The following is a 71,794-nucleotide window of genomic DNA, read 5'->3' as shown; positions in this document are numbered from 1 at the left end:
ATGGAATGCCCGAGCCACACTACTTAAGCTTTCTCCTCTCGAAGCTCGACCTCCAAGCTCCATTTTCCTCGAGATTTGTCTAGATTTAGTGGTCCGTCATGCCCCGTCCCCGTCTTCACCGCCGTCGATCACCCGCGCCGATCTCATCACCGACACCACCGTGCTGAGCCTCTTGTTCTTATCTTCTTTCTGAAAGGAAAAATATTCTTACTTGTATGTTTAGATAGATACTTGTATCATTTTCTTACATTTATTATTGCATCTTATATAGTGCGATGGTTTTGGTATCCGCCCCCGTCGGCCCTCGTCCTGTCTATGATTTGGATTTGGTATGTATATTATCTTTATAACTATTGGTTCATTTATTGTTTATGAAAATTATGCTGACCAACGTGACATAGATTTTATTTATCTAGGATGTATGTGAATCGGAAATGCCAACCGACCCTATTGTCGAGAGGTTAAATTTAGTTGAAGAAGAAAACAATTTGTTGAAGGAAAAAATAAAAAAAATGAGGAGGAGGAGATGATATTGGAGTTGCATGTTGCGGATGTCGTCGATGATCACAAGATCAAGATGGATGCAATGCTCTTGAAGATTAGAAAGATTAGAAAATATGGCATTCATACCGAGGCTTGGTATCATTATGCTATTGGATCAATTGTTACCTTGGTTGCGATTATGATCGCATTTGTTTTCGCATTGAAATGTTTTACATAGTTTCAATGTATGGTTTAATTAATTAGATGCTCTGGAGAGCTATATGTTGTTAGATGAGAACTATGTATGCACTTTGGTTTTAATGTGATGATGAACTTCTATTAATTTGGACACTTAATTATATATAATGCACGCAGATGAACCAGCAATGGATGTATGGTGACAAACACACCCGCGATTCCATTAAGGGCGTGCATGAGTTTCTCGATGCGGCTGAGGCAAACAAGCAGAATGGTTTTATGTGTTGTCCATGCACTGAATGTGGGAATACGAGGTCTTACTCTAACCGGAAAATCCTTCACTCCCACCTGCTTTACAAGGGTTTCATGCCACACTATAATGTTTGGACGAGGCACGGAGAAATAGGGGTTATGATGGAAGACGGCGAAGAAGAAGAGTACGATAACAACTATGTGCCCCCTGAATACGGTGATGCTGCAAGGGGGGAGCTGGTGAAGATCAAGAGGAACCAGACGATGTGACCAATGATGCTGCCACGGGTGAAGCTGCTGAAGATCAAGAGGAACCAGACGATATGCCCAATGATGATGATCTCCGCCGGGTCATTGTCGATGCAAGGACGCAATGCATTAGTCAAAAGGAGAAGCTGAAGTTCGATCGCGTGTTAGAGGATCACAGAAAAGGGTTATACCCCAATTGCGAAGATGGCAACACAAAGCTCGGTATCATACTGGAATTGCTGCAGTGGAAGGCAAAGAATGCTGTGGCTGACAAAGGATTTGAGAAGCTACTGAAAATATTGAAGAAGAAGCTTCCAAACGATAACGAATTGCCCGACAGTACATACGCAGCAAAGAAGGTCGTATGCCCTCTAGGATTGGAGGTGGAGAAGATACATGCATGCCCTAATGACTGCATCCTCTACCGCGGTGCATACAAGGATCTGAACGCATGCCCGGTATGTGGTGCGTTGCGGTATAAGATCAGACGAGATGACCCTGGTGATGTTGACGGCGAGCCCCTCAGGAAGAGGGTTCCTGCGAAGGTGATGTGGTATGCTCCTATAATACCACGGTTGAAACATCTGTTCAGAAACGAAGAGCATGCCAAGTTGATGCGATGGCACAGTGAGAACCGAAAGAAAGATGGGAAGTTGAGAGCACCCGCTGACGGGTCGCAGTGGAGAAAAATCGAGAGAAAGTACTGGGATGAGTTTGCAAAGGACCCAAGGAATGTATGGTTTGCTTTAAGCGCGGATGGCATTAATCCTTTCGGGGAGCAGAGCAGCAATCACAGCACCTGGCCCGTGACTCTATGTATGTATAACCTTCCTCCTTGGATGTGCATGAAGCGGAAGTTCATTATGATGCCAGTTCTCATCCAAGGCCCTAAGCAACCCGGCAACGAAATTGATGTGTACCTAAGGCCATTAGTTGAAGAACTTTTACAGCTGTGGAATGGAAACGGTGTACGTACGTGGGATGAGCACAGACAAGAGGAATTTAACCTTAAGGCGTTGCTGTTCGTGACCATCAACGATTGGCCCGCTCTCAGTAACCTTTCAGGACAGACAAACAAAGGATACCACGCATGCACGCACTGTTTAGATGACACTGAAAGTATATACCTGGACAAATGCAGGAAGAATGTGTACCTGGGCCATCGTCGATTTCTTCCGACCAACCATCAATGTCGAAAGAAAGGCAAGCATTTCAAAGGCGAGGCAGATCACCGGAAGAAGCCCGCCATGCGCACCGGTGATCACGTGCTTGCTATGGTCAATGATTTACACTACGTAATCTTTGGAAAGGGTCCCGGTGGACTAGCTGTTCCGAATGACGCTGAGGGACACGCACCCATGTGGAAGAAGAAATCTATATTTTGGGACCTACCCTACTGGAAAGACCTAGAGGTCCGCTCCTCAATCGACGTGATGCACGTGACGAAGAACCTTTGCGTGAACCTGCTAGGCTTCTTGGGCGTGTATGGGAAGACAAAAGATACACCTGAGGCGCGAGAGGACCTGCAACGTTTGCACGAAAAAGACGGCATGCCTCTGAAGCAGTATAAAGGTCCTGCCAGCTACGCTCTTATGAAAGAAGAGAAAGAAATCTTCTTTGAATGCCTGCTCAGTATGAAGGTCACGACTGGCTTCTCGTCGAATATAAAGGGAATAATAAATATGCCAGAGAAAAAGTTTCAGAACCTAAAGTCTCATGACTACCACGTGATTATGACACAACTGCTTCCGGTTGCATTGAGGGGGCTTCTACCGGAAAACGTTCGATTAGCCATTGTGAAGCTATGTGCATTCCTCAATGCAATCTCTCAGAAGGTGATCGATCCAGAAATCGTACCAAGGCTAAGGAGTGATGTGGCGCAATGTCTTGTCAGTTTCGAGCTGGTGTTCCCACCATCCTTCTTCAATATCATGACGCACGTCCTAGTTCATCTAGTCGACGAGATTGTCATCCTGGGGCCCGTATTTCTACACAATATGTTCCCCTTTGAGAGGTTCATGGGAGTCCTAAAGAAATATGTCCGTAACCGCGCTAGGCCAGAAGGAAGCATCTCCATGGGCCATCAAATAGAGGATGTTATCGGGTTTTGTGTTGACTTCATTCCTGGCCTTAACAAGATAGGTCTCCCTAAATCGCGGTATGAGGGGAGACTGACTGGAAAAGGCACTCTGGGAAGAGACTCAATAATATGCAGGGACGGATATTCTTGGTCTCAAGCACACTACACAGTTCTACAGAACTCTACCTTGGTGACCCCATATGTTGATGAACACAAGAACAGTCTGCGCTCCAAACACCCGGAGCAGTGCGACGACTGGATTACATGTGAACACATCAGGACTTTCAGCAGTTGGTTGGAAACAAGTCTCAGAGGTGACAACACTGTTTGTGATGAGTTGTACTTGTTGTCCAGGGGACCATCTTTGACTGTATTGACTTACAAAGGATACAAGATAAATGGGAATACATTTTACACGATCGCCCAAGATCAAAAGAGCACCAACCAAAACAGCGGTGTCCGCTTTGATGCAGCAACCGAGAGCGGAAAGGACACATATTATGGTTACATAGTGGACATATGGGAACTTGACTACGGACCTGATTTTAAGGTCCCTTTGTTTAAGTGTAAATGGGTCAATCTGTTAGGCGGCGGGGTACAGGTAGACCCACAGTACGGAATGACAATAGTGGATCTGAACAATCTTGGGTACACTGACGGACCGTTCGTCCTAGCCAATGATGTGGCACAGGTTATCTATGTGAAGGACATGTCTACCAAACCGAGAAAAAGAAAAGATAAGGAAGCGAATACATCATCGATGAGCCAAAGCGCCACATAGTTCTTTCAGGAAAAAGGGACATCCTGGGAGTGGACGGCAAGACAGACATGTCTGAAGATTATGAAAAGTTTCATGAAATTCCTCCCTTCAATGTCAAGGCTGACCCAAGCATCCTGATAAACAATGAAGATTATCCATGGTTACGGCGCAATAAGCAAATGACACAAGCGAAGAAAAAGTGAAGACTTTCTCCCGCAATAAGCAAATGCTATGTGGGTGAAATTATGATACCATCCCAACTTTCAACTTTTTCAGAATTCATTTGAAATGCTTTCATGTCTTATGGTTCGAAACTTTGATACTTCGAAAGTGATTGTCCATTTTGTACACGAAGTGCATCAAGTTTTTGTCGTAACCCTCTCTACTTTTTGGAACATGCTATGTGGGTGAAATGATGATACCATGCCAACTTTCAACCTTTTCAGAGTTCATTTTGAAATGCTTTCCAATTTCAGAGTCATTTAGCTCAAAGAATGAATTAATAGCAAACAGAATGAACTACAAAACTTTTATGAAAATAAAAACAATCAATTAAAATATTATGTTATGATCAACTAAAATAAAACTATAATATTCTTCAATAGCAAAAAGAATATAATTTTTGTGACCTAAAATCAAACTATAAGTATTTAATTGTAAGTATAAATAAAAAATAAATAGCAAAGAAGAAAAAAAATTCTATTTTTATAGTAAAGTTATTCATAAACTAGTGATTCACACAAATTTTATAAAATTCCAATTTAAACTATTCAAAATTTTAAAACTAATGGCACTAACAGAAAGTTTATAATTTTTGTGACCTAAAAGCAAAAAAATCACTAAAAAACTATAAGTATTTAGTTGTAAGTATAAATAAAAAATAAATAGAAAAAATTCTATTTTTATAGTAAAGTTATTCATAAACTAGTGATTCACACAAATTTTTAAAAATTCAAATTTAAACTATTCAAAATTTAAAACTAATGGCACTAACAGAAAGTTTATAATTTTTGTGACCTAAAAGCAAAAAGAAATCACTAAAAAACTATAAGTATTTAGTTTTAAGTAGGAATAAAAAAATAAAAAACCAAAAAAATGTAGAAATAAAAAAGAAAAAACCAAAAAAAATGCCTCCTACTGGGCCTCCACGGCCTGAATACAACTAGAAACCCTACATGGGCCAGGATTCAGGCCCGCAGAAGCCTAATAGGCCCACACGCAGTAGCAAGTTTAGGCCCGAAAGCCTGCATTAGAGAGGAGCTCGAATGGGGAGGCACAGCAGGGCTTATAAACCAGTGCCGGCGCCCTTCAGCTAGCGATGTGGGACTAAACTTTTGGGCGCTGGCAGCACAAGGGCATTGGTCCCGGTTGGTGGCACCAACCGGGACTAAAGGGGGCATTGGTCACGGTTCGTGGCACCAACCGTGACCAATGCCCCCCTTTAGTCCCGGTTGGTGCCACCAACCGGGACCAAAGGCCGCCGCTTCCCGCCCTTTGGGCTGCCGAAAATTGGCCTTTGGTCCCGGTTGGTGGCACCAACCGGGACTAAAGGGTGCATTAGTCCCGGGTCGTAGGACCAACCGGGACCAATGCTTTTGGTATATAAGCTGGACTTGTGAAAATTTTACAACTTCACCGTCAGTTCGTGCCCGACGCCCCAGCGCTGCTCCTCGTCGCCGTCGCCATCATCGCCCCTGCCTCCGACGCCGACGCCGCGCCGCCCCTGCCCCCGACGCCGTCGCCGTGCCGCCCCTACCTCCGACGCCGTCGCCGCGCCGCCCCTGCCCCCGGTGCCGTCGTCGCGCCGCCCCTGCCGCCGACCCCGTCGTCGCCGCGCCGGCCCCTGCCCCACGCCCTAGCCCCTTCCCGCGGCCCGCCCCCGCCCGCCGACGTCGTCGCCATCATCGCCCCTGCCTCCCCCGCCGTCGCCATCGCCAGAGCCCCCGCTGTGAGCCGCCGCGCCCATCCGGCTCAAAGCATGTTTTTTATTAGATTGATTTCTTATTAGATTTATTACATTAATGTTTTTGTTCACAGCATGTTTTTGTTCATATATGTATTTTTTTGTTCATTTGTGTATTAATGTTTTTGTTGCATATATGTAATTTTTTTTCAATGTATATATGTATGTGGTAGCTATATATGCATGATGAGGGGGGTGGGGGTCGATATACCCCCTCCCTGATAATTTCAACATGAGCGGAGAGGTCGATATAGCCCCTCCCCGACAACATGAGAGAGGGACGAGGGGTCGAGAGAACTAAATAAGATGATGATGTTTATGATGTTTTTTTCCTGTTGATGATATGATGATGTTGATGATGTTTTTTTCTGTTGATGATATGATGATGTTTTTTTCTGTTGATGATATATATGATGATGTTTTTTTTCATATATGCATTTTTTCATATATATGATGATGTTAGTGGAGAGGAAAAAGTAAAATAAGGAAAAGGAAAATAAGTAGAGAAAGAAGGAGAATAAGAAGGAGAAGACGAGGAGAGGAAGAAAAGGAAGAGGAGAAGAATAAAGGAATAGAGGAGAAGAAGAGAAAATTAGAATATATATTCTATTTTCTCTTTTCTCCTCTATTCCTTTCTTCTTCTCTTCTTTTTTTTCTTCTTTTTTTTCTTCGACACATGGGGGGGGGTCGAGAACGTCGGACATTCATGAGAGAGGCGAGGAAGAAGGGGAAGAAGAGGGAGAAGAAGAGGAGAGGAAGAAGAGGAAGTCTTCTCCTCTATTCTTTCTTTTCTTATTTTTTCTTCTTCTTCTTCCTCTTTATTTTATCGGGAACGAGGGTCGTCGAGAGGTCGAGGAGCGGTAGAGGAGAAACCCTAAATAGAAAGTGTCGTCGGTGTGAGATACATGTACCGTCGGTGTCGGACACTACACCCACATCCCACAAGTGGCGCGGGCTTCGACGCCCACGTCACTTGTGGGACGTGGATGTAGTGTCCGACACCGAAGGCCACATGTATCTCACACCCACGATACTTGCTAGCTATTTAGGGTTTCCTCTACCGAAAAGAAGAGGAGAAATAAATAAGAAGAAGAAAAAAGAAGAAAAAGAAGAGGAGAAGAAGAAAGGAATAGTGGAGAAGAAGAGAAAATAGAATATCTATTTTCTCTTCTTCTCCACTATTCCTTTCTTCTTCTCCTCTTTTTTTTCTTCTTTTCTTCTTCTTCTTCTTCTTCTTCTTCTTATTCTTATTAGCCGGAAGTAGAGAGAGGTTTCCTAGTGTCAAAGTATTGAAGAAATCCATGCCTTCATCATTAGCCGGAAGTAACCAGGGCATGTTGGTACGAAGTTCTGCAAAGTTGTTTTGGAATGGAGTCCCGGATAGAATAATCCGCCTTTTGGTACGAATTCAGCAAAGGCCTTCCAAATAGCGATATTCGGAAGGCTCTTGCTGAACTTTGTACCAAAAAGCGAATTATCCTATCTGGGACTCCGTTCCAGAACAACTTTGAAGAGCTTCGTACCATCATGCACATGTTACTTTCGCCTAATGATGAAGACATGGTTTTGTTGAATCCCTTGACACTAGGCAACCTCCCGACCCCTCGGCGATCCTATCGAACATGAGAGGAAGAAGAGGATAAAAAAAGAAGAGGAAGAAGAAAAAAAAAGAGGAAAAGAAAGAATAGAGGAGATCTTCTCCTCTATTCTTTCTTCTCCTCTTATTTTTCTTCTTCTTCCTCTTTTTTTTATCGGGAACGAGGGTCGTCGAGGGACATAGATGTAGTGTCGTCGTTGTCGATATATACCCCCTCCCGATAGCTTACTATGATTAGGTAGCTAGTTCTACGTTTGGCACTAATATATCCATCTGTCATGTTTGAATAATAATTGCCATGTTGTAAATATTTGTAGAAACTATGGACACCGCCCTAGACGAAGTAACAAAAGAAGCGTTGTTGACGGACATAATCGCAGAAGGAAGTGATGCCATCTCGTTGTTTCTCAATGAAGCCGATGGTCTGGAAGGAGAGGGTGAACAAGCTGGCTACGGTGACCTAATGCCGGTGCAAGAAGAAGAACATGAGGACGGCTCCGGTGACCCAATGCCGGTGCAAGAAGGAGACCGTGATGACGGCTCCGGTGACCGAACCGAGTCCGGCCAGGTATATATATTAGTTAAGCCTATGCTGACTAGCTGATTGATGCATTCATTGTTTGGGTATGTACACATATTAATTAAGTCTTTGTTCTTTTTTCTAGCCCTCCGAATCGAGCACAACTTCGGTAAAGAGACGAGGCCCGAAGAAAAAGTTGAGCTCGGATGAAAAGTTTGAGATCATAGCAATCGCGCCCGACGGCCAACCTATTGAACCCCTCCGGACAAAGAGCGCATTTGTTGCTCAGTGCGGGGTTCAGGTTAGGGACAAGATCCCGATAAGCATCCAGCAATGGTTTAAGCCGGCTACAGAAGACCCTGAGGTCTCTTATGTCAATGATATGCAGAAAAATGATCTTTGGACTGAGCTGAAGTCAAATTTCACCCTACCGCCTGAGGATAATCCAGAGAACCCAGTTAAAGAGAAATTAATCAAGTCTTTTTCTCTGAAGAGGATGGCAGAACTATTCAGGAGGTGGAAGAAAGAGCTGAATAAGTTTGTCGAAAATAATGAGACACCAGAATTCAAGGGCATATATGAGAAGATCAGAGATCACTGGCCCGCATTTGTGGCCCACAAGACATCGGAAAAGAGTAAGAAGATGTCAGCGACAAACAAGCAAAATGCTGCGAAGAAGAAGCTTCACCATCGCACGGGGTCAGGTGGCTACCTCGTAGCCCGGCCTAAGTGGTCCAAGACTGAGAATGATCTGGTTCATAAAGGGATCGAACCAGAGACAATTAACTGGCCAGACCGTTGCCGAACTTGGTTCTTCGGGGCTGGCGGAACACTGGACCCTGTAACAGGGAAGTGCATTTGGACGAACGATCAAATGGACATACCAGTCAGTAAGCTTAAGCAGTATATCGAAGCAGCGTAGGAAGGGACGTTCTTTCCAGACAGAGAGAACGATGAGCTCACAATGGCCCTAGGGAATCCTGAGCACCCTGGATGGACACGAGGCACGCCAGGCTCCATTCCGTGGAAGGTTGGGTTTCCGGACGCAGGCGGTTACAAATCCTATGAGAGGAGGAAAAAAGTGCAGCAGACCCAAATGCAGGCGCTGAAAGCAAGGGTAGACACGATAGAGGAACGAGAAGCAAATCGCAGCAAATGTACTGCCGAGGCCTCCCCCGAAGCTACCCCGCCATCTCAGCGCAGAAGCAGCATGGCTTCCACCGAGCTACTTCAGCCGGAGCATGCCTTGACGGCTCCTGCCAGCTATCCCATGGATGCTATAACGGAGTCTCAAAATTGCCACCTTATGACGCAATGGATGAATTTGAAGGTCAAGGCGGCTGTTCGCTCTGTTTTTCCTACTGAACCCGGCGCAACTTTTCACTGCCGGCCGATTCCAGAAGGATATGCTAGGGTGATGGTGGATGAGATAACGGAGGGATTTGAGGACCTCCAGCTTAACCACCCTACCGGTGAAGGGGAGACTCGGCTGGGGTCTGCTCTGAAGACTCCATGCCTATGGCGGAAGGAGCTCATCAACCTTCCGAACTGGACGCCACCGCCTCCTCCTCCTCCTCCGGCGAGTCAGGGCACTCCGCCACCACCGCCTCCTCCTCCGGCGCGTGACGATCAAGGCCCTCGGCCGGCTCCTTCTCCGGCGCGTGGCGGCACTCCGCCTCCTTCTCCGCCTGCGCCGACGCGCCCGAGCAGCCAGCCTCCTCCTTCTCCGCCTCTTAAGCAAGTAAAGAAGACAACCGCTACGTCTGCTCGGTCGGCGTCTAGCAGTACAACCAGAGGCGGGAGGACATGCAGATTCGGTCCTTCTCTGAAGACTCCAGAGAAGTTACCATACGAGAGGACCCAGGAGGAGAACGCCGAGACCGCGCGAGAAGAAGTGAAGAAATTCTTTGAAGGGGTGAAAGCAAAGAAACATCCACCTCCGAAGGAGAAGGTAGATCGGGTGAAAGTGAAGCGCACTCTGGCTGCCCTGACAAAACCACCGAAGTCTAATCCGCCGAAAGGAAACTATGACCGCATTATTGGAAAGGAATTTGCCGAAGCGGAGCGGTCGGGAAGTACTGTCAGTGATCAAAGGCTGAAAGAACGACGAGCTGGGAAACAAATTGCCCAGCTCGGCGAACAAGCGAAGCAATCGTGCCCCCCGCTCAAGGTGCCTAGCCACAACGTCGATAATGATCCAAGGATGGTGCCCGATTATAGCAATCTTGTAGATTACCTGCCCGACGAAGTACATTATGAACCCATGGAGATGCAGATACAAAGATACGAGTACGGGAAGCCTCTCGTCAAAGATGAAAGATCTCTATCAACGATGATGCGAAGATTGCATGATTGGTACTTGAAAATCTGCAGAGACTCTAGGGGGAGGAGTACTTTGTATGTGAAAGTTAAAAAGGAGCATGACCTCGTTGGAATTGATCTGTTGCCTGTTCCATTTGAGGAGTTCTATCAGTTTTTCAATCAATTGGCCCTCGATAAAACAACGGTCGCCTGCTACTGTCTGTAAGTAGTACTACTTCTGTCATTAAGTTTCTCTATATAGCTTAGCTCTTTCATTGCATGTATTTATAATCATCCTCACTATATTATGCAGATTGAAGATCGTCGAATTGAAGAAAAGACAAGTCGGTGATATTGGGTTCATTAACACATATCTCATAGATGCAACTCAGGTTAAATTTCATGCCGCAGAAACCGAGGCCAGCATGCTAGAATCGTTGATAATAAATCAAAACAAAGATATAATACTCTTTCCTTACAACTTCAAGTGAGTGTTACTGTCTTGTGCGTATTCGGTTTCCCTTATATATTAGTCAAGGTTATAGTAATGTAATTGATGAGTTATGCATGCGTGTGCAGTTTCCACTATATTCTCCTACATATTAAGCTTGAGCAGGGACTAGTAACCATCTTAGACTCAAGACGAAAAGATCACAAGGACTATGCAGACATGACTCAAATACTCGAGAAGTAAGTTAAATCAATCATTATCCACCATATCAGCAACTTTGTTCATTTTCTGATATATCAAGTAATTGTTTTCTTTGTCCGGCAGGGTTTGGAGAAAATTCACCAAAAAAGCTCCGGGACTGCCGAAGGAGCTGCAATTTAGACACCCGAAAGTAAGTACTAGCTATAGTAGCATTTTAAGCGCATTTACTAGTCATTCAAGCGCTAGTTTCATCAATACCATTTGGCATTCTTGCTTATCAGTTTTATTAACCTCTATTTCTTGTACAGTGGCTGAGGCAGGAACAAGGGAATGATTTCTGTGGATACTATGTTTGCGAGTCCATCCACCACACGACCTGTGAGCGGGGCTACACTGACGAACAATATGAAGTACGTAAATAACAAAATTCACAATTTTATTTTATTACCATCATTTGTGTTGAGTTTCATTCATTCATATATATATGTATTGACCCCCTTCTTTAAATTAGATGTTTCGGAAGCGGGATGAACTCCTAGCACCAGCTCGCATGCGAGGAATTCAAGAGGAATTGGCGGCATTCTTTCTTGACCACGTGATCCCTGAAGACGGAGAATTCTATGTGGACCCTGAGTCCGTATGATTATATTTGTAAGAGATAATTATTGTATATATGTAGCCGGTAGTGTTAGATAGATATACAAGAACTTGTTGTTCGACCAATCTCTCGGAGAAGGAGAGGTGGTCGATATCACTTCTCTCTGTATATATGCATATATGTTCATGACGATCTTCTGTTTCCTTCGTTTGCTTACTAGCTAGCTAGCGTGTCTAGTCCTCTCTATATACGTATGTATAGTACGTAGCGTCGACCAAGCACGGACATAACAGAGGACACTTCTCTCTATTAATTATAACAAGCTAACACAATATATGAAACACCTAAATTAACCCCCCAAAACCCCCAACCCCCCCCTTTCAAAAAAAACAAAAACCCCAGCCACAGAAGTGCTGACGCGTGGATGCCTATTGGTCCCGGTTGGTGCGACCAACCGGGACCAAAGGGTCTCTTGACTGGGCTCTGCGCACTGCCCACGTGGAGGGCCTTTAGTCCTGGTTCTGGATTGAACCGGGACTAAAGGGAGGAGGTATTAGTACCGACACTTTAGTCCCGGTTCCGGAACCGGGACTAAAGGCCCTTACGAACCGGGACTATAGGCCCTTTTTCTACCAGTGTGGGCGGTAGCAGCGAAAGATAAGCCATATAGCTTTGTTTAATATTACTAAGATATATAGCCATTAGTTCGTTTTAACATGGAACCCAAGAGTATGTGACTCTAGCACCCTGAGAAAGATGTTAATATGCCATCATACTAGCTGATAGACAAACATTCCAGGAAGAATAGATGCTTGTTTAACGGGTACAATCGGTACTGCTATCTCTAACAGACAAATTTAAAGATATTAAAAGAAGCACCTGACAGAGAATTTTGCCAACAATTGCAGTGCTTCAGTTATGTTTCAGGAAATAACAAACTACGATTTAGAGCAACAGTTTGAATAACAGTGGGTTCTGACATCAAATTGGAATTTTTTATGAGCCTCACGAACTCAAATTACATTCCATATATACTAATATGGTTCACTTTTATCACGAGAGCCCCTCAATCATGCATCAATCTTAATATCATCATCAGCATAGCACTTGGAAATAAGACAAAGAATAGAGGAATTACCGAAATCAGTGAATCTCTTCCTGGGGACATACATGAACTCTGCATACTCCCTGTCTCCATCAATCCTATGGAGTTGCAGAACCAGCGGGCGACGGGTGACAATGCCTGCAGAATCAAACCAAACAAAACAAATCAATGTGTCAGAAAAACAAAACAGGATGCCAAAATGGACAAGCTCTTGCTGCTTGAATAACCATACCTGAACCCTGAGCAGGAAATCCTTTCCAACAACGCTCTCCAGCACTGAAGATTTGCCCGAACTCTACAGTGTGACAAAGGAGTTCAAATGTCAAAACACAGAACCGCATCTGGTAGTTGTATACCCACTTGTACTGAGATGCGCTTGAACCACTCTTAACAGCGCAAGTTCATGCAGAACTGCTTGCTTGAAACTAGGAGGATTCTCATTACGCAAAACAACATGCCCCCTAGTTGATCCCAAGTGGTAGTAGTACCTAGTAGTACCTAGCTAGCTTCCTAGCACTACACAATTACTGGTCATGTAGGCAACTACGTGCAACCAAACTATATAGCAGAAGATTCAAACAAGCAACAGCGGCCCAAATCTAGCTGCCAACCCCAACAACAACCACAGATCCAAGCATAGCTAGACCGCATCCCCGCAGCCAAACCGCGGCCAAACCAGGCATCCAAGCTGGGCAGCAAGGTTGTGAGATCCAGCAGACACAGCTGGGGCGCCAGATCCGGCGGAGGGGGGAGAAAATGGACGGGGTGCGCACCTGGCCTCCGACGAAGGCGATGGACGGAAGCGAGTCCCAGAGGGTGGGGAGGGCGCTCTCCTCGCCGTGGTCTCCGAGCGCCGTGTAGGCACGCTGCAGCTTATTGACGAGCGAGATCAGGTTCTCCATGGCCGCCGGCGCGGGATCTGGCCGAATCCGATCGGGCGGGCGGGGTTGAGGCGGTGGAGTGGGGAGGGAGGGAGACGAGACGACGCCGACTGCTGAGCCGAGCCGCGTCGGTCGGGCTCGAGTTGTGGATGGTTGGAGCAGCGAGGGCGACGCGGATCGATGGGGGAAGGCGCACGGCGGCCAACGGGGAAGAAGCTCGTATCCGGTGATGTGGGGGCGCCCAGCTTGAACTGGTGGCCGTAGTCGATGCAGAGGGGACCTACGGAGCTCGTGGACACCTTCGCATGTCGCCATGTGGTGGGTGAGGAGGTGCGGATCCGGCTATGTGGGGGCGCCCAGCTTGAGCTACGGGGCTGTGGAGCGGGTGGGGCGGTGGGTGAGGAGGATCGGGAGGGGGGCGGCGGCGGCGCGGAGATGGGAGGAAGGGTGCGACGGGGGGATCGATCTGAGCTAGGGTTTGGGCTGCAGGTGGGGGTATCTCTTTTTCTTTCTTTTTTTCTTTTTTTCTGTAGAAAGATGGATGGATGGATGGATGTGGGATGGAGAGATGGATGGATGGACGCCATGTCATCAATCCGTGGGAAGTGTTCTGATTGGTTCGGAAAATCAATTGTTCAAAATAGTTTTCAAGTACTAAAAATTGAGGGATTTTGTGAAGTACCTATCAAAAATATTTTTTCAAAAGGGCACCACACAAATTTTCACTAGAGTTAGACCACATTTTATGGATAAGGACCAATTTGTATGCATTTCTGATCTTTCTAGCTATTTTAAATAATTTTCCGAGTGGCAAAATGGGTTATTTTTGTGAAGAACCTATCAAATATTTGTTGCAAAATTGGACTACATCAATTTTCTAAAATACTAGTCCATATTTAATATACAATTGACCAAATGGTTGGGTGTCAAAAGCTTTGATCCACCTCTCGTGAAAAAGACAAATTTTCGCCGGTTTAGTTGGAAGCGGGTCAAATTTGAACTGCAGCTGCCTCATAGTTTGCTTTTTTATTTTTCCCAAAAATCATTTTTAGGTACAAAAGTATTTATTTAATCATAGAAACACCAAAAGTTTTCCAAGATTCAACCACTAGCTAGGAACGGTCAAGCCCGCCGTTTTGACCGCATTTTGAAACGGGCATAAAAAATTCAAAAAAAATCAAAAAAAAATTGGAAAACCTTCGCATTGTGTCATCATATGTGACCAAGTTTCCAGGAAAAATAATAAACTTGTAATAAGCCAATTATTATAAAAAAGTGTTCTCATAAATGAGCTATCATGCGTGAAGATTCATGGCTTTCAAGCCAAATGATCAATCTTATGGCCACATTCATGGCATAGTTTGTTCAAATTATCTCATATTGTGCACAAGGGTGCATCTTAGAATTCCAAACAATGTTGCCTAAGGGAGTTTTCATTGTCTTAAAATGGAAAATTCATTTTCCATTTTTCGAGTGCCCGAAATGAGTTTTTTTGTGAAGGACCTACCATATATTTGTTGCAAAATTGTACCAAATCAATTTTCTAAAATACTAGGACATATTTGATGCACAATTGACCAAATGGTTGGGAGTAAAAAGTTTTGATCCACCTATCATGAAAAAGACAAATTCCCACCGATTTAGCAGGAAGCAGGTCAAATTTGAACTGTAGCTACCTCGTAGTTTGCTCTTTATTTTTTCCCAAAATCATATCTAGGTACATAAGTATCAATTTAATCAGAGAAACACCAAAAAAATTCCAAGATTCAACCACTAGCTAAGAACGGTTATTCCCGCCATTTTGACCGCATTTTGAAACGGGCATAAACAATTCAAAAAATTCAAAAAATTGGGAAACCTTCGCATTGTGTCATTATATGTGGCCAAGTTCCTAGGAAAAATAACAAACTTGTAATACGGCAATTATTTTAAAAAGTGTTCTCAGAAATGAGCTATCATGCGTGAAGATTCATGGCTTTCAAGCCAAATGATCAATCTTATGGCCACATTCATGGCATAGTTTGTTCAAATGATCTCATATTGTGCACAAGGGTGCATCTTAGAATTCCAAACAATGTTTCCTAAGGGAGTTTTCATTGTCTTAAAATGGAAAATTCATTTTCCATTTTTCGAGTGCCCGAAATGAGTTTTTTTGTGAAGGACCTACCATATATTTGTTGCAAAATTGTACCAAATCAATTTTCTAAAATACTAGGACATATTTGATGCACAATTGACCAAATGGTTGGGAGTAAAAAGTTTTGATCCACCTATCATGAAAAAGACAAATTCCCACCGATTTAGCAGGAAGCAGGTCAAATTTGAACTGTAGCTACCTCGTAGTTTGCTCTTTATTTTTTCCCAAAATCATATCTAGGTACATAAGTATCAATTTAATCAGAGAAACACCAAAAAAATTCCAAGATTCAACCACTAGCTAAGAACGGTTATTCCCGCCATTTTGACCGCATTTTGAAACGGGCATAAACAATTCAAAAAATTCAAAAAATTGGGAAACCTTCGCATTGTGTCATTATATGTGGCCAAGTTCCTAGGAAAAATAACAAACTTGTAATACGGCAATTATTTTAAAAAGTGTTCTCAGAAACGAGCTATCACGTATGGAGATCAATGGCTTTCAAGCCAAATGATCAATCTTATGGCCACATTCATGGCATAGTTTGTTCAAATGATCTCATATTGTGCACAAGGGTGCATATTGGAATGGCAAACAATGTTGCCTAAGGAAGTTTTCATTTTCTTTGGACGAAAAAAACCATTTTCCATTTTTCGAGTGCCCAAAAGAAGGTTTTTTGTGAAGGACCTCCCAAATAATTGTTGCAAAATTGGACCAAATAAATTTTCTAAAATACTAGGACATATTTAATGCACAATTGACCAAATGGTTGGGTGTAAAAAGTTTTGATCCACCTCTCGTGAAAAAGACAAATTTCCGCCGATTTAGCAGGAAGCGGGACAAATTTGAACTGCAGCTGCCTCATAGTTTGCTCTTTATTTTTTCAAAAAATCATTTCTAGGTAGAAAAGTATCTATTTAATCAGAAATACATGGTTTGGTGGAGATATGTTGAGGTTTGGATGGTGGCCCAGGGCCCCAACTCCAAAGCGCGTAGACTCGCATGCCCACCGCGTGGTCACCGCGTGACTGTGGTGTTGCCACGCGTTCCGGGCGGCCTAGGCATGTTTGGTGGGTTGGGCACTCCCCTGATAGGTGTCAGGAAGAAGAAGGCAATAGAAGAATCTCACGAGGAGACTGAATTAGCACCCAAGTGTTTGATTAGTTGTACGGGAAATGCACATGGCCAATGGGCCTGAGTTTTGGCCGAGGATGATTATCTACTAAGGAAACTATCTTGGAAAATTTGCAGCTCAAATGGAGGAGCCTAGGTGTCACTTGCTTTGCAACGTACCACACTGGACAGAAATATGAATGTTGAAGCCACACTCACATGTATTGTTAGATGGGCCTCAAATTTTGTGGAGAGCTATGATTTGGGAATATAGAAGATGTGGAAAAAATTCAGCTCATTAGGATATGCCTAGCCAGTACTTCCTTCACAACAGTTCGAGCTGAACAAAAACTTTGGAAATTTGCTGAGGAAGATTTACCGGTCAAATGGAGTTGAATATTGTCATGAGGCAATGATTTGGATAGTAAAGAATGCCCAATTTTTTTGGGAATTTTGGGAATGACAGAAATATAGGTTGCTTCACAACCTAGGGCAAAAATTGACACATGGACATGACACATAGGCAAAACTGATGAGGTGGCGCCTTGTCATAGCAATAAGTACCAATGCATCCACGTTCACAACCTCATGACCATTTATATTGGTCGTAATCAGGTAGAAATAAGGTCATTGGTGCCTCTTGTCTGCTTTGTGACCATTTGGTGTAAGCAATTTCAGGGTTTGAGCCCTTCCAAGCGAAATGGCCGTGAATTTACGACCAATTCAGCTGGGTTCACTAAGAGAAGGTCATAAGTTGACATATTTCTTGTAGTGAATGATTTGAGAACACTTGATGTATGTCTTGCGTGGGATAACCGTGGTGACAATGGGTTATTCTATTGATTCACTTGATGTATGTTTTGGTGATCAACTTGCGGGTTCCGCCCAAGAACCTATGCATAGGGGTTGGCACACGTTTTCGTCTTGATTCTCCGGTAGAAACTTTGGGGCACTCTTTGAGGTTCTATATGTTGGTTGAATAGATTAATCTAAGATTGTGTGATGCATATCGTATAATCGTACCCACGGATACTTGAGGTGCCATTGGAGTATCTAGGTGACATTAGGGTTTTGGTTGATTTGTGTCTTAAGGTGTTATTCTAGTACGAACTCTAGGGCTGTTTGTGACACTTATAGGAATAGCCCAACGGATTGATTGGAAAGAATAACTTTGAGGTGGTTTCGTACCCTACTATAATCTCTTCGTTTGTTCTCCACTATTAGTGATTTTGGAGTGACTCTTTGTTGCATGTTGAGGGATAGTTATATGATCCAATTATGTTATTATTGTTGAGAGAACTTGCACTAGTGAAAGTATGAACCCTAGGCCTTGTTTCCTAGCATTGCAATACCGTTTGTGCTCACTTTTATCATTAGTTACCTTGCTGTTTTTATATTTTCAGATTACAGAAACCTATATCTACCCTCCATATTGCACTTGTATCACCATCACATCGCCGAACTAGTGCACCTATACAATTCACCATTGTATTGAGTGTGTTGGGGACACAAGAGACTCTTTGTTATTTGGTTGCAGGGTTGTTTGAGAGAGACCATCTTCATCCTACGCCTCCCATGGATTGATAAACGTTAGGTCATCCACTTGAGGGAAATTTGCTACTGTCCTACAAACCTCTGCACTTGGAGGCCCAACAACGTCTACAAGAAGAAGGTTGTGTAGTAGACATCATGATCTCAGTGGCGCCAAGAGCACGAAGCTCATTTGTGATATCAGTGAGGCAATCAAATGTGAGCTGGACATTCTCATTGTCGTTTCTCTTGAAGCGAAAGAGATTGCGAAGAACATCAATCCTTGAGTCTCTCTGAGTTGAGACGCCTTCTTGACCTTGGGCAGCCAGTCCCAGACTAGCTTCGGAGTTTCCAGTGCACTCACATGGCCATACTGTCCTTTGGTCAGATGACCACAGATGATGTTCTTGGCACTCGAGTCTAGTTAAGTGAACCTCTTGACATCAGCAGCGGTGACATCTTCACCGACTTTGGGAACGCCTGTCTTGACGACATACCAGAGATCGGCATCAATGGCTTCAAGATGCATGTGCATCTTATTCTTCCAGTATGGGTAATCAGTGTCATCGAAGACTGGGCATGCAACGGAGACCTTGATTATCCCTGCAGTTGACATAGCTAAAACTCCAGGTGGTTAAACCGAATCACATAGAACAAGGGAGCACCTTGCTCTGATACCAATTGAAAGTGCTAGTTATCTACTAGAGGGGGGTGAATAGGTGATTTTTATGAAGTCTTCAAACCACGAGGTCTTTGAAGAAAAACAGATGAAATGAACCTATTGATACGCAGCGGAAGATAGACTACAGTAGACAAGCCATAGTCAAGTAATCGATGTTGTGAAAGAACGAAGACTATCAGTAGCTAGGTAGTATGGATCAGAATGGAAGACAATATGAAGCCAAACAGGTAATAGTATTCACATAGTGAAGTCAATCAGATCAAACAAGCAAGCAATGACTTCATGAAGACAAACTAAAAAGTAAAGTAAGTAGAGGTTAGAACCAGTTGCTTGGTGAAGACAAGGATTTGGTAGACCAGTTCCAGTTGCTGTGACAACTGTACGTCTGGTTAGGGAGGCTGAGATTGAACTCAGAAGACCGCGTCATCACCTTATTCCCCTTGAGCTAAGGATACCCAGTCCTCGCCCAATCACTCTGGTAAGTCGTCAAGGTAGACTTCCAAACCTTCACAGACTTCTTCACCGGTGATCCACAATGGCTCTTGGATGCTCAGAACGCGATGCCTAACCGGCTGGAGGATTCACAGTCCTCAAGTGTAACAAGTCTATAGGTCATGCAGACAGAAATACTTCAGTGATTCCTAACACTCTTTGGCTCTGGGTGTTTTGGGCTTTGTCCTTGCAAGGATCTCTCTCTCAAAGGCTTCGGAGGTGGGTTGCTCTCAAACGACGAAAGTCGTGCACTAACTCTGAGCAGCCACCAATTTCTGGTGTAGGGTGTGGGCAATTTATAGCCAGGAGGCAACCCGACCTGATATGTCCGAAATGACCTTGGGTCACTAAGGAACTGACACGTGTCCAATGGTCGGATTTCAAACACACGCGACAGCTTGGCTTGGGCTACAAGCAAAGCCGACTCACCCAGCTCTGGATAAGATTTTCTCTCATTGTCTTCGCTCGAAGACATAGGATTTTGGTTGAGCATCACATCAGTCACTCTGACTTTGTTCACTTGAACCCCACTTAACAGTACGGTGGTTCCTATGACTCAATAAAGAAGAAAAGGAAACTACGAAACAACTATGTCTTCCCACTCCATAGTCTTCAAGTGAATGTGTTCATATGTCATTATCTTCATCGTGAATGTCTTCACGAACCACCATTGTCTTCGCACATTTTTAGGGGTCATCTCTGGTAGGTAAACTGAATCAATAAGGGACTACTACCTGTGTTATCCTGCAATTCTCACAAACACATTAGACCCTCAACCAAGTTTGTCGTCAATACTCCAAAACGAACTAGGGGTGGTACTAGATGCACTTACATGGCTCTGCTGAAACACTCGGGACCAGAAATGAACGCCCTGCTTCCAGTCGGACGATCTCTGTCAAGCCCCTCTCTGTTGGCTCTGGATCTGTCAACCAAACCTTGCACCAGGAGTGACCTCACATCGAACCCAGGCTCTCTTGGGTCGACTGGAGCCCTCCGCTCGTCACCGAACGGGCGCCTGTCACCATACCGCCGGGGCGCGTACGAACCTCCCCTCGGAGGCGGTGTAGGCACTCGACGGTGGTCGTCATGGGGATAACGAGGATCAAACTGTCCGTGGCCCCGACCAAGGAACTGGTCTTGGTGGTAACCCCGATCTTCACACCGCAGAGGCAATCTCGGGCTATGTGTCGACTGAACCGTGTCTGCAACCACAGATCTGCTATCAACTTTGTTAAGCGACTGAGAAACAACCGAGTTCTGCTCTCCCGTCGCCCAAAGCAATGCCCGGATATGCTGCAAACCTCTACCAGCTTCTGAACGGGATGGCTAAATTGAATCTGCTATGCGTGTAGCTGCTGCAACATTCTGGATTGGAGTACGGTATACCTGACATTCTTCTCGAGGCTCGGTCAGAAACAGCTGTCATGGCCGTCTACTGGAACCTGGAATCTGTTGATGAGCCTGCTCGTCGAGTTCTTGTTGAAGATTTTCTAGACGCGTACGCTCAGCCAAGGTAGCTAAGCGCACAACTTCCAAAGCCCGAGCCTCGGAGGTCTCCCCAACGATAGGGGTCTGGAGAGCCTGGACGTTGCGGTGATGCAGCTCTTCCCTCTGCTCCGTAGTGAGGGCTTGGGGATAGTATTCGTCATGATCACGCGACGGGTCGCCGCTCCTGCCGCTGCCGCCATGACAAAATCTGGGCGTGTAACATCCCAAATTTTCAATTTGAAATGTTATACATAGATCATTCTTGCATATCATATTTTATTGCATTTTGTTTCGCGATCCTCGAACTCCTAAGCAACTCAAGGACCCTCGGAGAGAGTTGGGGATTTCCCGGTTTTCATATTTGATTTTTGTCAAATATTAAAACGAGGATTTTGGTTTTAATTATTTTTCTCTCCGAAAATATTTCATAATAAAATATATGAGAGGAGATAATATGACTTCTCCAAAATAATTGAAATATTGGAGGAAAATATTAAAATCAATTATTTGATTTTATTTGGATTTTATTTCCATTAGAAAAATTGCACGTTTTCAAAATTGCATTTTAGGGCCAAGAAAATGTTCATCTCGTTATAAATATTTTATTTAGACGGTGAATTTTTTTTGACATTTTTAGATTTTTATTTTATTTTCTAGGATTTATTTTCTGTTCAGCGGAATTCTTTAAAAAAAACTTCCAGCGCCAGACTGGGCCAAGGCCCAGCCAAGCCGGCCCATCTCCCCGCGCCGCCGTCTCCCACCTAGAGACCGCGCACCGCCGCCGCCGACTCGGACCGGAGTCCGAGCCGGAATCCGCCTCCCCCGCCGCCTTGCCCCCTCCTCCAAGCCACCCCCTCCTCCTCTTAAATACCCTCGAGCCCCCCCCCCCCGCCACCACCACCAACCCCGCCGCCCGCAGCCCGCTTCCCGAGCCGCGCCGCCGCCTCCCACGCCTCGCCACCGTCGCCGCCCCTCACCGTGCCGCGCCGCCGTCGGCCTGCCGCCCCGCAAGCCCGCTGCCCGAGCCCCGCCTCGCCGAAGAGGTAACGCGTTGTTCGCCGCCGCCTGTTTTTTTTAAAGAAAACCGATTCGGTTTTTTTAAGAAAAACCCTAGTTCGTTTTTTTCAGATCGGTTCGCCGGTTTTTCCCGGTTCTTCTGTTTAGCGGACGTTTGTCCGTACGTTCGTTTTAACGAACGGTTTTCGCTCGTTAGTTACAGACAACGAGCGCTCGTTCGTTAGTCTGTTCGTTAGTTTTCTTTTTCTTGGATTTTTCCGTGATTATTTTTGATCGTGATTTCTGATCTGATTTTCGTTTCAGTTTATCTTTTCGCTCGTTTACCAGAATCAGGCGATTCAAGCGCCTAGATCTTCGTCTCGAGACCCTCTTTCTGTTTAATCAACTCAAACAAGATTTTGGTACTGTAAAATTTGACTTTAGTTCAGATTAGTAAACGGATCTTGTTTCTTTCGCCATTTGAGTTTCGTTGCTCCGTTTGATTTGATTCTTTTTGCAAACTGGAGTTCATAAGTTGAACTTTCTGGTCAATTCTTCTTATTTGAGTTTTGCCCGTGCATCTTCACTTGATTGCTTATGTATGCTATTGTTTGTTTGCGATAGAATTCCCGGAGTGAGAAGCGTGCTACTACGAGTCCCTAGGTTTCGCGGATCGTCAGCAAGGCAAGTAACACATTGATCATACTCTTTCCATACCCAGTTTTATGCATTAGTTTCAATCCTCAAACATTGCATGATTAGGATGTCATTAACATGTGGGTTGGGAAGTAGTTGATGAGGTAGAACCTATTGCCCTGTTATATTCAAACCCTTGGGAGTTACTTCTACATATTGCTTATATTGCTATGCTATGCTCGTAGACGTGGTTTGGGTGAGTGAAATCCATGACAGATGTGAGATTGTTAATTAATGGTTCAACTTAAGGTGACAACTTAAATACACATCTGGGTGGATTGAGGCACCTGGAGAATCCAGTGTTGCCTGTATTTTTGGAAATCCTGGGGTTCCGTGTGATCTTCCTATGGACCACCACCCAGGCTCAAAGGGAACTGAGATGATTCATGCTAGAAACTTCCGTGTGCAGCCACAAGCTATTATGGGCTCTAGCATAGTTGAGTAAGATACGTGAAGCTCTCGAAGAGGAAGATCAGCAAGTAGTGGGTTGTAGGTTTGGTATGGTCTGCCCGGAGTACAGAGTTAATGTTTCTGAAAGACTGTGTCTCGGTCATTCGTTTCTCAAACACCATGTAGTGCGAGAAATCCAACTGAGGCGATCGAGTCTTGTGGGGAAAAGTGCGCAAACCTCTACAGAGTGTACAATCTAATCATGTTTAGCCGTGTCCGCGGTTATGGACAATCTTGAGTATCTAGTACTTGGAGTATCTTAAGTATCTCATCACTCTTAAATTAATATTGTTGGGTTGATAATCACTTTAATTGGGATTGAGTTGGAGGAACCTTCTCAATGATGTTTCAACTACCATGATAGTTAAATTAAAATCTATTCCTTTGTTGTAGGGAAAAATTGGCTTTTCGCAAAAACTATAACCATAGAGCTTTCCACCAGCCAAATATGCATGTAGTGATAGCATTATTCTGTTCTTGCTCTACTGTGTTACATTGCCAGCATATTCCATGTGTTGACCCATTTTCAGGCTGCAACGTATTATGTTGCAGACTTTTCAGACGAGGAGTAAGGTTCGTTAGGTCGTTGCCGTGCAGCTTAGCTATGCCTTTGGAGTTGATGGACTCACTTTATCTTCCAAGCCTTCCGCTATTATCGTATTAGATGGCCTTAAGCCATATTTATTGTAATAAGTTCTCTTTGGAGACATTCGATGTAATAAGTGTGTGATTGCTACTCTGTTATAAATCCTTCGAGTACTGTGTGTGTTAGCATTACCGATCCAGGGATGACACTGAAGCACATAGACTTGACCGTTTAAGGTTGGGTCGCTACAAGATGGTATCAGAGCACACGCTGAGTGTAGGACACGACCACTAAGATAAACCCTAGGTCACCCTTCTCTACTCATTTCTGACTCCTCTCCATTTTCTACTCTTTAGGATGGCGGAGTTGAAGAATAAGTTTGCACAACCAGATGAAGACACACCTTTTGGACGCCACTTGAAGGAAGTCACTACGTACTTGAACATTGGAATACCAAGCTTCACCGGGACGTACAACTCCACCTTACCAGAAGAGGAGCGTTGGATGATTCAAGTACAAGTTCCAGGAAGGACGTTCTCGCCAACCTCTAAGCCCATAGAATTTTCCTTTGAAGCACCCACCTAGAGTCTAGGCAAGAGCATGGCAGCCCACATTACCATGGGACGCAGTGGAGAAGTCTACAACAAGGATCTTAAGGACACTATTTACCAGATATGTGGGCGCCGAGACGAGCAATGGGAGATGATCAGCACCAAGAAGGACAAATCCATTGCAGCTTTCATCCAGGAGTTAAACCAGCACATTCGACGTCAGGAGAACCAGATGTGTGCAGATATGATGGATTTGAAGAAGGCGAAGACAAGGATCATCAAGCTAGAAGAAGAAATTAATTTTACACGCGATGGATATGAGGAGGAAATTAAGACACTATTGGAGAAGAATGACGACCTGGTAAAGAAGATCGGAGTGTTCATGGGAGATCCAGCACCGGGAGGAGAAGATGACGATTCCACTTGCCCGGACAACTACATCATCATCGAGGACACCGACTCCGGCCCTAGTGATGATGACTTTGAAGACGAAGCTAGAGCAAATATCATGGAGTCTTCCACCGATCAAAATTTCTAGATGACCACCAAATAATAAGTAGTATTCCCCCATGTATATAGTAGTAGTTGAGCACTTTTATGATAGTTCTAGACCGCTTGTATGCCCTTGCTTGATTGATTGAGTGAAATATTTGTGTTTGTCACATGTGCATATGGGTAGTGCTTTCTCACTAGGCCCCTTTTCTATTCTAATCTCTCCCCTCTAAAACCCACCAGATGCCTCCGAGACGTGACACTGGATTTGCCTTCCCGCCGGAGCTCACTCAGTTGATCTAGCAGCAGAATGCCTTGATGCAATTGTTAGTCCAGAACCAAGGCAAAAACAACAACAACAACAACAACAACAACAACAACAACCCGCCTCCAGTTGATAACCTAGCCTGTTTTCTGAGGTTACAACCGCCGGTGTTTTCTACTAGCACCGAGCCCATAGTTGAAGGAAATATGCCCTAGAGGCAATAATAAAGTTATTATTTATTTCCTTATTTCATGATAAATGTTTATTATTCATGCTAGAATTGTATTAACCAGAAACATGATACATGTGTGAATACATAGACAAACAGAGTGTCACTAGTATGCCTCTACTTGACAAGCTCGTTGATCAAAGATGGTTATGTTTCCTAGCCATAGACATGAGTTTTCATTTGATTAACGGGATCACATCATTAGGAGAATGATGTGATGGACTTGACCCATTCTGTTAGCTTAGCACTCGATCGTTTAGTATGTTGCTATTGCTTTCTTCATGACTTATACATGTTCCTATGACTATGAGATTATGCAACTCCCGTTTACCGAAGGAACACTTTGTGTGCTACCAAACATCACAACGTAACTGGGTGATTATAAAGGTGCTCTACAGGTGTCTCCAAATGTACTTGTTGGGTTGGCGTATTTCGAGATTAGAATTTGTCACTCCGATTGTCGGAGAGGTATCTCTGGGCCCACTCGGTAATGCACATCACTATAAGCCTTGCAAGCATTGCAACTAATGAGTTAGTTGTGGGATGATGTATTACGGAACGAGTAAAGAGACTTGTCGGTAACAAGATTGAACTAGGTATTGAGATACCGACGATCGAATCTTGGGCAAGTAACATACCGATCACAAAGGGAACAACGTATGTTGTTATGCGGTCTGACCGATAAAGATCTTCATAGAATATGTGGGAGCCAATATGAGCATCCAGGTTCCGCTATTGGTTATTGACCGGAGACGTGTCTCGGTCATGTCTACATAGTTCTCGAACCCGTAGGGTCCGCATGCTTAACGTTTCGATGACAGTTATATTATGAGTTTATATGTTTTGATGTACCGAAGGTTGTTCGAAGTCCCGGATGTGATCACGGACATGACGAGGAGTCTCGAAATGGTCGAGACATGAAGATTGATATATTGGAAGCCTAAGTTTTGATATCGGAAGTGTTCCGGGTGAAATCGGGATTTTACCGGAGTACCGGAAGGTTACCGGAACCCCCGTGGACTTAATGGGCCTTAGTGGGCCTTGGTGGAGAAGAGGAGAGGTGGCCAAGGCAAGGGCCGCGCGCCCCTCCCCCTAGTCCGAATAGGACAAGGAGAGGGGGGCGGCGTCCCTCCCCCTTCCTTCTTCTCCTCCACCTCTTTCCCCCTCCCAAGTCCTAATCCAACTAGGAAAAGGGGGGGAGTCCTACTCCCGGTGGGAGTAGGACTCCTCCTGGAGCGCCCCCTCTCTAGGCCGGCCGCACCCCCCTTGCTCCTTTATATACGGGGGCAGGGGGGCACCCTAGAGACACAACAATTGATCGTTTGATCTTTTAGCCGTGTGCGGTGCCCCCCTCCACCATAGTCCACCTCGATAATACTGTAGCGGTGCTTAGGCGAAGCCCTGTGTTGGTAGAACATCATCATCGTCACCATGCCGTCGTGCTGACGAAACTCTCCCTCAACACTCGGCTAGATCGGAGTTCGAGGGACGTCATCGGGCTGAACGTGTGCTGAACTCGGAGGTGCCGTGCGTTCAGTACTTGATCGGTCGGATCGTGAAGACGTACGACTACATCAACCGCGTTGTGCTAACGCTTCCACTTTCAGTCTACGAGGGTACGTGGATAACACTCTCCCCTCTCGTTGCTATGCATCACCATGATCTTGCGTGTGCATAGGAAATTTCTTGAAATTACTACGTTCCCCAACAGTGGCATCCGAGCCTGGTTTTATTCGTTGATGTTATATGCACGAGTAGAACACAAGTGAGTTGTGGGCGATATAAGTCATACTGCTTACCAGCATGTCATACTTTGGTTCGGCGGTATTGTTGGATGAAGCGGCCCGGACCGACATTACGCGTACGCTTACGCGAGACTGGTTCTACCGACGTGCTTTGCACATAGGTGGCTGGTGGGTGTCAGTTTCTCCAACTTTAGTTGAACCGAGTGTGGCTACGCCCGGTCCTTGTGAAGGTTAAAACAGCACCAACTTGACAAACTATCATTGTGGTTTTGATGCGTAGGTAAGAACGATTCTTGCTAAGCCCGGTAGCAGCCACGTAAAACTTGCAACAACAAAGTAGATGACGTCTAACTTGTTTTTGCAGGGCATGTTGTGATGTGATATGGTCAAGACATGATGCTAAATTTTATTTTATGAGATGTTCATGTTTTGTAACCGAGTTATCGGCAACTGGCAGGAGCCATATGGTTGTCGCTTTATTGTATGCAATGCAATCGCCCTGTAATGCTTTACTTTATCACTAAGCGGTAGCGATAAATGTAGAAGCATAAGATTGGCGAGACGACAACGATGCTACGATGGAGATCAAGGTGTCGCGCTGGTGACGATGGTGATCATGGCAGTGCTTCGGAGATGGAGATCACAAGCACAAGATGATGATGGCCATATCATATCACTTATATTGATTGCATGTGATGTTTATCTTTTATGCATATTATCTTGCTTTGATTGATAGTAGCATTATAAGATGATCTCTCACTAAATTTCAAGATAAAAGTGTTCTCCCTGAGTATGCACCGTTGCCAAAGTTCGTCGTGCCCAGACACAACGTGATGATTAGGTGTGATAAGCTCTACGTCCATCTACAACGGGTGCAAGCTAGTTTTGCACACGCAGAATAATCAGGTTAAACTTGACGAGCCTAGCATATGCAGATATGGCCTCGGAACACTGAGACTGAAAGGTCGAGCGTGAATCATCTAGTAGATATGATCAACATAGTGATGTTCACCATTGAAAACTACTCCATTTCATGTGATGATCGATTATGGTTTAGTTGATTTGGATCACGTGATCACTTAGATGATTAGAGGGATGTCTATCTAAGTGGGAGTTCTTCAGTAATATGATTAATTGAACTTAAATTTATCATGAACTTAGTCCTGGTAGTATTAGCATATCTATGTTGTAGATCAATAGCTCGTGCTTAGCTCCCCTGTTTTATTTTCATATGTTTCTAGAGAAAACTGAGTTGAAAGATGTTAGTAGCAATGGTGCGGATTGGATCCATGATGTAAGGATTTTCCTCATTGCTGCACAGAACAATTATGTCCTTGATGCACCGCTAGGTGACAGATCTATTGCAGGAGCAGATGCAGACGTTATGAACGTTTGACAAAAGCTTGGTATGATGACTACTTGATTATTTAGTGCACCATGCTTTACGGCTTAAAACCGGGACTTCTAAAATGTTTTGAAACGCCACGGAGCATATAAGATGTTCCAAGAGTTGAAATTGGTATTTCATACTCATGCCCGTGTCGAGAGGTATTTGACCTCTGACAATATTTTGCCTACAAGATGGAGGAGAATTGCTCAGCTAGTGAGCATGTGCTCAGAATGTCTGAGTACTACAATCACTTGAATCAAGTGGGAGTTAATATTCCAGATAAGATAGTGATTGACAGAGTTCTCTAGTCACTATCACCAAGTTACTAGAACTTCGTGATGAACTATAATATGCAAGGGATAACGGAAACGATTCTCAAGCTCTTCGTGATGCTGAAATCGACGAAGGTAGAAATCAAGAAAAACATCAAGTGTTGATGGTTGACAAGACCACTAGTTTCAAGAAAAGGGCAAAGGGAAGAAGGGGAACTTCAAAAAAACGGCAATTAAGTTGCTTCTCATGTGAAGAAGCCCAAGTCTGGACCTAAGCCTGAGACTAAGTGTTTCTACTGCAAAGGGACTGGTCACTAGAAGCGGAACTACCCCAAGTATTTGGCGGATAAGAAGAATGGCAAAGTGAACAAAGGTATATTTGATATACAGATTATTGATGTGTATTTTACTAGTGTTCGTAGCAACCCCTTAGTATTTGATACTGGTTTAGTTGCTAAGAGTAGTAACTCGAAACGGGAGTTGCAGAATGAACAGAAACTAGTTAAGGGTGAAGTGACGATGTGTGTTGGAAGTGGTTCCAAGATTGATATGATCATCATCGCAGACTCCCTATACTTTCGGGATTAGTGTTGAACCTAAATAAATGTTATTTGGTGTTTGCGTTGAGCATGAATATGATTTGATCATGTTTATTGCAATACGGTTATTCATTTAAGTTAGAGAACAATTGTTGTTCTATTTACATGAATAAAACATTCTATGGTTGTACACACCAACGAAAATGGTTTGTTGGATCTCGATCGTAGTGATACACATATTCATAATATTGAAGCCAAAAGATGCAAAGTTAATAAATGATAGTGCAACTTATTTGTGGAACTGCCGTTTAGGTCATATTGGTGTAAAACGCATGAAGAAACTCCATGCTGATGGGATTTTGGAATCACTTGATTATGAATGATGCTTGCGAACCATGCCTTATGGGCAAGATGACTAAAACTCCATTCTCCGAAACAATGGAGCAAGAAACTGTCTTATTGGAAATAATACATACTGATGTATGCGATCCAATGAGTGTTGAGGCTCGTGGCGGGTATCGTTATTTTCTAACCTTCACAGATGATTTGAGCAGATATGGGTATATCTACTTAATGAAGCACAAGTCTGAAACATTTGAAAAGTTAAAAAGAATTTCAGAGTGAAGTGGAGAATCATCGTAACAAGAAAATAAAGTTTCTACAATCTGATCGTAGAAGAGAATATTTGAGTTACGAGTTTGGCCTTCAGTTAAAACAATGTGAAATAGTTTTACTACTCACGCCACCAGGAACACCACAGTGTAATGGTGTGTCCAAACGTCATAACAGTAGTTTATTGGATGTAGTGCAATCTATGATGTTTCTTACCGATTTACCACTATAGTTTTGGGGTTATGCATTAGAGACAACTGCATTGACGTTAAAAAGGGCACCATCTAAATCCGTTGAGATGACACCGTATGAATTGTGGTTTGGCAAGAAACCAAAGTTGTCGTTTCTTAAAGTTTGGGACTTCGATGCTTATGTGAAAAAGCTTCAACCTGATAAGCTCAAACCCAAATCGGGAAAATGTGTCTTCATAGGATACCCAAAGGAGACTGTTGGGTACACCTTCTATCACAGATCCGAAGGAAAGACATTCGTTGCTAAGAATGGATCCTTTCTAGAGAAGGAGTTTCTCTCGAAAGAAGTGAGTGGGAGGAAAGTAGAACTTGATGAGGTAACTGTACCTGCTCCCTTATTGGAAAGTAGTTCATCACAGAAACCGGTTCCGGTGACACCTACACCAATTAGTGAGGAAGTTAATGATGATGATCATGAAACTTCATATCAAGTTGTTACTGAAGCTCGTAGGTCAACCAGAGTAAGATCCGCACCAGAGTGGTACGGTAATCCTGTTCTGGAGGTTATCTTACTAGACCATGATGAACCTACAAACTATGAAGAAGCGATGGTGAGCCCAGATTCCGCAAAAATGGCTTGAGGCCATGAAATCTGAGATGGGATCCATGTATGAGAACAAAGTGTGGACTTTGGTTGACTTGCCCGATGATCGGCAAGCAATTGAGATTAAATGGATCTTCAAGAGGAAGACGGACGCTGGTAGTAGTGTTACTATCTACAAAGCTAGAATTGTCGCAAAAGGTTTTCGACAAGTTCAAGGTGTTGACTACGATGAGAGTTTCTCACTCGTATATATGCTTAAGTTCGTCCGAATCATGTTAGCAATTGCCGCATTTTATGAAATCTGGCAAATGGATAAACAAAACTACATTCCTTAATGGATTTATTAAAGAAGAGTTGTATATGTTGCAACCAGAAGGTTTTGTCGATCCTAAAGATGTTAACAAAATATGCAAGCTCCAGCGATCCATCTATGGACTGATGCAAGCATCTCGGAGCTGGAATATACGCTTTGATAAGTTGATCAAAGCATATAGTTTTATACAGACTTGCGGTGAAGCCTGTATTTACAAGAAAGTGAGTGGGAGCACTACAGCATTTCTGATAAGTATATGTGAACGACATATTGTTGATCGGAAATAATGTAGAATTGTTCTGCAAAGCATAAAGGAGTGTTTGAAAGGAGTTTTTTCAAAGAAAGACCTTGGTGAAGCTGCTTACATATTGAGCATCAAGATCTATAGAGATAGATCAAGACGCTTGATAAGTTTTTTCAATGAGTACATTCCTTGGCAAGATTTTGAAGTAGTTCAAAATGGAATAGTCAAAGAAAGAGTTCTTGCCTGTGTTACAAGGTGTGAAATTGAGTAAGACTCAAAGCCCGACCACGACACAAGATAGAAAGAGAATGAAAGTCATTCCCTGTGCCTCGGCCATAGGTTCTATAAAGTATGCCATGCTGTGTAACAGATCTATTGTATACCCTACACTGATTTTGGCAAGGGAGTACAATAGTGATCTAGGAGTAGATCACTGGACAACGGTCAAAATTATCCTTAGTGGAATAAGGATATGTTTCTCGATTATGGAGGTGACAAAAAGGTTCATCGTAAAGGGTTACGTCGATGCAAGTTTTGACACTAATCCAGATGACTCTAAGTCTCAATCTGGATACATATTGAAAGTGGGAGCAATTAGCTAGAGTAGCTCTGTGTAGAGCATTGTCGACATAGAATTTTGCAAAATACATATGGATCTGAATTTGGCAGACCCGTTGACTAAATTTCTCTCACAAGCAAAACATGATCACTCTTTGGGTGTTAATCACAGTGATGTGAACTAGATTATTGACTCTAGTAAACCCTTTGGGTGTTAGTCACATGGAGATGTGAACTAATCACATAAAGATGTGAACTATTGGTGTTAAATCACATGGTGATGTGAACAAGATTATTGACTCTAATGCAAGTGAGACTGAAGGAAATATGCCCTAGAGGCAATAATAAAGTTATTATTTATTTCCTTATTTCATGATAAATGTTTATTATTCATGCTAGAATTGTATTAACCGGAAACATGATACATGTGTGAATACATAGACAAACAGAGTGTCACTAGTATGCCTCTACTTGACTAGCTCGTTGATCAAAGATGGTTATGTTTCCTAGCCATAGACATGAGTTTTCATTTGATTAAGGGGATCACATCATTAGGAGAATGATGTGACTGACTTGACCCATTCCGTTAGCTTAGCACTTGATCGTTTAGTATGTTGCTATTGCTTTCTTCATGACTTATACATGTTCCTATGACTATGAGATTATGCAACTCCCGTTTGCCGGAGGAACACTTTGTGTGCTACCAAACGTCACAACGTAACTGGGTGATTATAAAGGTGGTCTACAGGTGTCTCCAAAGGTACTTGTTGGGTTGGCGTATTTCGAGATTAGGATTTGTCACTCCGATTGTCGGAGAGGTATCTCTGGGCCCACTCGGTAATGCACATCACTATAAGCCTTGCAAGCATTGCAACTAATGAGTTAGTTGCGGGATGATGTATTACGGAACGAGTAAAGAGACTTGCCGGTAACGAGATTGAACTACGTATTGAGATACCAACGATCGAATCTCGGGCAAGTAACATACCGATGACAAAGGGAATAACGTATGTTGTTATGCGGTCTGACCGATAAAGATCTTCGTAGAATATGTGGGAGCCAATATGAGCATCCATGTTCCGCTATTGGTTATTGACCGGAGACGTGTCTCGGTCATGTCTACATAGTTCTCGAACCCGTAGGGTCCGCATGCTTAACGTTTCGATGACAGTTATATTATGAGTTTATATGTTTTGATGTACCAAAGGTTGTTCGGAGTCCCGGATGTGATCATGGAAATGACGAGGAGGCTCGAAATGGTCGAGACACGAAGATTGATATATTGGAAGCCTATGTTTGGATATCGGAAGTGTTATGGGTGAAATTGGGATTTTATCAGAGTACGGGAGGTTACTGGAACCCCCGGGGGACTTAATGAGCCTTAGTGGGCCTTGGTGGAGAAGAGGAGAGGCGGCCAGGGCAAGGGCCGCACGCCGCTGCCCCCATATCCGAATAGGACAAGGAGAGGGGGGGGGGCGCCCCCCTTCCTTCTTCTCCTCCACCTCTTTCCCCCTCCCAAGTCCTAATCCAACTAGGAAAGGGGGGAGTCCTACTCCCGGTGGGAGTAGGACTCCTCCTGGCGCGCCCCTCTCTAGGCCGGCCGCACCCCCCCCCTTGCTCCTTTATATACGGGGGCAGGGGGGAACCCTAGAGACACAATAATTGATCGTTTGATCTTTTAGCCGTGTGCGGTGCCCCCCTCGACCATAGTCCATCTCGATAATACTGTAGCGGTGCTTAGGCGAAGCCCTACGTTCGTAGAACATCATCATCGTCACCACGCCGTCGTGCTGACGAAACCCTCCCTCAACACTTGGCTGGATCAGAGTTCGAGGGACGTCATCGGGCTGAACGTGTGCTGAACTCGGAGGTGCCGTGCGTTCGGTACTTGATCAGTCGGATCGTGAAGACGTACGACTACATCAACCGCGTTGTGCTAATGCTTCCGCTTTCGGTCTACGAGGGTACGTGGACAACACTCTCCCCTCTCATTGCTATGCATCACCATGATCTTGCGTGTGCGTAGGAATTTTTTTGAAATTACTACGTTCCCTAACAGTAGTTGCTGATGATTGGCTACGCCGTATTGGAAGGGAGTTGACCACCGCAGGTTGCGCAGATGCTGAGAAGGTGCGCTTTGCCGCACATCAATTGGATGGACCAGCAGCCTCATGGTGGGAGAATTATACGACCACTTTCCCCATAGCCAATGTCACTTGGGACCAGTTTCAGCAAGCTTTCTGCACAGCCCATGTCTCAACTGGAGCTATGAATATGAAGAAGCGGGAGTTTCGCAACTTACGCCATGGGAACCGTACTGTGGCTCAATACGTGGATGAGTTTAGCAAGTTATCTCGCTATGCCCCTGATGATGTAGCCACAGATGCTGCAAAGTAGGAGAAGTTTATGGAAGGGCTGAATGATGAGATGAGCATGCAGTTGATGGTAGCAACCTTCAACAACTACCAGGAGTTGGTAGATAAGGCTCTTATGATTGAAGGGAAGCAGCAGCAGATTGAGAGCCGTAAGAAGAAGTATGGGCAAGGGAGGTATAACTCAGGAGCTCAGCAGAAGCCTCGCCTAACCCCGAACTCGGGAGGACTTGTTCATCACCATGGAGGTCATAACCACACCAGAGGGAGTTTGCATAACCACAATGGTTCTAAGAATGGAAATGGGAACGGAACAAACAACAATCAGAACCACCCCAATCCAGCCACACCCGCCAAAAGAGATCTAAGCCACATTACTTGCTATAAGTGCGGAAAGACTGGACACTATGCCACGGAGTGCCCTGAAGGGAAGAATGGAAACGGAAATGGGAGCGCTGGAAGAAGCCCAATCCATTCAACAAAGGACAAGTGAACCACGTTAACGTGGAGGAGGTTGAAGAGCAGCCTGACGCGGTTATAGGTAAGTTTTTAGTTAAGTCTTTTACCGCCCTTGTTCTTTTTGATACTGGTGCATCGCATTCATACATATCAAGGGGATTCGTGGATAAGTTTAAGCTACCAACCCAAACCCTTAGGACCCCTCTATTAGTGAGTTCACCCGGAGCAGAGTATATGGCTAGTCGATGGTGCGACCGGATACCCCTAACCATTGGCAACCATGTTTTTCCGTCCGACCTAATTATCTTGGAGTCACAAGGATTGGATGGGATATTAGGCATGGACTAGATGTCAAAGTATGGAGGAAGCATTGACTGTGCTAGTAAGTCGATTTATCTCACCACTCCGGAGGGAAAAAGGATTAAGTATGTATCTAGGCATGTGCCTAGGAGGAGCCAAGTGAATACCCTCACGGAAGTTGTTCAGGAGGAAGTGCCTGTAGTGAAGGATTACCCGGATGTTTTCCCAAAGGAGTTACCAGGCATGCCACCGGATTGAGACATCGAGTTTTTGATAGAGCTATTGCCAGGTACAGGGCCAATATCCAAGAGACCCTATCGGATGCCCATGAATGATCTGGAGGAGATTAAGAAATAGATCAAGGAGTTATTGGAGAAAGGTTACATTCGATGGAGTTCATCACCATGGGGAGCCCCGGTGCTTTTGGTGGAGAAGAAGGATAACTCTCTAAGAATGGTTGTTGATTATCGAGCCTTGAATGAAGTGACGATTAAGAATAAGTACCCGCTGCCGATGATCAATGATCTGTTTGATCAGCTGCAAGGAGCTAAGGTGTTTTCGAAGATCGATCTGCGATCGGGATACCATCAGTTGAAGATTCGAGAGAAGGATATACCAAAGACAACATTCACCACATGGTACGGGTTATACGAATATACGGTCATGTCATTTGGACTGACTAACGCCCCTGCCTATTTCATGAGCATGATGAACAAGGTGTTCATGGAATATTTGGACAAGTTTGTTGTGGTGTTTATTGATGATATAATGGTATACTCGAAGAATGAAGAGGAGCACAAGGAGCATTTGCGTTTAGTTCTCGAGAAACTCAGGGAACACCAGTTGTATGCCAAGTTTAGCAAATGCGAGTTTTGGTTGAAGGAAGTCGGATTCCTTGGACATGTTATATCAGGAGAAGGTATAGCAGTAGACCCCACCCAGGTCCAGTCAGTCACTGAATGGTTGGCACCCACTTCAGTTAGCGAGATCCGCAGTTTTCTTGGACTCGTAGGATACTATCGGAGATTCATTGAGAATTTTTCCAAGATTGCGAATCCAATGAACCAGTTATTGAAGAAGGATACCAAGTTTAAATGGACAGAAGATTGTGAAGCAAGTTTCCAAGAGTTGAAGAAACGTTTGACTACAGCCCCAGTGCTGACACTGCCAGATATACGTAAGGATTTCCAAGTGTATTACGACGCCTCTCGCTTAGGACTTGGAGGTGTGCTTATGCAGGACGAAAGAGTTGTTTCGTATGCCTCACGACAACTAAAACCGCACGAATTGAATTATGCCACGCATGATTTGGAGTTAGCAGCCGTAGTGCATGCGTTGAAGACTTGGAGGCATTACCTTATTGGAAACCGTTGTGATGTGTACATGGATCATAAGAGTTTGAAGTACATCTTCACACATAAGGAACTGAACCTTAGGCAGAGGAGATGGTTGGAGCTTATAAAGGATTATGACATGAAGCCGCACTATCATCCAGGAAAGGCCAATGTAGTAGCAGATGCTTTGAGCCGAAAGAGTTATGCGAATATCCTAGAGAGTACAGGATTACCAAAGGAGTTAGCAGAGGATCTCAGGGAACTTCAATTGGAGATTGTGAAGGAAATATGCCCTAGAGGCAATAATAAAGTTATTATTTATTTCCTTATTTCATGATAAATGTTTATTATTCATGCTAGAATTGTATTAAGCGGAAACATGATACATGTGTGAATACATAGACAAACAGAGTGTCACTAGTATGCCTCTACTTGACTAGCTCGTTAATCAAAGATGGTTATGTTTCCTAACCATGGACAAAGAGTTGTTATTTGATTAACGGGATCACATCATTAGATGAATGATCTGATTGACATGACCCATTCCATTAGCTTAGCACCCGATCGTTTAGTATGTTGCTATTGCTTTCTTCATGACTTATACATGTTCCTATGACTATGAGATTATGCAACTCCCGTTTGCCGGAGGAACACTTTGTGTGCTACCAAACGTCACAACGTAACTGGGTGATTATAAAGGTGCTCTACAGGTGTCTCCAAAGGTACATGTTGGGTTGGCATATTTCGAGATTAGGATTTGTCACTCCGATTGTCGGAGAGGTATCTCTGGGCCCTCTCGGTAATGCACATCACATAAGCCTTGCAAGCATTGCAACTAATGAGTTAGTTGCGAGATGATGTATTACGGAATGAGTAAAGAGACTTGCCGGTAACGAGATTGAACTAGGTATTGAGATACCGACGATCGAATCTCGGGCAAGTAACATACCGATGACAAAGGGAACAACGTATATTGTTATGCGGTCTGACCGATAAAGATCTTCGTAGAATATGTAGGAGCCAATATGAGCATCCAGGTTCCGCTATTGGTTATTGACCAGAGACATGTCTCGGTCATGTCTACATTGTTCTCGAACCGTAGGGTCCGCACGCTTAAGGTTTCAATGACAGTTATATTATGAGTTTATGAGTTTTGATGTACCGAAGGAGTTCGGAGTCCCGGATGAGATCGGGGACATGACGAGGAGTCTCGAAATGGTCGAGATGTAAAGATCGATATATTGGACGACTATATTCGGACATCGGAAAGGTTCCGAGTGATTCGGGTATTTTCGGAGGTACCGGGGAGTTACGGGAATACGAGGAAGAAGCAATGGGCCTTAATGGGCCATAGTGGGAAGGACCAGGAGGTGGCGCGCGCCCCTCCCAAGCCCAGTCCGAATTGGACAAGGGGTTTGGGGCGCGGCCCCTCTCTCCCTTCCTTCCCCTCTTCCCCCCTTTCCCCCCTTCTCCTAGTTGGACTAGGAAAGGAGGAAACCTACTCCAACTAGGAGTAGGAATCCTACTCCCTGGCGCGCCCCTCCTAGGGCCGGACTCCTCCCCATTGCTCCTTTATATACAGGGGCAGGGGGCACCTCTAGACACACAAGTTGATCTTCGTGATCGTTCCTTAGCCGTGTGCGGTGCCCCCCTCCACCATATTCCACCTCGGTCATATCGTAGCGGTGCTTAGGCGAAGCCCTGCAACGGTAGAACATCAAGATTGTCACCACGCCGTCGTGCTGACGGAACTCCTCCCCGACGATTTGCTGGATCGGAGCCCGGGGATCATCATCGAGCTGAACGTGTGCCAAGAACTCGGAGGTGCCGGAGTAACGGTGCTTGGATCGGTCAGATCGTGAAGACGTATGACTACATCAACCGCGTTGATATAACGCTTCCGCTTTCGGTCTACGAGGGTACGTGGACAACACTCTCCCCTCTTGTTGCTATGCATCACCATGATCTAGTGTGTGCGTAGGAAATTTTTTGAAATTACTACGTTCCCCAACAGTGGCATCCGAGCCAGGTTTTATGTGTTGATGTTATTTGCACGAGTAGAACACAAGTGAGTTGTGGGCGATATAAGTCATACTGCTTACCAGCATGTCATACTTTGGTTCGGCAGTATTGTTGGATGAAGCGGCCCGGACCGACATTACGCGTACGCTTACGCGAGACTGGTTCTACCGACGTGCTTTGCACACAGGTGGCTGGCGGGTGTCAGTTTCTCCAACTTTAGTTGAACCGAGTGTGGCTACGCCCGGTCCTTGCGAAGGTTAAAACAGCACCAACTTGACAAACTATTGTTGTGGTTTTGATGCGTAGGTAAGATTGGTTCTTGCTTAAGCCCGTAGCAGCCACGTAAAACTTGAAACAAACAAAGTAGAGGATGTCTAACTTGTTTTTGCAGGGCATGTTGTGATGTGATATGGTCAAGGAATGATGCTAAATTTTATTGTATGAGATGATCATGTTTTGTAACCGAGTTATCGGCAACTGGCATGAGCCATATGGTTGTCGCTTTATTGTATGCAATGCAATCGCCCTGTAATGCTTTACTTTATCACTAAGCGGTAGCGATAGTCGTAGAAGCATAAGATTGGCGAGACGACAACGATGCTACGATGGAGATCAAGGTGTCGCGCCGGTGACGATGGTGATCATGACGGTGCTTCGAAGATGGAGATCACAAGCACAAGATGATGATGGCCATATCATATCACTTATATTGATTGCATGTGATGTTTATCTTTTATGCATCTTATCTTGCTTTGATTGACAGTAGCATTATAAGATGATCCCTCACTAAATTATCATAGTAAAAGTGTTCTCCCTGAGTATGCACCGTTGCGAAAAGTTCTTCGTGCTGAGACACCACGTGATGATCGGGTGTGATAGGCTCTACGTTCAAATACAACGGGTGCAAAACAGCTGCACACGCGGAATACTCATGTTTAACTTGACGAGCCTAGCATATAACAGATATGGCCTCGGAACACGGAGACCGAAAGTTCGAGTGTGAATCATATAGTAGATATGAGCAACATAATGATGTTCACCACTGAAACTACTCCATCTCACGTGATGATCGGACATGGTTTAGTTGATATGGATCACGTGATCACTTAGAGGATTAGAGGGATGTCTATCTAAGTGGGAGTTCTTTAGTAATATGATTAATTGAACTTAAATTTATCATGAACTTAGTCCTGGTAGTATTAGCATATCTATGTTGTAGATCAATAGCTCGCGTTGTTGCTTCCCCGTTTAATTTTGATATGTTCCTAGAGAAAATTGTGTTGAAAGATGTTAGTAGCAATGATGCGGATTGGATCCATGATCTGAGGTTTATCCTCATTGCTGCACAGAAGAATTATGTCCTTGATGCACCGCTAGGTGACAGACCTATTGCAGGAGCAGATGCAGACGTTATGAACGTTTGGCTAGCTCAATATGATGACTACTTGATAGTTTAGTGCACCATGCTTAACGGCTTAGAATCAGGACTTCAAAGACGTTTTGAACGTCATGGACCATATGAGATGTTCCAGGAGTTGAAGTTAATATTTCAAGCAAATACCCGAGTTGAGAGATATGAAGTCTCCAACAAGTTCTATAGCTAAAAGATGGAGGAGAATCACTCAACTAGTGAGCATGTTCTCAGATTGTCTGGGTACTACAATCGCTTGAATCAAGTGGGAGTTAATCTTCCAGATAAGATAGTGATTGACAGAATTCTCTAGTCACCATCACCAAGTTAGTAGAACTTCGTGATGAACTATGATATGCAAAAGATAACGGAAACGATTCCCAAGCTCTTCGTAATGCTGAAATTGACGAAGGTAGAAATCAAGAAAAACATCAAGTGTTGATGGTAGACAAGACCACTAGTTTCAAGAAAAGGGCAAAGGAAAAAAGGGGAACTTCAAGAAGAACAACAAGCAAGTTGCTGCTCAAGTGAAGAAGCCCAAGTCTGGTCCTAAGCCTGAGACTAAGTGCTTCTACTGCAAAGGGACTGGTCACTGGAAGCGGAACTAGCCCAAGTGATTGGCGGATAAGAAGGATGGCAAAGTGAACATAAGTATATTTGATATACATGTTATTGATGTGTACTTTACTAGTGTTTATAGCAACCCCTCAGTATTTGATACTAGTTCAGCTGCTAAGATTAGTAACTCGAAACAGGAGTTTCAGAATAAACAGAGACTAGTTAAGGGTGAAGTGACGATGTGTGTTGGAAGTGGTTCCAAGATTGATATGATCATCATCGCACACTCCCTATACTTTCGGGATTAGTGTCGAACCTAAATAAGTGTTATTTGGTGTTTGCGTTGAGCATGAATATGATTTGATCATGTTTATTGTAATACGGTTATTCATTTAGGTAAGAGAATAAATTGTTGTTCTGTTTACATGAATAAAACCTTCTATGGTCATACACACCAACGAAAATGGTTTGTTGGATCTCGATCGTAATGATACACATATTCATAATATTGAAGCCAAAAGATGCAAAGTTAATAATGATAGTGCAACTTGTTTGTGGCACTGCCGTTTAAGTCATATTGGTGTAAAGTGCATGAAGAAACTCCATGCTGATGGGATTTTGGAATCACTTGATTATGAATCACTTGATGCTTGCGAACCATGCCTCATGGGCAAGATGACTAAGACTCCGTTCTCCGGAACAATGGAGCGAGCAACTGACTTATTGGAAATAATACATACTGATGTATGTGATCCAATGAGTGTTAAGGCTCGCGGCAGGTATCATTATTTTCTGACTTTCACAGATGATTTAAGTAGATATGGGTATATCTACTTGATGAAACATAAGTCTGAAACGTTTGAAAAGTTCAAAGAATTTCAGAGTAAAGTGGAGAAATCATCGTAACAAGAAAATAAAAGTTTCTACGATATGATCGCAGAGGTAAAATATTTGAGTTACGAGTTTGGCCTTCCGTTAAAAAAATGTGAAATAGTTTCACTACTCACGCCATCTAGAACACCACAGTGGAATGGTGCGTACGAACGTCGTAACCGTACTTTATTAGATATGGTGCGATCTATGATGTATCTTACCGATCTACCACTATCGTTTTGGGGTTATGCATTAAAGACAGCTGCATTCACGTTAAAAAGGGCACCATCTAAGTCCGTTGAGACGACACAATCTGAACTGTGGTTTGGCAAGAAACCAAAGTTGTCGTTTCTTAAAGTTTGGGGCAACGATGCGTATGTGAAAAAGTTTCATCCTGATAAGCTCAAACCCAAATCGGAGAAATGTGTCTTCATAGGATACCCAAAGGAGACTGTTGGGTACACCTTCTATCACAGATCCGAAGGCAAGACTTCTGTTGCTAAATTCAGAATCTTTCCAGAGAAGGAGTTTCTCTCGAAAGAAGTGAGTGGGAGGAAAGTAGAAAACTTGATAAGGTAATTGTACCTTCTCCCTTACTGGAAAGTAGTTCATCACAGAAATCTGTTCCTCTGACTACTACACCAATTAGTGAGGAAGCTAATGATGATGATCATGTAACTTCAGATCAAGTTACTACCGAATCTCGTAGGTAAACCAGAGTGAGATCGGCACCAGAGTGGTACGGTAATCCTGTTCTGGAGGTCATGTTACTTGACCATGACGAACCTATGAACTATGAGGAAGCGATGATGAGCCCAGATTCCGCAAAATGGCTTGAAGCCATGAAATCTAAGATGAGATCCATATATTAGAACAAAGTATGGACTTTGATTGACTTGCCCAATGATCGGCAAGCCATTGAGATTAAATGGATCTTCAAGAGGAAGACGAACGCTGATAGTAGTGTTACCATCTACAAAGCTAGAATTGTCGCAAAAGGTTTTCGACAAGTTCAAAGTGTTGACTATGATGAGAGTTTCTCACTCGTATCTATGCTTAAGTCTGTCCGAATCATGTTAGCAATTGCCGCATTTTATGAAATCTGGCAAATGGATAAACAAAACTGCATTCCTTAATGGATTTATTTAAGAAGAGTTGTATATGATGCAACCAGAAGGTTTTGTCGATCCTAAAAGTGTTAACAAAATGTGCAAGCTCCAGCGATCCATCTATGGACTGGTGCAAGCATCTCGGAGTTGGAATATACGCTTTGATGAGTTGATCAAAGCATATAGTTTTATACAGACATCCGGTGAAGCCTGTATTTACAAGAAAGTGAGTGGGAGCACTACAGCATTTCTGATAAGTATATGTGAATGACATATTGTTGATTAGAAATAATGTAGAATTATTCTGCAAAGCATAAAGGAGAGTTTGAAAGGAGTTTTTTCAAAGAAAGACCTCGGTGAAGCTGCTTACATATTGAGCATCAAGATCTATAGAGATAGATCAAGACGCTTGATAAGTTTTTTCAATGAGTACATACCTTGAAAAGATTTTGAAGTAGTTCAAAATAGAACAGTCAAAGAAAGAGTTCTTGCCTGTGTTACAAGGTGTGAAAGTGAGTAAGACTCAAAACCCGACCACGGCAGAAGATAGAAAGAGAATGAAAGTCATTCCCTATGCCTCAGCCATAGGTTCTATAAAGTATGCCATGCTGTGTACCAGATCTATTGTATACCCTACACTGATTTTGGCAAGGGAGTACAATAGTGATCTAGGAGTAGATCACTGGACAGCGGTCAAAATTATCCTTAATGGAATAAGGATATGTTTCTCGATTATGGACATGACAAAAAGGTTCGTCGTAAAAGGTTACGTCGATGCAAGTTTTGACACTAATCTAGATGACTCTAAGTCTCAATCTAGATACATATTGAAAGTGGGAGCAATTAGCTAGAGTAGCTCCGAGCAGAGTATTATTGACATAGAAATTTGCAAAATACATACGGATCTGAATGTGGCAGACCCGTTGACTAAACTTCTCTCACAAGCAAAACATGATCACACCTTAGTACTCTTTCGGTGTTAATCACATAGCGATGTGAACTAGATTATTGACTCTAGTAAACCCTTTGAGTGTTGGTCACATAATGATGTGAACTATGGGTGTTAATCACATGATGATGTGAACTATTGGTGTTGAATCACATGGTGATGTGAACTAGATTATTGACTCTAGTGCAAGTGGGAGACTGAAGGAAATATGCCCTAGAGGCAATAATAAAGTTATTATTTATTTCCTTATTTCATGATAAATGTTTATTATTCATGCTAGAATTGTATTAACTGGAAACATGATACATGTGTGAATACATAGACAAACAGAGTGTCACTAGTATGCCTCTACTTGACTAGCTCGTTAATCAAAGATGGTTATGTTTCCTAACCATGGACAAAGAGTTGTTATTTGATTAACGGGATCACATCATTAGATGAATGATCTGATTGACATGACCCATTCCATTAGCTTAGCACCCGATCGTTTAGTATGTTGCTATTGCTTTCTTCATGACTTATACATGTTCCTATGACTATGAGATTATGCAACTCCTGTTTGCCGGAGGAACACTTTGTGTGCTACCAAACGTCACAACGTAACTGGGTGATTATAAAGGTGCTCTACAGGTGTCTCCAGAGGTACATGTTGGGTTGGCATATTTCGAGATTAGGATTTGTCACTCCGATTGTCGGAGAGGTATCTCTGGGCCCTCTCGGTAATGCACATCACATAAGCCTTGCAAGCATTGCAACTAATGAGTTAGTTGCGAGATGATGTATTACGGAACGAGTAAAGAGACTTGCCGGTAACGAGATTGAACGAGGTATTGAGATACCGACGATCGAATCTCGGGCAAGTAACATACCGATGACAAAGGGAACAACGTATATTGTTATGCGGTCTGACCGATAAAGATCTTCGTAGAATATGTAGGAGCCAATATGAGCATCCAGGTTCCGCTATTGGTTATTGACCGGAGACATGTCTCGATCATGTCTACATTGTTCTCGAACCGTAGGGTCCGCATGCTTACGGTTTCGATGACAGTTATATTATGAGTTTATGAGTTTTGATGTACCAAAGGAGTTCGGAGTCCCGGATGAGATCGGGGACATGATGAGGAGTCTCGAAATGGTCGAGACGTAAAGATCGATATATTGGACGACTATATTCGGACATCGGAAAGGTTCCGAGTGATTCGGGTATTTTCGGAGGTACCAGGGAGTTACGGGAATACAAGGAAGAAGCAATGGGCCTTAATGGGCCATAGTGGGAAGGACCAGGAGGTGGCGCGCGCCCCTCCCAAGCCCAGTCCGAATTGGACAAGGGGTTTGGGGCGCGGCCCCTCTCTCCCTTCCTTCCCCTCTTCCCCCCTTTCCCCCCTTCTCCTAGTTGGACTAGGAAAGGAGGAAACCTACTCCAACTAGGAGTAGGAATCCTACTCCCTGGCGCGCCCCTCCTAGGGCCGGCCTCCTCCCCCTTGCTCCTTTATATACAGGGGCAGGGGGCACCTCTAGACACACAAGTTGATCTTCGTGATCGTTCCTTAGCCGTGTGCGGTGCCCCCCTCCACCATATTCCACCTCGGTCATATCGTAGCGGTGCTTAGGCGAAGCCCTGCAATGGTAGAACATCAAGATCGTCACCACGCTGTCGTGCTGACGGAACTCCTCCCCGACGCTTTGCTGGATCGGAGCCCGGGGATCGTCATCGAGCTGAACGTGTGCCAAGAACTCGGAGGTGCCAGAGTAACGGTGCTTGGAACGGTCGGATCGTGAAGACGTACGACTACATCAACCGCGTTGATATAACGCTTCCGCTTTCGGTCTACGAGGGTACGTGGACAACACTCTCCCCTCTCGTTGCTATGCATCACCATGATCTTGCGTGTGCGTAGGAAATTTTTTGAAATTACTACGTTCCCCAACAGATTGTTCCCAGAGGTTTTGTTGCAACAATGGAGGTTCAGTCGACATTGTTAGGAAAGATTTGAGAAGCTCAGAAGGATGACAAAGAGATTGCCGAGATAAAAGAGATAATGAGCAAAGGAAAGGCCAAAGGTTTTCGTGAGGATGAGCACGACACCTTATGGTTTGAGGACCGAGTTTATGTGCCCAATAACCCAGAGATCAGGAAGTTAATACTTCAAGAGGCTCATGACTCACCATACTCGATACACCCCGGAAACACCAAGATGTATTTGGATTTGAAGGAACGTTTCTGGTGGACAGGGATGAAGAAGGATATTGCCGAGTATGTAGCCGTATGCGATGTATGTCAGAGAGTGAAGGCAGAGCATCAAAAGCCAGCAGGATTGTTACAGCCTATGCCGATACCCGAATGGAAGTGGGATAAACTTGGCAGGGGTTTTATCACCGGATTGCCCAGGACCAAATCAGGATATGATTCTATATGGGTAGTAGTTGATCGCTTGACCAAAGTGGCTCACTTTATCCCAGTGAAAACAACTTATACCAGTGCGAAGTTGGCAAGATATATATGTCCAGGATCGTATGTCTGCATGGAGTTCCGAGGACCATCATATCAGATAGAGGAACACAGTTTACCTCAAAGTTTTGGCATCAGCTGCACCAGACTTTGAGAATGAGATTGGAGTTCAGTACATCATTTCACCCGCAGACGGATGGACAGACCGAGAGAGTCAACCAGATTCTGGAGGACATGTTGAGAGCCTGTGCGTTGGATTATGGATCTAGTTGGGATGACAATTTGCCTTATGCAGAGTTCTCATAGAACAACAGTTATCAAGCCAGTTTGAAGATGGCACCGTTCAAAGCCTTGTATGGACGAAGGTGCAGAACACCGCTGATGTGGGATAAAGTAGGAGACCGATAGTTGTTTGGACCAGACTCGATCAAGGAGTCTGAAGAGAAAGTTAAATTGATTCAAGATAGACTGAAGATAGCTCAGTCCAGGCAGAAGAGTTATGCAGACTCGAAACGCAAGGAGGTAACCTATGAAATTGGAGATAGAGCATATCTGCGAGTATCACCCTTGCGAGGAGTGAAACGTTTTGGGGTTAAGGGAAAGTTAGCCCCGAGATTTGTAGGACCATATCGTATTTTGGAACGTATGGGAGAAGTTGCCTACAAGTTGGAGTTACCTGAAGGACTGTCAGGAGTTCATGATGTGTTTCACGTTTCACAGTTGAAGAAGTGTCATGCTGAGATGGCCGATATACCGTTAAGAGATACAGTACCCTTGGAGGCGATTCAGTTGGACAGTGATTTGACTTATGAGGAGAAACCAGTCAGGATACGGAGGGAGTAGCAGTGATCTCGTTTCCCCTTGGCTCAAGCTGCCGCAGCATCATTTGTCACTTGTTAGTCCAAACGTTATTCCTTGTGGAGGAGCTTGGAAAGAAAGAGCTTAAATCCTCTGAACTGTTAGTCCCGCAAAAAAAAAGCCCTCTGAATTGTTCTCTTGTGTTCTTCCCAGCTAGAGGGAGTGGCCGATCGGAACATATTCGGTTGGCACTACGTACGTTGCAAGATATAGAAAAAAGATACAGACAAGCTATAGTGTGGCCACCTTTCCTGATTGGGCTGGAGTGTGGCTAGATTTGACAATATGAATTTAGAGAATCTCGACCGTTCCAAGGAAAATGCCCATCTAGTCCTAGGTACATCTGATCCCTATAGCCACTTATATGTTAAAAAATGAATTTAGGTTTGAAAAAACTACGGAATAAGTCATGCATGTATGTGCATGTAAAATTTGGAACTTATATAAGATTGTGTGGGACCTGTACAAAAATAACAAGGAGCAATTTAAGTTACAGTAACTTGCACAATTCATTTATTGCTTAATTTGTCATTTCTGGCAAAGTTAAGTTAATGTTAACCATCTCTTCCAAGCTGTGACAAATAGGGTAATTGGTTAGACCATATGGAAAACTAAGAATGAAGCTTGTTTTGATAAAAATATTTCCTAATGCCCCTGCTTTATTGGTGTATAGGATTTGTTACTATCTTAAAGCTTGCAATATACTACAGAAAAAACAAGACAGAGGGGGAATTGAGCACGGAGTGGTGTTGATCAAGCAAGTTATTGAAGAAGTGTATGCAAAATGCCTTGGCTGGAACCCCTGGGAAGAAGGATTGGTGTTCGATGAAGCTCTAGAGGTTTTGGTTTTAGTAGGAGTTGCTTGATGTGGGGCTTTACCTATGTGGTTTTGCTTTGCTCCTTTGGGCGTGTCCTTTCATGGATGTTTAAAATTATGTTCGTTTCCTTTTCACATGTAATAATTTGTGATCCTTTGGCTGCATCCGTAGATAGCCTCTTTCTAGGCCTGATGGCGTAGTAGGGCTAGCTTAGTTCTATGCCCTTCTTATTATTTTCCTGTTTCTTCGTACACTGGATGGCAGTTTCCTTAATGGAAATCGTCGGGGAGGCTTGTTGTTTCAAAACAAAATGGAAGTGTTTAATTTTACGTGTATATGATTGTATCCACCCTCTATGTGCATGATTCATTTTTTGTTTGGCGAGACATATAATGTGTATCTTTCATCCATGGAAGGCTATAGGATTCAAATGTTCAGAAAATTCCTTCTAGCCGTTCCTGTGCATATATAGGGCCACCCGCCGCCCTGCTGCAGTTGGTGGTATGCATGCTGGAATGACATACTACCTTGATGTTTTAGAGCCTGTTTGGAACACATGAACTTGAAACATGGGAGTAGAAAAAAAAATAGAAAATAAGATTTCATGTATCCTACAATCCTATAGGACCGAAAACATATGAAACCTTAAAATTTGAATGTCATACGGAGAAAACACAGGAATTATAGGCACAAAGTAAATTAAACATGAGGTAGGATCTCCTATTTGGCGCTCACTAAAGTTCCAATGGAATGCCATATGAATTTGAAAGGCTTGTAAGTTGACCATTCCTTTGTTCCAAACGGTACCAACGGAATATTTAGGAATCCTCTTATGTTTTTATTATCTTCCAAATGGGTCTTAGATATTAGTACGTCATTAGGATATAACTTAGTTTGATAAATGGTATGTATTGAAATATATGACAATGATCAACAAAATTATAATATTATGGAAGTATTTTCTAAGACAAATCTTTGTATATGACTTTAGAGTTTCAACCTAAATAGTTGTAACAATATTGCTACTTGAAGTTTTCAAAGTTTGACTTGAAACAGAAGTAAACATTGTAACTTACTAGTCGCCCCCCTTACTTTTTTTACTACACAACGCTATGCCATATCAATGATGCCTCTCCCTTGTCTAGTTTTCTCTTCCTTAGCGGTTCTCACTTCATCCTCTTCACTATTACATGGACACCATCCACCAATCCCCCACTGCCGCCCCAACCATCTTGTGTGATTCTTGTCCAGTCGCTACCTCCCACCTCGGCATATCTGTTGCACCATTGCCGATGGAGTGGCGTCAAACTGGGGCACCCACATTGCCCCGGTCAATCCTTGGGGGAGGGGGGGGCTCTACTATGAGTGGCCACATAGTTTCGCTGGTGCTCGAACCATAGGCTCCGTCCCCATCTTATACATATTGTATGCAAACCATACACATACTCTAGATTTGATACCAACAAGAGTCGTTTGTAGGCCTTTTCGGCTTACGAGATTGTCGAACTCAATAAGGAGCAAAAGGAATACAGGAATACTTAGAAATAATTGTAAATGTTGAATAAAACTACCCCCCCCCCCCTAGATTTGTCACATCGTTGTGACCAATGTGTTGTCAAAATAGGCACATGCATTGCACTGGTCAGGATTTTCTAAGTTATAGTGAGGAAGGGGGTTATAAACCTAAGACTATGGACTGAACACACAATTTTTCTTGTAAGAAAACAACCATATAGCAATGTTGGAGTAAAGGAGTACAATGGAGGACGGGGTTGCTACCGAGAGTTGTTCTCTAGATTGGATTCGTAGGTGTTCCTCTGTCTCCCCTTATATAGGCGGTGGAGGATAGGGTTTTACAGGGAGGAGATACAATCTAGACCGCTGCCATGCTTGTCTTGGAGAACAAGCCGCCCCAAGGTCGGTTCCTACCCTTGTTGGCCCCCCAGGCCTTGATGCATCCCTTGGCTTGACCGGCTTGGTGAGCGACCCCCGGGTTGTGGCCCCGTCATTATGAACCTAAGACTATGGACCGAACACACAATTTTTCTTGTAAGAAAACAACCATATAGCCATGTAGGAGTAAAGGAGTAGAGGAAAAGAAGAGTTACATATGCACTACTGAATTTTGTGCAATTTTTTTTTGCTTACTAGGTATGCCCCATGAGTTGTGAGAATTTTTAGGATTACATTATTGTGAATAAAAAGGAATATATGAGAATATTCACCATCCACATTATCATCATATGAAAGAAAGCAAACCTAGCAGTAAATGAGAGTGAATGCACGTTATAGTGCCTCATGTACTACTTCAGTCAAAGTAATTGTCGCTAAAGGAAAAAAAATGATGATGGGGAGGGCTTAAATGTACTACTTGATGATATGGAGGGATTGCATGTGCATGAAAATGGAGTGTGGAGGCTTCGCATGTGCTCGAAAATGGAATATTTAGGGCTAACAAACTTGATAATATGGAGTGCTTTTCTTTTGAGTTGGTAATGTGGAGTACTTGGATGCACTTGATGATATGGAGTGCTTGTATGTGCAACAAAGATAAATATGGAGAACTCTTCAAGGAGTGGTAGTTTCAGTTTTATGTCGATTGCCGTTCTTTGTTCTTCGTGTGAGGATTCTAATCCAAAACAAATGAGAAAGCCGACGGTTTCTTTAACGCGGAGAGCCAAAAAAAAAAAGTGCACAGAGATCTTGAACGGCATTTTGACAAAGTCTCCCCCCACAAAACCATGATCAGACGGCTGCTGACTAATATGGCGACCAAGACGACCTCCGTAAAAAGCTTGCCATACCGATCATATCATTTCGTGCTGCAAAATTGGTCGCATGCATGATCGACCAGAGGAAATATGTATTGGTCGTGTGATCAGTTCTTCTAGGCTGCCGGTGGAAGTTGCATTGGTCGTGTCAGACCAAGAATTCTACCATGCAAAAAGAAGTCTCTCCCAAGCGAGCATGTATTTCACTCCTCGTGTTTACGTACTCCCCTTCTCCCCAGCTTCCGACCGGCCTCTATAAATGCCAGCGATCGTCTCCAGCTGATCAATCACTACAGCCAATCCTACTCATTAGCAAAGCGCTATAAGCTCAGCCCTGCGTGGTCTAGCTTCTCCTTCCTGCTGAAAGAACTGATCCGGAGTCCGCCATGAAGTTTGTGGCAGCTGATGATCAGCCAAGGAGGAGCAGGAGGTACGCGCTGCTGCTGGCGGCGCGGGACTCGGAGTACGTGCTCAAGGTGTACGGCGGCTACTTCAACGTCTTCGTGAGTGCCTTTGGCTCTGGCGACGTGTGCGAGCAGTGGGACATGTTCCGGGCGGTGGACGGGAAGCTCCCCGACCTGGACGACGTCGGACGATACGATGGCTTCGTCATCAGCGGCAGCCCTTATGACGCGTACGCCGACGAGCTGTGGATACTGCGGCTGTGCCAACTCGTCCAGGAGGCCGTCGCCGCCCGGAAGCGTGTCCTCGGCATCTGCTTCGGCCACCAGGTGATATGCCGCGCTCTGGGCGGCCGCGTCGGGAAGGCCAAGAGAGGCGGGTGGGACATAGGTATCCGTGAGGTGGACATTGCGGCAACGCTGCCGCCGTGGAGGTTCCTCGACGCGCTGCAGGACCTGCCCCAGTACGCCAAGATCACCGAGTGCCACCAGGATGAGGTCTGGGAGGCGCCTCTGGGCGCTGACGTGCTGGCGTCATCGGACAAGACCGGTGTGGAGATGTTCTGCGTCGGCGACCACGTGCTGGGCATCCAGGGCCACCCGGAGTACACCGGCGACATACTCCTCAGCCTCGTCGACCGCCTCTCCACCAGCCAAGCCATCACCGTGAGTGCTTCCCTCTAGCTATGTTGCCATCGTTCTTCCATGATACGATCTGATTTGCCACTTTGCACATTGCAGGTGTCGTTCGCTGAGGACGTGAAGAGGCAGCTGAAGGCTACTAGCCCTGACAGGGAGTTCTGGCTCAACCTCTGCAAAACATTCCTCAAGGCTGAAGAATTGTACTAGCATGGTGCAGATGTATGGTCATAAATAAACCATCTACTGACACAAGCGGCGTGGTGTTAATACCAGATGATTATCTGCAGTATTGGATTGGACAAAGCTTGGTCGTCAGATTATGTGCCGACTCATACAGGTTGTTGTTGTTATATACATCTATCTTTTTGACAAAATGTTGTACATTTCTTTTTTGAGAGAGAGAAAATAAAAATGTTGTACAGTTATGAGGCAGGGACAGAAAGATTCAAGGACAAGCAGACGATATGCTGACTTTTGGTTCTTATTTTGGGAATCCCGTTTGGCCGCGGCATATAAATTTATGAAAAAGCTAACTGGCGATCATTCGCAGAGAGGGTATGGCGTTTCAAATGTTCTTCTTGGCAGTTTTAGTTGTATTAGGGCGACAGTTTCTTCAATGGAAAACGCTTGCCTTCAGCCGGCGGATTGCACACGAGCGATTCGCCGCCTTCTCTGTATGTGTACTCGTGTCTTTACGTCTCTCTCTGCAACACCATGTCTATTGCAATTGCCTTTCACAACAAAACCCATATTGCAGAAAATGAAGACGGAAAAAAAATACAAATATTTTGTGCAACATTGTGTGTGTTGCGAATTTTTTCCCGCAACAACACCCATATTGCAAAAATAGTGAAGCAAAAAAATTCTGCAACGTACATCACCTATGTTGCACAAATGTGATGCAAAACTTGTACGAACATGAACATTCACAGAACTAGATGATGCCCCGCACGTTGTTGCGGGAATGTTCCGCAACATTTTTCAGTGATATTCAACGCATGAAATAAGAACATTTTGAATAATAATATAAGAGCTAAAACTAGTAAAGTATTTATTAAATATAAATAACATAATGAAATGAAAATTATCATGTATGTTGGCATGTAGGGGTGAGTCTTTTCTCGTATATGTTGCATGATGTTGTGGCATGCTTACATGTTGATAGAAATAGGTTAGTGGAAGTGTGCCTTTTTTCCATTCTTGTTGTGTGATGAGGTGGCATGCTTGCATGTTGAGAGAAATATGTTAGTAGGGGCTATCTATTTAGATATAGAAGATGTCAAACATACAACATAGACTAATATGTGCTGGATAAGCTTTCGAAATACATCTCCTATTTTTGTTTTTTGCGAGAAAACTTCCAATCTATTCATCTTCAATCATGACAGTATAATGAACAACAGAAATAATAAAATTACATCCAAGTCCCTAGACTACCTAGTGACGACTACAGGCACTAAAGCTAGCCGAAGGCGCGCCGCCGACATTGCCCCTCCCTCGCTGAAACCGTGCAAAACTTATTGTAGTAGACAGTCGGGACATCGTCGTGCTACGACTGCAAAGGACCGGCGCACCAGAATATCAATCACCGCCAATGAAGAAATGTGTAGATCGGAAGAATTCAACCTGAAGACGCACCAACATAAACGGACAAAGACCGAATCCGAGTAGATCCACGAAACACCTTCACAGACTGAATCCATGAGATCCGCCGGAGACACACCTCCACACGCCCTTGGACGATGCTAGATGCACCACTAGGACGGAGGCAACACAGGGAGAACCTTGTTCCATCTTCAGGAAGCCGCCACTGTCTTGTCTTCCTGAGAAGGACAAAAACACTAACAAAACTCAAAGAAACGTCTAAAAAGGAACCCTCACTACCGGAACAGGGCTCTAAGCCGACAGCCAAATGTATGCCGACGGCCACCGTCGGCCTAACCAGAGCTATGCCGACAGCTAGGTCCTGGCCGTCGGCGTACAATGGCCGTCGGGCTATTCCCGTCTACGCCGACAGCAGCCGTCGGCACATAGCAGCCGTCGGCATATCCCAGACTACGCCTACAGCTGCCGTCGGCATATAGAGGCCGTCGGCATAGATGCGGGCCCGCCGACAACACTCATCACGGCCGGCTAACGACGTCAGATCTATGCCGACGGCCGTGATGGGTGGCCGTCGGCATAGATACGGGTGACACGTCACCGATCCAGAGCGCACCGACCAGGACATATGCCGACGGCAGCCGTCGGCACAGCTGACACGTCATCGATCCGCGGCGCTGTCCATCTGCCCTGGCCGCAGCTATGCCGACGGCTTTGCCGTCGGCATAGTTTTTTTTCTTTTTTTCTTTTTCCCATATAGTATTATTATTATTATTAAGCATACAGTATGTGTTAATAAGCATACATATAGATTGTGTTAATAAGCATACATATAGTATGTGTTAATAAGCATATAGTATGTGTTAATAAGCATACATATAGTTTTTTTTCTTTTTCTTCCCTGTTTTCTTTATTATTATTATTTAACTAACTTACATATAGTATGTGTTAATAAGCATACATACATTATTTTTCGGTTCTATACAGAGCGGTGTGACCCCCCTCACGAACGGTGCCGCCGCCAGCCGGCAACTGGAATGGGGAACAACCGCATCGGGTCTATACGAAGGGGACTTTGCTCCAAGTGTTCATATATATCGGATGACCTACCACAATCAGATGGTGTTATGCCATGTCCGAAGAGGCCGCACGCGTCTCCGGTGCGTGGCCCCCCTCACGGACGGCGCCGCCGCCGGCACCTGGAGGGGGGAAACTACCGCATCGGGTCTACATGGAGTGGATTTAGCTGTGGGTTTGGCCCAGATGTTGCTCCCCGGTGTCCCTCTGGGCCGACCCGACACAACCGGGTGGAGAGGTCCACTGGTCAAAGCCCATCCGTGCAAAGTCAAAGGGCTAGATCCCGTGGTCAACCGCTCCAGGGTTAGGCGGGACGGGGGCCCTGGGGGGTAGCAATGCCACCGGAGCATCGTACCGGGCCCTCATACATGCGGGGTGGTGTTGTGGCATGTCCGAAGAGGCCGCACGCGTCTCCGGTGCGTGGCCCCCCTCACGGACGGCGCCGCCGCCGGCACCTGGAGGGGGGAAACTACCGCATCGGGTCTACACGGAGTGGATTTAGCTGTGGGTTTGGCCCAGATGTTGCTCCCCGGTGTCCCTCTGGGCCGACCCGACACAACCGGGTGGAGAGGTCCACTGGTCAAATCCCGTCCGTGCAAAGTCAAAGGGCTAGATCCCGTGGTCAACCGCTCCAGGGTTAGGCGGGACAGGGGCCCTGGGGGGTAGCAATGCCACCGGAGCGTCGTACCGGGCCCTCATACATGCGGGGTGGTGTTGTGGCATGTCCGAAGAGGCCGCACGCGTCTCCGGTGCGTGGCCCCCCTCACGGACGGCGCCGCCGCCGGCACCTGGAGGGGGGAAACTACCGCATCAGGTCTACACGGAGTGGATTTAGCTGTGGGTTTGGCCCAGATGTTGCTCCCCGGTGTCCCTCTGGGCCGACCCGACACAACCGGGTGGAGAGGTCCACTGGTCAAAGCCCATCCGTGCAAAGTCAAAGGGCTAGATCCCGTGGTCAACCGCTCCAGGGTTAGGCGGGACGGGGGCCCTGGGGGTAGCAATGCCACCGGAGCGTCGTACCGGGCCCTCATACATGCGGGGTGGTGTTGTGGCATGTCCGAAGAGGCCGCACGCGTCTCCGGTGCGTGGCCCCCCTCACGGACGGCGCCGCCGCCGGCACCTGGAGGGGGGAAACTACCGCATCGGGTCTACACGGAGTGGATTTAGCTGTGGGTTTGGCCCAGATGTTGCTCCCCGGTGTCCCTCTGGGCCGACCCGACACAACCGGGTGGAGAGGTCCACTGGTCAAATCCCGTCCGTGCAAAGTCAAAGGGCTAGATCCCGTGGTCAACCGCTCCAGGGTTAGGCGGGACGGGGGCCCTGGGGGGTAGCAATGCCACCGGAGCGTCGTACCGGGCCCTCATACATGCGGGGTGGTGTTGTGGCATGTCCGAAGAGGCCGCACGCGTCTCCGGTGCGTGGCCCCCCTCACGGACGGCGCCGCCGCCGGCACCTGGAGGGGGGAAACTACCGCATCAGGTCTACACGGAGTGGATTTAGCTGTGGGTTTGGCCCAGATGTTGCTCCCCGGTGTCCCTCTGGGCCGACCCGACACAACCGGGTGGAGAGGTCCACTGGTCAAAGCCCATCCGTGCAAAGTCAAAGGGCTAGATCCCGTGGTCAACCGCTCCAGGGTTAGGCGGGACGGGGGCCCTGGGGGTAGCAATGCCACCGGAGCGTCGTACCGGGCCCTCATACATGCGGGGTGGTGTTGTGGCATGTCCGAAGAGGCCGCACGCGTCTCCGGTGCGTGGCCCCCCTCACGGACGGCGCCGCCGCCGGCACCTGGAGGGGGGAAACTACCGCATCGGGTCTACACGGAGTGGATTTAGCTGTGGGTTTGGCCCAGATGTTGCTCCCCGGTGTCCCTCTGGGCCGACCCGACACAACCGGGTGGAGAGGTCCACTGGTCAAAGCCCATCCGTGCAAAGTCAAAGGGCTAGATCCCGTGGTCAACCGCTCCAGGGTTAGGGGGGACGGGGGCCCTGGGGGGTAGCAATGCCACCGGAGCGTCGTACCGGGCCTTCATACATGCGGGGTGGTGTTGTGGCATGTCCGAAGAGGCCGCACGCGTCTCCGGTGCGTGGCCCCCCTCACGGACGGCGCCGCCGCCGGCACCTGGAGGGGGGAAACTACCGCATCGGGTCTACACAGAGTGGATTTAGCTATGGGTTTGGCCCAGATGTTGCTCCAAAGTGTTCCTATGGGCTGACCTAACACAACCGGGTGGAGAGGTCCACTGGTCAAATCCCGTCCGTGCAAAGTCAAAGGGCTAGATCCCGTGGTCAAACGCTACAGGGTTAGGCGGGTCGGGGGCCCTGGGGGTTAGCAATGCCACCGGAGCGTCGCACCGGGCCCTCATACATGCGGGGTGGTGTGGTGGCATGTCCGAAGAGGCGGCACGTGTCTCCGGGGCGTGCCCCCCTCACGGACGGCGATGACACGGTAGTAGACGGATCAGGCACTCGCATAGTTACCGGATCAGGCACTCGGTAACGGTACCCCTCAGTCAGTTGCTTTCCTATGTATCACCTTTCACGAGACCATAGAAAAAATATACGTGATATTTTAGAAAATTGTTGTACAATATAAAAAAAGATCATGTCATTAAAAATAATGTTTCAAATCATTAAAGAAAATGTATGGTACATTTTAAATAATGTTCTGCATGTAAAAAATATGTATAAGAAAACATTAAAATATTTATAAAAAATAAGAAAACATTACAAAATTTATACAAAATAAGAAAAGTAAAAATAAAAATATGCCATAGCTGCGGCCATAGGGAAGCTTATACGCGGATCCGTGACGTGGCTAATAAAAATAAAAAAAAAGTATGCCTACGGCTAAGCCGTCGGCATAGGTGCCACGTGGCGCCCTGAGCTATGCCGACGGCTTAGCCGTCGGCATAGATGACCTTATCCACTCACGTTCTTCCCCATCCACTCACTTACTCACCCACGCCCCGAGCTGCCGCCGCCGCACCCCCCGACCCCGACCTGCGCCGCCGCCGCACCCCTCACCCCGACCTGCCGCCGCCCCCGCACCTCGCTCCAGCCGCCCCCGCTCCAGCCGCCCCCGCCCATCCCTTGCTCCAGCCGCCGCCGCCGCACCTCGCTCCAGCCGCCCCCGCCCCTCCCTTGCTCCAGCCGCCGCCGCCGCACCTCGCTCCAGCCGCCCCCGCTCCAGCCGCCCCCGCCCCTTCCTCCTCGACCCCGGCCCCGCCCCTTCCTCCTCCCTGCGTGGACGCCGCCCCGGCCGGCCCTCGGCCTAGCCTGGCCGGCCCCCTGCTGGTCCGACCGGCCGGCCCCTCCGGCGACCGCCCCCTGCCGCTCCGGTGGTCGTCCCCTGCCCCGACCGGCCGCCCCCTGTTCCGGTGGTCGCCCCCTCATCCGTAGGTAAGATTTTTTTTACCTTTTGGTGTAGTAATGTTGTAGATGAATGCATATATATGTATAGTAATAGATGATTAGATAGATGGATGTTAGATAGATGAATGAAATGAAAGACAGTATAAATGTGAAAAAAATTAAGTGCACAATGTGAGATAGATAGATGAGATGAATGGATATTTGTGTAGTTTTACTATGTTTTTAGATACATACTCAATATTATAGATATATGTATTGTGAAGATGAGATGAGAGGGAAGAGTAATTTTTTTGTGAAGATGGAGAGACGAAAGTTAAAATTTGGATATGATGAGTGGTTACTTCATCAAGTTGGTCTTGCTAAAACAAGTTTGTGACATGATGTGATGTGTGATGATGCTTTATATGTGATGTGATGACCTAATTTTTTTCATTTGATGGAATTTAGAGGATTTCTGGTGTTGCCTCCGGTGGAGTGATCATTGACGTTGGAGCTCTTGGTCTTTGATTGTCCCTTCGCTGATCGACTACATCATCTACATCCGAGGGTGAGCTACAAATCCACCACCTCATACGTTATTTTAATCATGTCACTAGATTAAATTTTCACATCAAGTCGCGTAACCTAGGTCTCCCGTCCGAAAGAGTTGCATCGATAAATATGCATTCAATTGCATATTTATCACCGCAGCTCTTTCGGATTGTCCAGCGCTTTCCACGGACAGCCCGAGGATATGTAGATTGGGTGCGTTGTTCATGCTCTACCCCGTTCCAAGACAGGATTTCGGCGGCGCCTCCCTATTGTTCTCCGGATGCACATTCTCTCGGCATTTTGCCGAGACGTGTATTTGGAGAACAGCGGGGAGGTGCTGCCGAAATTTTGTCTCGGAAAGGGGTAGAGCATGGACAACGTACTCAATCTACACATTCTCGGGTGGGATTAGGACCCATCTTTACCTATTAGAGATGTAGGTGGATTAAATGTCGTTTCTCGTCAACCTTGTAAAAAATAAAATATTGATGTGAGTAATTTAAATGAATCCTTAATTTTGTTGTGTGGCTTCCAATAAAGCAGAGATGGCAGATAATCAGTGGATGTATAGTGGGTTTTTCCGTCGGAATCAAGTAACAACGGAGTGGGTCGAGAAAACTGATGTGTTTTTGAAAGAGATATTCCGTAGTCCAATGAGGATGGTGCCAGAATGCCCGTGTGCCAGGTGTAAGAGGCGTATCCGCAGAGATAAGAGTGAGATGACTAAGCACCTTCGCACGCATGGATTTATGCCCAACTTTAATATGCCGATAAACTTTGCCCAGCGGGACCGTGGTAGAGAGGATGTGATACGACAACGCGTCGCTGGTTATGAGGACGGTGGGGTTAGAGACATGCTAGATGATGTCTTTGCTGCACAGCCGACACCTTCGTCACATTCAGCGAATGAACCGGAGGAGCCGGAGGAAACCGCAAAGGCCTTCCTGGAAATCTTGGCCTCGTCAAAGAAACCTCTCTATGAGGGTGCCAAGCTGTCTGTGCTGGATGCCATCTCGCAACTGATGGCAGTCAAGGCTGAGTACGGCTGTAGCCGAGGTTGCTTCGAAGCATTTCTGGGAGTATGGGCTAACATCCTGCCTGAGGGCCATGAACTGCCGAAAACCATGTACGGCACGAAGAAAATCATGAAGGCGCTCTCGATGGACTATGAGAAAATACATGTTTGTCCAAAGAATTGCCTTTTGTTTAGGCATGAGTATGCGGATGACAAGTACTGTAGGAAGTGCGGTTCCTCTCGGTATATTGAGGTGGTCGATAAGCATGGTCAGAAGCAGCAGCTAAAAATCCCTGTGAAGGTTCTTCGGTATCTTGATTTTATAAAAAGATTGCAGCGCCTTTTCATCACCGAGGAGTCTGCCAAAATGATGAAGTGGCACAAGGAAGGGAAAAGGTACAATCCAAAAAAATTGTACATCCATCAGGAGGTGAAGCATGGAAGTCATTCGATATAGAGTACCCGGAGGAAGCAGCCGAGGCTGGGAATGTCAGAATTGCTATAACAGGTGATGGGTTCAATCCATATGGTATGTCGTCTAATCCATACAGCTGTTGGCCCGTATTTTTTATTCCGTTGAATCTCCCTCCCGGCGCCATAATGCAACGCAAGACCATGTTCCTGTCGCTTATAATTCCGGGGCCTGAATATCCGGGGAAGAATTTGAGTGTGTTTATGCAGCCGTTGGTGGATGATTTGCACCATTCTTGTTCTGCGGATGGTGTACAAGTGGAAAGATGCCTTGCCCAGTGTGCATGCAGGCCTTGATTTTCATTTGGCTGAAGAAGGGTGGCAAGTATGTTGCATTTGACCTGCATCGACAGTTCCTCCCTCCAGACCATCCTGATAGGGAAGACAAGAAGAACTTCACAAAAGGCAAAGTTGTCCATGAAGTAAACGAGATTCCAATGTTTTCTGGTGCGGATGTGCTTGCTCAGCTGAAAGCTCTTAAGCCTGCCGGTGAGGGGAAAGGCAACGGCAAAGGCAAAGGGAAAGGCAACGGCAAAGGCAAAGGCAAAGGCAAAGCCACAGGCGAAGACGAGGGCGAGGGCAAAGGAAAAAGTAAAGGGAAAATTTTTGAAGGATATGGTGAGACGCACAACTGGACTCACATTACCCCCTTCACGCAGCTTCCCTATTTTAAGGACCTCAAACTTCCATACAACATAGACGTGATGCACACCGAAAAGAATGTCGCAGAGTCCCTTTTTCACACGATCCTCAACATTCCTGATAAGACAAAGGATAATGTTAATGCTAGAGTTGATCAACAGAATATTTGCGATAGACCACGTCTACATATGCAGCCTCCCACAGGCAGTCGAAAATCTTGGTTCAAGCCAGATGCTGACTTCGTACTTAAAAAGGATCATAAGATGGAGACATTCAAGTGGCTGAAACACGTCGTGAAGTTCACTGATGGTTATGCGTCGAATATAAGTAAGGGGGTCAATCTTTCAACGGGCAGAGTGACCGGGCTCAAGAGTCATGACTATCATGTATGGATTGAGCGGATTATGCCGGTGATGGTTCGGGGCTATGTTCCCGAGAGGGTCTGGCGTGTGCTTGCGGAGTTAGGCCATTTCTTCCGCATGCTTTGTGCTAAAGAAGTATGTCCTGAGAAGATAAAAGAAATGCAGAAGAAGGCGCCGGAGTTGATATGCAAGCTAGAGAAGATCTTCCCGCCAGGCTTCTTTACTCCGATGACACATCTCCTTTTGCACCTCCCGAACGAGGTATTGTTGGGGGGCCCTGTGCAGAATCGTTGGCAGTACGGCCCTGAGAGACAGAACAAGCATCTGAGACAGAAATGTGGAAACAAAGCTAAGATTGAAGCTTCCATAGCTGAGGCAGTTATCCTAGAGGAGGTGGCAGACCTCAGGACAGCCTACTATCCGGACCATGTTCCCACGTTGCACAATAAGGTGTCTCGATACAATACAGAAGAACCCAAGTATAAACCCAAGTTGCCTCTATTCATCGGGCAAGGTAGTAGGGCTGGATGCTCGAAATCTTATCTCATGCCACGAGATGAGTGGGAGGATGTCATGTTCTATATCTTGCACAACATCAAGGAAGTTGAGGATGAGTGGATGAGGTAATACCTTTGCACCATTCTTTTAGTCAATTCGTTATGTTCACTTTGCCTAGTTCTTATACCGCTTTTCTTATTGTAGTCGATTCGTTGAAGAAGAATGGACGGGAATGCTGCCTCCTTCTGAAGCGGAGGCACTTGCTCTTCTCCGAAAGGGTGCTGATGGAAGGAAAAATTTCGTTACGTGGTTCATCGAGAAAGTAATTTTTCACACTTTCAATTAAACTCATGCACCCTATAATTTCAATTAAACTCATGCACCCTATAATTTCAATTAAACTCATGCACCCTATAATTTCAATTAAACTCATGCACCCTATAATTTCAATTAAACTTGTAGGGAAATGATCCGACCGAATCAATGGATGAAGAATTGAGATGGGTTTCCATGGGTTTTGATCCTGTTGTCATGACATGCGAAAAGTATGATGTGAATGGGTATCGCTTCCATACAGAGGAGCACCAGAACAGTCGGCCTGATCCCAAAACCATAAATACCGGAGTCTTCACTGAAGGAGATAATGAAGTAGATTACTACGGAAGGGTAGGAAAAATATACGAGCTTACATTCAAACGTGGCCGCGAACACCTAAGTCTCACTGTGTTCAAATGCCAATGGTTCGACCCCAAAAAGGGTCTGAGACATACGCCTTCTGTTGGTTTAGTTGAAGTTAAACCATCAACCGTCTATGCCGGAGCTGATCTCTTTATCGCCGCTACCCAGGCCACACAAGTATATTATCTGCCTTACCCATGCCAGAAAGAGTACCTAAAGGGTTGGGAAGTTGTGTTCAAGGTGTCGCCGCATGGTAAGCTACCGGACCCGAAGGATGATGATTACTACAACATAAACCCCATGACATACGAGGGAGTGTTCTATCAAGAGGAACATGATGACGTGGTCCGAAACAACGAGGATGATGACTTGGGTTATGTTGACCTGGACCCAAACGACGACGAAGCACGGATTGATGGTGAGGCAGTTGTGAATCAAAGAGACATAATTATGCTTGAAAAGTTAAATGAAGACGCTGACGATGAGGAAGAGCCTCCACCTCCGTCAGACAACGAAGAAGATATGCGTGATAGTGATGATGAGACCGGTCCACAAATAGATTACAATAGTGATGATTCATATGGGTTCTAGAAAATGTAAGTTCCTTTAATGATCATTACAATAGTATGCTTAATGTGCTCTTCTGGTATTAATGTTTTTCCTGTATGCTTGTTTAATTGATATCCTTACTAATTGTTTATTCTCTTCTCAATGCAGGTTTAATAATCATGGGCAAGTCCAGCGGCGCTAGTTTCCTCAGTAAATTTAAAGGACTTACTCGGAGTGGACGAGCCCACAAGGTTCCCTCCCGACTACGTGAGGATGACACCTCACAGGGAGGTGGAGGGGTCGGGGGAGGAGACCCTAGAGGAGGAGGCGGTGGGGGGAGAGCCCCTAGAGGAGGAGGCGGTGGGGGGAGAGCCCCTAGAGGAGGAGGAGGTGGGGGGAGAGGCAACCGGGGCAAAAAACTCCGGGCCGTGTCTGAAATAGGAGGGTCTTCTTCGATGCCCTCCTATACAGAGGCACCTTCTGAGTCTGAGAAGGAGGAGTATGTTCCTGATGGCGAGGAGGAGGAGGCCGAGGAGGAGGGTGAGGAGGAGGAGGAGGCCGAGGAGGAGGGCGAGGAGGAGGCCGAGGAGGGTGGAGGGGAGGTTGATCCCGCGTTGTGGGGTGACTTGCCACCGGGTTCTTCGCAGGGGTGGCTGCGTGGTAATGCCGGACTACCTACACCACCTTCTATCGAGGAGCACAAGTGGCTCATTGAACCTGTGGGGACAGAGTAAGTGCCTCTCAATCATATTTTTAACACATGACAACATTTTCTTATTGTACACATGGCAATCATTTGATTCTTTTGCAGAAACTGGATCCTTCACGGAAAGGGCCGTAAACCGAACGGCCTTATCACTGTCCTGTTGAAGGAGTTTTGGCCTGGCCTATTCTGCCCGCGGCCAGACAGGGACCCGCAGCAGCGGGTTTTGGCCACGAGCTGGGCCCACTACGAGGCTTGCAGCAACGCGGAGTACGGGACGACCGCTAAGGCCGTGATCACCAAATTTTGGGTAAGTTCTCTTCTGAATCACTTGTCTTCAGTTTCGTTCATAGTTTATCATTGAATCACTCAACTCATGCCTTGTTTGCTTCTGGTTTTTGCATGATTGCAGCAACTCTATAGAGTTCTTGACGAGCACAAGGCCAGAGCCGACGTGGTCTTGCTTGCGGCTGCGAAGAAGAAAGCTCGTCAGTTGCAATACGAGGTGCGCTGGGTTGCCGTCTCGCAGTACTACCACTACTACCTGCACCAAAAGATGCCCAAAACTCAAGCGCAGAAGCTACGACTTACCTTGAGCAAGGAGCAGTTCATGATGGTAACTATTACTAACTTTTCATTGTTTCAAGCAGTCAACTATATGTTTCATGCTCACATGTCATGCTTTCAAAATTTGCATAGGTTGTTCCTCGTTGGTGCTATGGAAGGCATGACGGATGGGCGAGTTTGGTGGATAGGTGGCTCGGCGCCGATGCAGAGTTTGCTGCCAAGAGCATCAAGGCCCGGGCTAACCGTGGAGACGACGGGACACACGGCCAAGGAAACAGGAACCACTGGGGCTTCAAGGCCATGAAGGTATATCTATGTGCATGATGCATTTTGGTCTTCTTTATGTCATGTTCTTATGTATGGCTGACTTCTATTTGACGTTGTAGGAGGACAAGTTGAAGAGGCCGCTCTCAGACATGGAGTCGTGGAAGCTGGCCCGCGAGCGGAGTCATCGCAAGGAGGGCGAGAGCCAGTACTACGGCAAGACCGAGGAGCACCTGGGGTCTTACATTCATCACTATCAGGAGTTGCATCCGGATGTTCCTGTTGCTGAGGTCGCCTAGTCTCAGATCGACGACACGGCGGTGGTGGCCATCCAGGGGAAGAAGAATGGCCGGTATCCGTGTTTCGATGGCTTGATCACTCCTTCAATCTCGTACACACGGCTTCGGGCTAGCAACCCGAGCCAGTTAGAGAGTACGGGGCGTTCACAGACTCCCTTAGCCCGCCAGCATGCTGTAAGTACTTCCTCCTTATCTTTTTCTATCTTGCATTCTCAGTTTATTTTCAGCATTGCTCACTTAGAAACAACCTAAATTATGTAGGCATATAAGGAGTTTGTCGAGCATAGGAATCTCGAGGTGCGGGAGTACTTGAAACGAGTGAAGGCAAACGATGATTACAACCGTCAGATGATGACGGTTAGTTTTGCCCTCTTAAAACCAACCTAAATTTTTGCACTTTCATTCCTTCTGATCTTCTAGTTTGCTTGTTTAACTAACATTCAGGCTATGTTGGCGTCTTGGACTAACCGCACGGATCCACCACAAATGGGACCCCCACCACCACCTGCGGGAGAACCCCCACACGTGCCCACATTCGATGAATGGGTGGCACTAGGCAGTGATGGTTCGGTTAGTACATTTGCCTAACTACTAGCAAACTAGTTCTCGTTCATGAAACACTATCATATCATATTTATCGTTAGAATCTTTTTTGAAACATGTAGGGGACCGGTGGCTCGACTCCTGCTCCGTCGACCCCAGTCACTCCGATCTGGCAGAGTGGTGGTGGTCGCGATGACGGTTTTGGCGGAGGTGGTGCTTTTGACGGAGGTGGTGGTGGTTATGGCGGAGGTGGTGCTTTTGGCGGGGGTGCTCTTGCTTCATGATTCCGTGCATGTGGCCATCGTGCCATGCCTTTCATATTCCTACTTTTATCATGTTTCATGTCTTGCACTACTTTTATGTTCATGAACTTCCATCGGTGATGATCTTTAGATGATGTGATGAACTTGAGTATGTTTAGATGATGATGGTGAACTTGAGTATGTTTAGATGAACTTGAGTATGTTCACATGATGAATTGTCATATTTCTGCATAATTTCATATTGTTCTGTTTTGAAATGTTGTCAAATGAATTGGAAAAGAGAAAACAGGGAAAATAAAAAAAAATAAAAAAAAACTATGCCTACGGCAAAGCCGTCGGCATATATACGCCCAGGAGTTACCAGGGCTTGCCACGTGGCAAACTATGCCGACGGCTTTGCCGTAGGCATAGCCCTGCTGCCAGGAGAAACCAGGAGCTGCCACGTGGCAGACATATGCCTACGGCAAAGCCGTCGGCATAGATGGAAATCTATGCCGACGGCTTTGCCGTAGGCATAGCCCTACCGCCAGGAGAAGCCGGGGGACGACACGTGGCGCAGGTATGCCGACGGCTAGGTCGTCGGCATAGATGGAAATCTATGCCGACGGCCAAGCCGTCGGCATACCTGCGCCATGTGTCGTCTCCTGAATCTGCCACGTGTCGTCTCCTGAATCGCGCTGTTGACGGCGCCGTCCGTTGCCGTCAGACGGAAAACAACGCCGACAGCTAAACTATGCCGACGGCTATCCCACGGCCGTCGGCATATACACCTATGCCGACGGCTATACTACGCCGACGGTCTGACACATCTACGCTGACGTGATCTACGCCGACGGGGCTATGCCGACGGCGGCCGTAGGCATAGATCTATGTCGACGGCAAAGGACCTATGCCGACGGCCCTGGGCCGTAGGCATAGCCCGCAAGTCCGGTAGTGCCTCCCACTGACAGTGGTCGGGATGCATCCGCCTCTAACGCCCTAGGGCCATCGAAGACGAAGCGGACCGGCGGCGCCAACGAAAGGAGGAGGAACCCTGGGCTATTTTGGAGAGGTGGCGGTGGCCGGGTGTCGAGGCTGCATGGTACTTTTTTCTTTGTTTTCTCCTCTTACTCTTGTTCTTCTTCTGTAATTGTCGTCCCTAAGTGGTTGGCAATAGAATAGCTTGGGTCCTTCTCGTCTAGACCTGCTTCTAGAAAAAAAGTTCTAAAAAGAAAAGAACATGGTACTTCAAGAACAGACGAGTAGAAAGAAGAACAGACTGAATGGTTTCAGCACAATGCTACCGTTTTACTAGACACTTGTTTCAGCTAGCCACAGTTCATCGAAATATATGTACCTCCAAAACAGTCCAATGGAAACATGTATACTGCTTTTCGTTTAGAGCATCTACAGTCGGACTGGACAAATCCGACCCTTCAAATGTCCGCGGATGCACCCGGGCGCGTCCGTGGACACTGACCGGTCAAGCCTTAAATTTTCCTTCTCACAACCGGACACCTCGACTACCGTACCATAAATCCATACAAACTCATGCAACTACGTAACGGTGCATTACACACATCGTCCGGCTACTACATCACTAACATGCCATCGGCCTACCAAAATTTGGCAAGTTTCGCTATAGTGGAGAAGATCATCCACCGCTGACCTTACCCTTCTCGGCGCCCTTGCCGTCCTTGTACCGGAAGTACCGGTTGAAGACGCAGTTGGGATTGAGCCAGATCTGCTCGTTGCCGGAGCTGTCCAACCCGTCACAGTGCTCTTTCTCTGCCTTGGGCGGCAGTCCTGCCATTGCACGGACCGCCCAATTCTTCTCTCGGGCGAGGGCATGCGTGTTCCTCTGCTGCCGTGTATTTACACCGCGAGCACGAATGGCTTCCTCCTCTATGACAGCACGCTGCCGCATCAGCACCTCCGCCTCCGCCATGTTGGCAGTGAGGCAGGCCTCCGCTGCCCTTTTCCTCTCCTTCCCATGGCGGGCACACCGGGACTCATACTTCGTCGGTCTGATGATGGGGAAGGGGAGATTTGAAGGCTCCCGGGACCGCGATGATCTAGCCCTGGAGGATCCGAGCACCCGATGCGCCGACGCTATGGAGTCGCGCCGAACAGATCCTGCCGTCTGCCGGGCGCTGTCCTCCCTGGAGCAGCGAGTGCAATCTGGATGGCCATTGCCTCCTCCAACCCGCACGAGATGACACCCCAGTCGACGGATCCGGATTGGTTGGAGTCAGATCCGCTGTCCACCATGCCAGAGAAGGCAGGAGATCGCCGGGCGGGAGCATGGGAGCGGAGTGGAGTGGGGTGAATTGGCTAGGGTTTGGTCCGGCGAGCAGATGAGGAGAAATATATGTGGGATCGGGTGGGCTAGCGACGACGTGGCGGACGCACCCGGGCGCCCTACATCCGCTCCATATTTGGACTGGATAGGAGGGGTGCCGGTCAGCCCGGACGTTTGAGTCTGGGTCGCATTTTCGTGACGGGTCAGTGACCGGGCCGTCCGCCCGGATGTTTGAGGCGGGTGTTGTAGATGCTCTTCCAATACACATATGTGTGTACTGATATATGAGCACGAATACATGAAATACACAAACAAATTTCTTAATTTTGACGCAGATCAGTGTCCCATAATCTGCATGTCCCCGTCCTTGCGTGCCATAAATTCCCTCCACTTACATATATGTGCTCTGAAATAATACAAACTAGATCGGAAACGCGTCACGAGGAAGCCGGTTACAACATTATGACCAAGTAGGTAATGCACAATTTAGTAGGAAATCAGGTTTAGCGTACGTATTCAAACATGGTAACAAAGTAAAAGGAATAAGCTCCTATTCACATGTAATAGGAGCAAAACATCATCGAGTTCAACATTGTCATGAGACTACAAGGCAGCATTCAGTTTAGTGCGTTTGTGAGACCACAAAAGGTAACAACTTGTCATTAATTTCGGTACTAAGAGCGCGAACATGAGAGAGGAAGTACTAAGAGAAGGTACAAAATAAAAAGGTACATATTACGTAGCAATAGCTATTAGGCATACTAATAAGTTGCTTCATTCGGTTGCCTTATCGATCAACTTCATAGGCGGCACGTCACATTAACATGATGAAGGCAATCCGTTAGATACATGGCACAGAACGATTCATGTGTATACAATGCACTTTGCGATTTTGTACCCTAGACTTTTAAAGCGTATATGGACAGTGAACGATAGTTTCCCCTTTTAGTCCTGAAGGCAAAGAAAGACTCATATCCGTTATTCTTTCATCCCTACCACCTTACAAAGTCTGATCAATTGGTTGTTATTGTGGCCCTCTTATCCATAGGAAAATGTTTCAGAGTAGGCATGGGAATGAGCTCAGGATGGAAAAGATACCCATTTAATGATTTTCAGTTAATAAACAACAGTCCACACACTCAAAAAATACTTGCTAAAGGTGCTAAATACTTGCAGTTAAAGGTGCTAAATACTTGCAGTTAATAAACAACAGTCCACACACTCAAAAAATACCCATTTAATGATTTTCATTAAAATTATCACTACAAATTTTCAGCAAGTATACAATATAATAGAAATACAAAACATGATACAAACTTTATGCTCTGCATGGGAGCACTAATTTAGAAGACATGGGAATGTTTAGTTTTAAATCATATATATCAGTTATAACGAATGAGCTAAAACACATCCACCTCCGGTTGATATAATAATATGCTAAGGAATAACATCTAAAACTATAATAATATGCTTAGTTGTATGATAATCCTGCTGGTACAAACTATGATAGTTGGGATAATAACCTTGGTGTTTTCGTATGAAAAAAAAACACCAACAATCATGAGGCCCTTAAGGAATCCTTAAGGTACATGGTTGACATATGTATTCCAGATGCAACAATTGATGAGCATACAAAATGATTTGAAATTTCCTCGCAAACATATAGAACGTGGAAGCAAACTGCAGATAGAAGAGAAATAAGGCAACATGCAAAACAGAAACTGGCCTCACCATGATACCTGTTACTTTTGCGATCAAGCGTTCGTGGCCCAAAATTTCAGAATGAAGCCTGAAGATTTAGATCAATAAAAAGTACATTGTCACTGCTTGCACAGGCTAGCACCTCTGGAATGAGAGAAATAGAAGTCCTTCAACAGAAAACTAAGGTTGTGCCCTTGCTTCTTCACTTGATTAGAGATGATATTAGCCTCACTTCTGATGGGTATGTGAAGTAACCCCTCTTTGTTGTATAGCCGAGAGAGATGTTCTCTCTAGACTGGAACAACAGGGATTCTGTTCCTCGCTTCAAAAATGAAAATTGTGTCTTACAGTTAGAAGTCTCCAGGTTTGTTCGGTGTAAAGTTATTATGTAGCAGAAGTCTGAACTCATCTATTATTTACGCTGAGAATAAAATCAACATAATTACATAATACTAAAGTGCATCCTTAGAACAAAAATAACAGGGAGATCTTAATGCCTATAAAAATGGAAAATGACACCATTGAATAGACAAACTAATATATATTATTTGGAAATGTGGCTTTATATGGTCATCAAATAATAATTAATTCAGAGTAGTAAATAGATGTCAGAGGATCCTAATTCTACAGTCTGCACTCCAAATACCAACAATGGCTTTTTCAGCAAAGTTGTAACATAATAAGGTAATGAGGTAGCATGAGAGTATGATTAATTCAGAGCAATATGAATGGAATAATCCCTGAAGACAGTCATTAGTACAGAGAAAATATGATGAACATTAATTCGGAGCTAACCTTCCAGAATATGATCCTGTTCCATCTCATGCAGTACCTTCTTTGCTGCAGTTATGCGATGCTGTAGTTTCTTCTTTTTGTTCTAATCCTGTAACGTAAAATAGAAACAGTTTATTTGAAAGAACACAACAAACAACAAAAAAGTAGCTCGGATCATTGCATCAATCTTGGTTATAACCTAAAGCAAGACATTTCAATCACATATGCTCATCGAAAGAACTGTTACATGAGAATCATCTATCATCTACAATAGTCACGAATCTGCTACTGCTGGTACCAACATTATAGCTCTTTGGATCAGGCATGTTTTTTTAAGTGCAAGTTATGTACCATAAAAGAGATCATCGCATGCAATAAAAGGATGGCGCGGACCTAACCATCGCACGCCTTTCTTTATTTGATTTCTCAGGACATGTGTTGACCTCAAGAAGATCCTTTGGTGGTGCAATCCACATCTCTCTACTCTCCATATCAACATGAGGCACAGTATCTTCATCATGACTATAAGGCAGAACAATGCATGACTATAAGGAATAAAAATTTCGGTGCGTTCATAAGACCACAAAAAATAGCCATCATCAAGTTCAACATTTGTATGAGAAGCAAGACATCATCAAGTTCAACATGGTCATTGAATTACAAGGCCACATCAAGTTCAGGGTGTTCATGAGACCACAAAAGCTAATCACTTGACACTACATTCAGTACTAAGAGCATAAACATGTGATGGAAAGTACTAAGAGTAGGAGCATTATAAGATGCACTTGAGACATACAAAACTTGGAAGTGTCTTTTCATTTCATAGGTACACAGCCTTTAGTATATCTCAACCAAAACAAATAAAACAATCTCCTAAAAGAATGTTCTACTGACAGAATGGGTATAGTAAAGTCTCACCGGCACATTGATACAGAATCATCTTGTTACAAAAGAGGAAAGGCACAATCACCACCTCACCAATGTCCACGATTTTGTCTGTTAATCAGTCACACCTACAATGAAGGTATTGCGGATCTATAGGACATCAACTGTCTACTTACATAAAGCTGGGTATGATTATGCATTTGACCTGTCAAAAGGGAAAAATAAATCAGTGGACTTTTAATAAGGTAAGTCATTCCAAACATAACAATTTTTTAGGTGATAAACTCTTTCAGCCAACCACCCTCCTCTGTATATCCTAAGGCATCAGTTACTCATTCTAGTAGTAGAGAGGACCATCATATTTAAGCTGGGTATATGCCTTCTTTACAAAAACCATATTCATTCCTAAAAAATAAAGCCATATTCCTAATATTTATACTAAGAATTTCTAAATAAACAGTAAATGGTTGATAAGATAATCACACACGTGCATTAAAGAAACAAATTAATTAGTAAACAGAAAAGTATTACCGCAGAGTGAGTGTACGAGTAAAACTGGGTGTCAGCAAGACAAGATTAACATAGAGTTGGTATACATACTTTACGATCATTTTTTTGATCAGCATGCCCATCCTGTGCAAAATATGCCATTAATCAAGTTCCCCAAGAAAGCCCCAATGCCGTAACCCACTGGTGTGTAGAAGGCAAACTCTGGATCAATCACTTGAGTGAAATCTGTGGTCACCATGATGGAACCAGTATGGAAATCTCCATGAATCAGAGCCTGGGCTCTCTCAATAAACCTGCAGTCCAAACTTCACATAAGAAACACAACATACGCATCACCAACCAATCTGCATAAATTCAGAGCTAGTTGCTTACATTTATTTCAATTCAGCAATTTCCACTTGAACCCATCATCCTCTCGAACCGCTTCAGCGTCAAGAAGAGGCGAATCCCAGCAAGTGTATTTAGAGGCCATGTATGGATCCGAGAACACAACCTGCTCCATGAGCCTGCACATCTCCACGTTCTCATGGTACCGAGCAACTGCAATTCAATCACAGCATAACAATTAAGATATGTCAGCAGGTTCACTCTGTCCCCCTTTTATAGGTAGAAGAATTCAGCGGAGTAAGGTAGGACTGAAACATCATGGACATAACAGAGTAATGTGTTTCATCATGTCAAGATTAGCAACGCCTTTTGTAGTTATCATTCTCCCAGTTAATTGACTCTATAAGAATCCAGTATCTTGCAGGCAATAGCACACAACTACAAAATTTCGACAACTATTATTGGTCTCATACAAACGTTGATAATCTCTACATGTAAAGTATATCGGTAATGCAAAATATATCAAGGAAATATTGATTCGCTATTATTTGTCGGTGGAAAAGGATGCTCATCTAAAAAGAGTTTACTTACAATCCAAAGCCAAAAATAACATCAGGAAGTGCTAATCCTAGCTTGAAACCACAAAAATAATAAATTGAAGCTTAAAATTACTACAAGTATGAGTAGTCGGGCTACTTGTTGGAACATTCAAAGATACTAATACATCTTAACTATATG

The 71,794-nt window shown here is 45.1% G+C and overlaps 5 protein-coding genes across 5 annotated transcripts; 4 read left to right on the top strand and 1 right to left on the bottom strand.

Moving 5' to 3' along the window:
* Positions 1–12,723: 12,723 nt before the first annotated feature.
* On the bottom strand, positions 12,724–13,660 carry LOC147971737 (dynamin-related protein 12A-like). Its single transcript, XM_087524095.1, has 3 exons — positions 13,532–13,660; positions 12,997–13,053; positions 12,724–12,903 (listed from the first exon to the last, which is right to left on the bottom strand). The coding sequence occupies exons 1-3, from the start codon at positions 13,658–13,660 to the stop codon at positions 12,724–12,726; spliced, it is 366 nt and encodes a 121-aa protein (XP_087380221.1).
* Positions 13,661–50,486: 36,826 nt separating this feature from the next.
* On the top strand, positions 50,487–51,510 carry LOC125507077 (gamma-glutamyl peptidase 3-like). The gene is made up of 2 exons (XM_087522840.1): positions 50,487–51,167; positions 51,243–51,510. Exons 1-2 carry the CDS (start codon positions 50,487–50,489, stop codon positions 51,348–51,350), a joined length of 789 nt encoding a protein of 262 aa, XP_087378966.1. The 3' UTR covers positions 51,351–51,510.
* Positions 51,511–59,647: 8,137 nt separating this feature from the next.
* LOC147971736 (uncharacterized) lies at positions 59,648–60,977 on the top strand. The gene has a single exon (XM_087524094.1). The coding sequence runs from the start codon at positions 59,648–59,650 to the stop codon at positions 60,839–60,841; it is 1,194 nt and encodes a 397-aa protein (XP_087380220.1). The 3' UTR covers positions 60,842–60,977.
* A 93-nt stretch (positions 60,978–61,070) lies between these two features.
* Positions 61,071–61,981, top strand: LOC147971735 (uncharacterized). Its single transcript, XM_087524093.1, has one exon. The coding sequence runs from the start codon at positions 61,196–61,198 to the stop codon at positions 61,979–61,981; it is 786 nt and encodes a 261-aa protein (XP_087380219.1). The 5' UTR covers positions 61,071–61,195.
* Positions 61,982–62,272: 291 nt separating this feature from the next.
* On the top strand, positions 62,273–64,289 carry LOC147971734 (uncharacterized). Its single transcript, XM_087524092.1, has 5 exons — positions 62,273–62,669; positions 62,751–62,952; positions 63,055–63,258; positions 63,342–63,515; positions 63,596–64,289. Exons 1-5 carry the CDS (start codon positions 62,395–62,397, stop codon positions 63,770–63,772), a joined length of 1,032 nt encoding a protein of 343 aa, XP_087380218.1. The 5' UTR covers positions 62,273–62,394; the 3' UTR covers positions 63,773–64,289.
* Positions 64,290–71,794: the final 7,505 nt, after the last annotated feature.

This window comes from Triticum urartu, chromosome 5A, assembly GCF_056163025.1.
Source record: "Triticum urartu cultivar PI428250 chromosome 5A, HENAU_Tu73, whole genome shotgun sequence".
Lineage (NCBI taxonomy): Eukaryota > Viridiplantae > Streptophyta > Magnoliopsida > Poales > Poaceae > Triticum > Triticum urartu.
Note: the sequence above shows the minus strand (reverse complement) of the source record. Positions and strands in the feature narration are given on the sequence as shown.

Excerpts from the sequence above, each read along its gene's own strand:
- LOC147971737 (XM_087524095.1), bottom strand. The coding sequence starts at position 13,660 with ATGGAGAACCTGATCTCGCTCGTCAATAAGCTGCAGCGTGCCTACACG. Across the intron at positions 13,054-13,531 it reads TCGCCTTCGTCGGAGGCCAG|AGTTCGGGCAAATCTTCAGT; the intron begins GTGCGCACCCCG and ends GTCACACTGTAG. Across the intron at positions 12,904-12,996 it reads GAAAGGATTTCCTGCTCAGG|TCTGCAGGCATTGTCACCCG; the intron begins GTTCAGGTATGG and ends GTTTGGTTTGAT.
- LOC147971734 (XM_087524092.1), top strand. The coding sequence starts at position 62,395 with ATGCCCTCCTATACAGAGGCACCTTCTGAGTCTGAGAAGGAGGAGTAT. Across the intron at positions 62,670-62,750 it reads ATTGAACCTGTGGGGACAGA|AAACTGGATCCTTCACGGAA; the intron begins GTAAGTGCCTCT and ends ATTCTTTTGCAG. Across the intron at positions 63,259-63,341 it reads GCAAGGAGCAGTTCATGATG|GTTGTTCCTCGTTGGTGCTA; the intron begins GTAACTATTACT and ends AAATTTGCATAG.
- LOC125507077 (XM_087522840.1), top strand. The coding sequence starts at position 50,487 with ATGAAGTTTGTGGCAGCTGATGATCAGCCAAGGAGGAGCAGGAGGTAC. Across the intron at positions 51,168-51,242 it reads CCACCAGCCAAGCCATCACC|GTGTCGTTCGCTGAGGACGT; the intron begins GTGAGTGCTTCC and ends TGCACATTGCAG.
- LOC147971736 (XM_087524094.1), top strand. The coding sequence starts at position 59,648 with ATGTTTTCTGGTGCGGATGTGCTTGCTCAGCTGAAAGCTCTTAAGCCT.
- LOC147971735 (XM_087524093.1), top strand. The coding sequence starts at position 61,196 with ATGGATGAAGAATTGAGATGGGTTTCCATGGGTTTTGATCCTGTTGTC.